The 56,252-nt window shown below is 32.7% G+C and overlaps 3 protein-coding genes and 1 long non-coding RNA gene across 6 annotated transcripts; 2 read left to right on the top strand and 2 right to left on the bottom strand.

The window, feature by feature from the left end:
* Nucleotides 1-14,072: 14,072 nt before the first annotated feature.
* On the bottom strand, nucleotides 14,073-17,130 carry LOC109166394 (two-component response regulator ARR3-like). The gene is made up of 5 exons (XM_019315375.1): nucleotides 16,735-17,130; nucleotides 16,566-16,642; nucleotides 16,397-16,474; nucleotides 16,149-16,216; nucleotides 14,073-14,718 (listed from the first exon to the last, which is right to left on the bottom strand). The coding sequence occupies exons 1-5, from the start codon at nucleotides 17,000-17,002 to the stop codon at nucleotides 14,310-14,312; spliced, it is 900 nt and encodes a 299-aa protein (XP_019170920.1). The 5' UTR covers nucleotides 17,003-17,130; the 3' UTR covers nucleotides 14,073-14,309.
* Nucleotides 17,131-26,855: 9,725 nt separating this feature from the next.
* On the top strand, nucleotides 26,856-31,534 carry LOC109166345. Its single transcript, XM_019315310.1, has 7 exons — nucleotides 26,856-27,429; nucleotides 28,069-28,209; nucleotides 28,295-28,660; nucleotides 29,100-29,342; nucleotides 29,590-29,682; nucleotides 30,127-30,327; nucleotides 31,069-31,534. Exons 1-7 carry the CDS (start codon nucleotides 27,118-27,120, stop codon nucleotides 31,279-31,281), a joined length of 1,569 nt encoding a protein of 522 aa, XP_019170855.1. The 5' UTR covers nucleotides 26,856-27,117; the 3' UTR covers nucleotides 31,282-31,534.
* Nucleotides 31,535-35,215: 3,681 nt separating this feature from the next.
* On the bottom strand, nucleotides 35,216-35,645 carry LOC109166202. The gene is made up of 2 exons (XR_002051612.1): nucleotides 35,553-35,645; nucleotides 35,216-35,429 (listed from the first exon to the last, which is right to left on the bottom strand). It is a non-coding gene; the product is annotated as an uncharacterized LOC109166202 (long non-coding RNA).
* A 17,974-nt stretch (nucleotides 35,646-53,619) lies between these two features.
* LOC109166172 (zinc finger protein 5-like) lies at nucleotides 53,620-54,531 on the top strand. 3 transcript variants are annotated; one of them, XM_019315069.1, is made up of 2 exons: nucleotides 53,620-54,100; nucleotides 54,134-54,531. In XM_019315069.1, exons 1-2 carry the CDS (start codon nucleotides 53,675-53,677, stop codon nucleotides 54,371-54,373), a joined length of 666 nt encoding a protein of 221 aa, XP_019170614.1. In that variant the 5' UTR covers nucleotides 53,620-53,674; the 3' UTR covers nucleotides 54,374-54,531. The 3 variants fall into 3 exon arrangements, with proteins under 3 accessions (XP_019170614.1, XP_019170613.1, XP_019170615.1); XM_019315068.1 differs by having other exon boundaries at nucleotides 53,621-54,093; nucleotides 54,124-54,531; XM_019315070.1 differs by having other exon boundaries at nucleotides 53,621-54,093; nucleotides 54,130-54,531.
* Nucleotides 54,532-56,252: the final 1,721 nt, after the last annotated feature.

Raw genomic sequence — 56,252 nt, forward strand, 5'->3', positions numbered from 1 at the left:
TAACACCTCTCAATCGAATCTATCACATATGATCTTCGTAATGCGATTTACTCTCTCAGTCATTATTCATCTTATTCAACTCATAAGTTGGTGGCATGCTATTTGTTAAGGTTGTCGGACTCGATCTCTATTGGATCTCAAAAGCTTTGAAATAACCTCAGTTGCATTTTATTTGGTACGGTTTCTAATTTTTAATGACTCAACTAATTAGAAGTTGGATGTTGATTAAGACTGCCTAATTGTCTCTGCCACAAAAAGTCAGAAAGAAGACTTCATCAAAACTACTAAGATTTAATTAAGGTTTGTTAATTGTAAATGACAACTAATATGCGATCCACTATCATTATATTTATTTTGTTGTTAGAAATTAAATAAGTGATACTGATATTAGATGCCAATCGTTATATCATGGAACCGTGTTCACCATCCATTGTGAACACGGTCCCAACGGTGTTAGTGCACCGTTATCTTTTCTTCTTCTTTTTTTTTTTTCCCCTTAATTAATTTATCTTTATTCATTTTCACATTTCACGATTTCACTTTAATTTGAGGTGAGCAATGATTTCGGATATTCATAAATTATGAATCAATGCCTGCACATTCACTTTGGAACCATGCCTACACATTCCCGTCCGAAACCATGGCTGCTCCTATGTAGCGCAAGTTTCTTCAACATTCATAAATTATGAATTTTCTGTTATGAGATTATGAATTTACAGTACATTCATAATCTCATAACAGAAAATTCATAATCTGACCAAACGCGCGTCATTAACACCACATTAGCGATTTTTTTTTTTTTTTTTTTTTTTTACGTAAAAACGGCGCCGTTTGGATCCGTGTTCACCATTTATGGTGAACATGTTTCCAGGGCATAATTTGCCATTAGATGTAGTCAAGAATTAAAACAATACTTTAGTATAGTTTGTAAATTATTACGGAGTATATAGGAGTAATATATTGTTTATCCTGTGTATTTTCTCGGGTGATAGATGCAGGATTTCCTCATTATCCATATATATAGGGATTTCAATAAGAATATGGTTCTTCTATGAAAAGTAAGATTAATCAAAATCATCTACTAGTATTTATCAATGATTAAGAATTTTAGTTTAAAAAAAAAAAAACATGAGGTCAATTGTATAATTATTAAGTTTGTAATATTTATAAAACTAATTCCGTCTATTTTCTCATTATTTTTCAATAATTCTTTATTGTTGATTTACCCAAATAAATGGATCATATCAGTCCGATACATGCACACGCATGTGTACATATGGTATATAAAACACAAAACTCGTGTTGAAATTTCGAATTTAGATTTCAACTTATATAAGTAGTGAATTTCATTATTATTATTATTATTATTATTATTATTATTATTATTATTATTATTATATGCTAATAATTTAAAAATAAATATTACGGAGTATCTTTTATCTCTCCTTTTTTAGTTCATAGATTGTCTTTTGTATATTTTTCGATAATGAGAAAAGAGTAATTAAAACAAACTACAAGTTATGTGGTTAAATCACTACTCCAACACCCTCGAATGTCATGATTTACGAACACTATCAGAAAATGTGTCATAGGTTGTTCTTCTTATATTTAAGTTATCAAATATTCATTATATATATATATATATATATATATATATATATCTACTATACTATATATATATACTAATAAGAGCCCAAGAGAGTTAGGCCTATAATGGGTAGAAAAAATGGCGGTCACAGATTTTAATCAAATGAATGGCTCAGATTGATTAAAAGATTGATAAGATTTAAATTTTACACTAAATTTTCCTAAAATACCCATACACCGTTACTAATTCCGTTAAAATTTTAAGAATTGCCGTTAGTTCACCGTTAACTTACTCATTGATTTTAATTAAAAAAAAAAATCTTAGGTTCGAACCTCATCCCAATCAAAGTTGGCATAATTAGTACTCTATTTTACTCTTATTAAATTATATAAATAATAATTTAGTAGCTACAACAAAAAATTATAGATATGCATTTCTTTAATTTAGAATTATGTGTCCACAATGCCTTTATTCAAAAAAAATTATTCATTATCAATAAATTAAATAAGAGAAATAATTGTATTAGTTATATTGTCTTTATTTTTCTACAATATAAAAATTCTTTATATTCAAATTTATTAATTGATTATATTCGCTACATTATCCTTACAATGTCTTAATTCAATAAAAAAAAATTATTCATTATCAATAAATTAATTAAGAGAAATATTTTCATTAGTTATATTGTCTTTATTTTTCTCAAATGGAAAAATTTTTACATTCAAATTCATCAATTGATTATATTCACTACATTGTCTATTATCTTTTTTGTGCACTATTTTTCTAATTAAATATCAAAGTTATAATACAAAATAATGCTATATATTTATTTACCAAGTATTTTATTAATATCATGAAAAAATTAAAAAAAATATAATTAATAAAGCCAGCCATATTAACTACTTTGAGAGATTTTGTGACAAAGAGAGTATTCAAATCACACAACAAATTGAAGTGAGAACTACCTTGCAATGTCCTTGTTTGACAATCAGCAGTTAGCGGATTATATTAGCGGATTTGACCAACGAATTTATTTAATTATTAACATTGGGTAGAAAAAATGACCGCCAAATTATTAAATCAAATGAATTATTCAAATTGTTCAGGTTTTAATTTTTTTTAAAGTTTTTCTAATTTATCCTTAATTATATAATTATCCATTTAACTTTTCCGTTAATTCACCGTTAGTCTAATTCTAATATTAACGTCTAATATAGAATTATAATTACACCATTAATCTAATTATAATATTAAAGTCTTAATAGAACTTAACCACAAATCCTAATGTCAAAATCTCCTCAAACAATATTAGTATATATTTAATATTTTATGCCCTAATTTTTATTTGTTCTCCCTTATGTCCCGTATTTGGTTTCAACCATACCTATACAATTATTTTATTGACAATTATAATCAATCTTGACTATATTATCTTGCATTTGTAAACTTAGAATTACCTATTTAACCCGCACGGGCTTAGCTCATTGGTTTAGTGGGCAGTATTTGGGAGAAGAAACCAAGGTTTGAACCTTGGCGGCGACAGTGCGGGAATTATGTCGAAAGTGGGCAGATTCCTTGTTCGCACCGGCATTTGGTCCTGTCTGCTGAACCATTGAGTCACCGTGATTTACAACTTCCCACAATGCTCTGTCGGGTCAAAGTGTGGGGGGTCCTTGGGGTTGGGGACTCAACCTTTGGGAGAAGAATTACCTATTTAAATACACAAATTCAACCTTCAATTATCTATGCATGAACAATTTCAATATAATATTGCCTTAATATACTTTAAAGTACTTATTTAAAAAAAAAAAACATTGGGCATTATTCCAATCGCGCAATGCGCGTAAAAAACTAGTATATATATATATATATATATATATATGATATTGTTCTGTTGAGTTTAATCATATTTTTTTAAAACATGTGTAAACGTGAATGATATAATAATAATTAAATTTGTTTTCATACATTATTGTGGGACTAGTTGACACACAAAAGAAAGTGGTTAACCTAATAATATGATTTAGACTTGTAGCAAATACACTCACCAAATCTACATTTATTCAAGTCCAAAAGGGCCATGACCCAATTCTACTTTTATTCAAGTCCAAAATGGCCATGACCACTAAATTCATGAAAACCACATTTTGGAAGCTTTATTCCTCAAAAGATCTTCATTTCTCTTCAAGATTTATTATAATTGGGAATTTCCAATATACCCATGTATATATACAATTTTTTTTAAAAAAAAATTGTGAGAAAGTCTGCAACTGCTTCCAAATTCAAAGTATATTTTGTATAAAGTATGCTTTGTGATCTTGGTCGGCAAAGGACTATAATAAGGTAAACTAACATAAATTACTTATAATTGATCGACTCAAAAAAATAAGACTAATAGGCAATTTCTATAGGGAGTCAAATTTGAAACCTTTTATATATATATATATATGTGTGTGTGTGTGTGTGTGTGTGTGTGTGTGTGTGTGTGTGTGTGTGTGTGTGTGTGTGTGTGTGTGTGTGTGTGTGTGTGTGTGTGTGTGTGTGTGTGTGTGTGTGTGTGTGTGTGTGTGTGTGTGTGTGTGTGTGTGTGTGTGTGTGTGTGTGTGTGTGTGTGTGTGTCCATAATCAGGTGAGGACCATGTCCCATGTGAGAATTTGTGGACAAATTAAACCATTGATCTAGTAAATCTAACGGTTGAAAATAAATAAAATTTTGTTATATTTATGAAAATGACACCTCTCATTTTTTACTTGATTTCTCATCCATAAGATTTTGCAAATCAATAGTTTGAATTTGTCCACACGTTTTCACCTGAGAAATATTTCTCATATGATAAGAATTATATATATATATATATATATATATATATATATATATATATATATATATATATACAATTGAGGTGGCATATATATGTATTGGTTGCTGTAATTGTTTAATGGACATTGTTTATTAGTTAGTAGAAAGGAATCAATATTGGTCAACCAAAAAGTTATAACCTGACAAAATTAGTGGAAGTTAGTGCATGTAATTTTCTTGACGATTTCTTCGAAATTCTTAGCTTTTAGCTTCATTTGTCAAGTTAATTGGACTTCAAACTTAACAATGAAGTTTTGGCCATTTGTCATGTGTGGTTGCGACTCTTCAAAATAAATCCCTTTGCCATGTGAAAGGTTGAGAATCAAAACAAGAATAAAGATCAAAGGAAGAAGGAAGAACAAAAATACATAATTTTAGATGATTATGCTGTCTTTATATTCATGAGAGTGAAATAATTCTTGTATTATTATGATAATAATTCATCAATAAATTTGTAACAGAAAATCGAATTTATATGTTATCGTTTTCAATGTATGTTTACTACATTGACCTTGTACTATACCATGGGGGCTCCACCCTCGACCCATAAATATGAAATCCCATAAGCTAAGGGACATATACTCTTGCTTTGCTCCTCACATTGTTCGTTATGTGTCTTCCTAGTACGAATGAACTCTGGAACGAACCAACGAGCCCTGGGAGAATGGATTTAAGACGGTTAGTAATGATTTTAGTTATCACTTTATAAGAGACATTGCACAGACTTATAGGTCTGAACTGCTTGATAGTTTCTGGCATTTGAACTTTGGGGATAAACACAAGGAATGTGTCATTCAAATTATCTGGAATTATACCCGTCTCAATGACTGTGTTTACTAACTCATAGACATTATCGCCCACCACGTTCCACATCCGTTGATAGAAGACCTATGATAATACCCTTGTTTAAAACTGTCAGGGCCGGCCCTGGGCAAGTCTGCCCAGGGCCTTTGCACAGGGCCCCCAAATTTTGGGGGGCCCATATCTTAAAAAAATATTATATGATATATATACACTATATAAACATTAAGCAATTAAGCGGCAATGCTGCACTATTAAGCTCTTCGGCGAATTGCAATCCTAATTCCCTATTATTTTTATTATTATTATTATTATTATTATTATTATTATTAATATATATATATATATATATATATATATATATAGTACGTAGGTCACTAGGTCCATGGCAAATTATGTTGTGGAACTATGTCCACCTTGCAATGTGAACACGGTTTCAAAACTGTTCATAATTATGAATATATAGTTTAAAAATTATGAACATATAATTTTATAATTATGAACATAGAGTTGTGAACATAATTATGAACATATATTTATGTAATTATGAATATAGAGATTCAATAATTGTTAATATGAAGTTCAAAAATTATGAATATATATCTTTATAATTATGAACATATAGTTCAGTAATTATGAACATAGAGTTCTGTGATTGTGAATATAGAGTTCAATAATTATGAATATGAAGTTCAAAAATTATGAATATATAAATTTATAATTATGAACATATAGTTTAGTAATTATGAACATAGAACCGTGTCCACCTTATAAGGTGGACAATTCCACAGCATAACGATTGTAGGTCCGTAGCGGCGTAGCTTTGACGGCTTGAGTTCACTTCCGATTTACCGAATACCGACATGACGCAAATCGCCAAATTTCACAAACAGCAGCGACAGACAGACGCCAATTTCAACATGCAGCAGTAGCATGCAAATGCGCAAATAGCATACGACAGACGCAGCTCGGCAGAATTCTTCAATTCATTCTTGATTATACAAAGTCACAAATTTAAAAGTTCTTCAATTCTCTTAACAGGTAATTAAAATTACTATATATTTCACAATTCTTTTTTTTTTTTTTACGTAACTTAATAATCCTGATTTCAGAATAATATATTAAGATTTTGTTTTTTGATTAATTATTTATTCATAGAGTTTTTAAATAAATTCTTACTTTTTTTCTTAGGATTTTATAATTATATCTTCTAGAAAATATTCATCTGGGTTTGAGAAGCGTAAAAAGAAAAGAAGAATTGTTAGATGCTAATCTTGAAGATCAAGATGATTATGAGATTGGAAAAAATTTAAATGATAATGTGCACAACGATGATAGGAAAATGAAATTTTGGAAGAAGTTGATATCAAAAGTTTGGTGGTTGATTTTGCGTCTAAATGTGCATGACGCATATCAATTTTTAAAATTAAATTTAGATGTATTTTTTATACAATATTTATATTTTAAATTTTTTATACAACTTTTTGAACACCTATTATTTATATATACAAATTAATTACTTGAAAAAAAAAAAGAGCCCAATTTAAGACATTGAACGGGACCCCATATTTTATTGGAACGATCCTGAAAATTGTGTAAATATTTATAAACATGAGATTTGTCTCAACAATATTTATAAATATAAGATTTGTCTCTATAATATATACAATATTTTCTCTACAAACATTTTTTATTTCGTAATTAGTATCTAAAAAGTATCATTTTAGTATGAGAATCATACTTTGTCTACTCAACCACCTCTTTTGGGTCTAGACATATTATACTAATTGGGTTTATGTAATCATATGTCCCAAATTATATCGTGCAATCGATCATGCACCGCGCATCAAAACGACGCCGTTTTGTTTAGGGGTGTCAATACGGGCCGGCCCGCCCCACTGCTGGCTTTTTATTTGGCGGGTTTTGGCGGGTCGGCCCGCGGGCTTAGAACTATACAACCCAAGCCCGCCCCATGCGGGCTTGCGGGTCTCGCGGGCCATCACTTAAATTTAAAAAAAAAAAAACATTAAATAGTATATAAACATGTTAAAACCGCTTGAAATATGGCACCGAAAACTTCCATAAACCTCGCCCAAATCTCCCGGATCGATACCGCGCGTTCAGCAGAACTGTAGAAGGGTGATCAAAGCTAGGGTTCAACAGCACACTCGATTTCTCTCTCGGCTTCAGATTTTCCCTCTACAATTCCCGTCTGTGTATAATACATATATAAATATGTATGTTTGCTAGACTTGGAGGCGATTTAGTAATTCATAAATATGTATGAATTGATGATTTAGTTTTAGTAATTATTTGATAGAGTTGGAGGCGGATGGAGACGGGAGAATCGAAGAACTACGTACTCTAGAAATTATTGAATTAAGAATTGGCGAAGGATTATTGAATTATTGGATTTCTCCCCTTCTGCGTACTCTTAGATAGTTAGATCTACACATTACCTAAGAATTAAGATATTATATATATATATATATATATATATATATATATATATATATATATATATATATATATATTTAAAAAAAAGATATTATATATATAATTTATTTATTTATTTTTTAAATATGACCTGGCCCGCAGGCTAGCCCGCAACCCGCGCGGGCTCTGGCCCTCCGCGGACCATGCCCATTAGGCCCGCATTTTCGCGAGCCTAATTTCTTGCGGCCCTAACCCGCCCCATTGCAGGGCGGGTTCGGGCTAATCCGCGGGCTTCGGCCCACTTTGACACCCCTAGTTTTGTTTAATGAAAAGAAACATAATCTTCGTAAAAAATAACTCTGTTCTTCAGTTTCATTTTGTATACACTGCAGTTTCAGTTCAACACAACTACAGTTTCATTTCGATATAACTACAGTTTCATTCAATATTTATACACTCAAATATGTAAAAATGTTATTTAATTTTATTTTATATACACTATAGTTTCATTAAGACACAACTACATAATCATTTCAATATAATTACGCCATTTTGACATGCGGTGCATAATCAATTGTGCACCGCTCGATTATGCACTGCGGACTGATCATATGTTGAAAGTAATTAATAAGTTAGGTGACTTAGGTCCATCGTCATGTTGTAATTAAATTATAATAACTAGTATTTGCGCCCGTGCGATGCACGGAATGGATTTGTTGTAATATATTAAGAATATTTGGATTGATATATAATTATTTAAATTAAAACATCAAATATTATATAGTGCAATTGAATGTATGGTTTGGATCATTTATGTGTTTTTATGTTATTAATTGCTCAAATTAATAGCTAATATGTAGATGTATGCATGCGGTGCTGTAACTTTGGAGATTTTATTTATCATTGTTCAGTACTTTTATAAATTAGTCAAATGTGCTCGTTCTCTAGCAACTCAGTTATAAAAATGAATTGATACCCTAATTTATTTGTATGGAAAATATATTTTTTGTCTAGATATATAGCAATTTTTCCATTTAAAAAAACATAAAATCACAAATTGTATTTACATACTATTGAAACCTCTTTGTAGACAACATTGGCAGTAACAACACAATCTTGTCTATCTTCGTCTAGAGCTAACACCTTTAGTCCAAAAGGATGGGTGACTCGGGTGAAAATATATAATGGTAGAATTTCAGTCAATTAGTGATCCTTTTATATTTTCAGTCAATTAGTAATATCAAATTCATTTTCATCCAATTATTCTTTTTTATTTTTATTTTTTTTAGTCAATTAGTCAATTAGAATATTAGATGCATTGATATTTTTACCTAATTTCTGTTCCAGTTATAATTGATAATGTAGAATATTTTTATTAAAATATTTTCGTTGTATTTTTAATTTTACTTTACTATTGTTTAAAATATGCATTTACTATTGATGATGTAGAATATTATTATTGAAATATTTTGTCCAATTTTTAATTTCTATTCCATTTTTTAATTAAAATACAATGATCTGTCAATTTATTTTTTCATTTCAATTATGGATCATTTTTTATTTGTAGTCAATTATTAATATTCATTTCCTTTTATAATTTCAGTCAATTACTAATACCAGATTCATTTTCAGATAATTATTCTTTTTTATTTTCAGTCAATTAGTTAATTAGAATATCAGATGCAGTAATATTTTTACCTATCTGAACCATTTTTAATTAATGATGTAGAATATTTTTATTGAAATATTTCCGTTCCATTTTTAGTTTACCTTTACTATTGTTTAAAATATGTCTTTACTATTGATGGTGTAGAATATTATTATTGAAATCTTTCCTTTTCATTTTTTATTTACTTTTACTTTATGATGTATGATATTATTATTGAAATATTTCCGTTTCATTTTTGATTTATGTTTCATTGCTTGAAATTGTGAAATATTTATGATATAATTGTGATTTAATTTATTCTACTCTGTAATATTATTGTGAAAAATTAAAATACAATAATCAGACAATTTTCTTTTTCATTTTAGTCAATTATGGATATTTTTTATTTTTAATCAATTATTAATATTCATTTCCTTTTACAATTAACCTAATTTCTGTTTCTTTTTTCATTTTTAATTTTCAGTCAATTATTAGTATTCATTTATTTTCTAATTTAACTAATTTTTGTTCCATTTTAATTAATGATGATGTAGAGAATTATTGTGAAATATTTGTGTTCCTTTTTTAATTTACCTTTACTATTTACTATTGTTTGAGCGGGAAATCAAGTAAATAGAATTTTATTTTTAATTATATTATAGAATTATAGATTATAGATTATAGATTTTCCAGCAATCCAAACACTCCGATCCCTTAGTATCCCATCAAAAAATGGATAAAGAAAAGTCATTTCATTAATAAAATTAAAAATAATTAAATTAAATCTAATAATGCTATATTTATTTGTAACTGTATATTAATTTCATTTTGAAATCATTGGTTCACATATTTGAATTATTTATTTTTTCTTTAATTATTATAAACAGAAATAATACTGTACTAATTAATTTATGATATTTATCAAATTATATTTTTAAAAAATATAAGATTTACACATGTTATGAGGGGTTAAAACATATTTTAAAATTATTTTTTATTAGTAAGTATTTTTATTTTTAAAATATTTTTCAGTGGCCCACACACTCCCTTAGACTCCCATAAAAAAGTAATAAAGAAAAGTCATTTCATTAAGAAAATTAAAACTAATTAAAGTACATCTAATAATGCTATATTTATTTGTAAATGTATATTAATTTTATTTTGAAATCATTGGTTCACATATTTGAATTATTTATTTTTTCTTTAATTATTATAAACAGAAATGATATTGTAGTAATTAATTTATGATATTTATCAAATTGTATTTTTAAAAATATAGTGTTTTACCGGCAATTTATATCATGCACCAGGGCGCGTATTGCATTATGCGCCCTGATGCAATACATAACTGTATAAAAAGATACACATAATTGTATAAATAAATACACATAATTGTATAAACAAACACACATAACTGTATAAAAAAAATACACATAATTGTATAAATAAATACACATAATGATATAAACAAATACACATAATCACGTCAACCCCCTTCCGCGCCTCCCAAAACGACGTCGTTTTGAGAGACGCGGGACGCACAGTGCTGAGCACGCCGTGGTGCAGGGTATAACGATTGTGTTTTACCCGTGCGTTGCACGAATTTATTTTTTTTTTTATGAATTTAAAATTAAAAATAGAAAACAATGAAAATATATTATAATGTACAATATAATAATATAGTTGGACTTTTATATATTAGGTCAAGTATCTATTTTCATAATATACAAAATTTAAATTTAAATTTTGTATGGTTAATGTTTTTTGGTGTGAGAATTTTTTTTGTATGGTTAATATAATCTCTAATCATGTTTTATATTTAGATAAATTTATTAAAAAAATCACATAATTAAGTTTATTTATTCCTAATTGTATTTCATATATATTATAATTTTAAAAATATGAATACTAACTAAGAGAATTATATTTAGAAATCAATAAAAAAATGTAAATTCTAAATTTTGTATGAATAAATTTAAACTCTAATCGGACACATTTCCTTATATAATTGTATAATACATTGTATATACACATAATATTTATTAATATGTATATAGAAAAATTCTATAATATAATTTCATTAATTATAATTTATATTGATAGATTTATAATTAAAAAAATTACATTTAGAAATTTAAAAAGTAGCATTTAAATATTGTATGATTATTATAGTGTATAATTGTATGATTATTATAGTGTATAATTGTATGTATATTTTTTTAAAAAAATTATAAATATTCATGTTTTGTTAATTTTATACTTTCATTTCTTTAATTATATTTCATATTTTATTAATTATAATTTAATGAAATTGTCACAAATATTTCAAGGGAAGAAATGTTATATTTCTCAGTTTCAATAATTATATTAATTATAATTAATAAATATTATTACCATAATAATTTCATTAATTATATTAATTCTAATATTTGTTCTCTTCCAATATTTAAACACATTACCATAATTATCATAATAATTACACGAAAGAAGGAAAGAAAATTATTAGAATAATTACCATTAATAAAAATTAGAAAATTATATTAAAAATTAATTATACATTAAGGTAAGTATAATTTATTTTATGCCAATAATATTATACATTAAGTATATATATAATTATAGAAAAGGAGATATAATTTTAAAAAGTAAATTATTAATTAGATTACCTAATATAATTGTCCTACTAATTGATTCCATACTACTATGTATAATTCATATATTTGAATTTTTTAAAGCTAAATACTTATTAATTACCTTAATAATTAAGATAATTTTTAGTCAATCAATATTCAATAGTACTAAGTGTATTACTTCGAATTTTTATAAATAAGATATAATATTATTAAATCAAAATAATTAAAATAATGTGTCCATATTACAAAAGATTTTATAATAGTAATTTTTATTGCATAATTGAATTTGTCAATTATTAAACATTGTTTATGGTAATTATTGTATGACATTTAATACTAAGATTATTAGGTATAATTTTTATAATTAAGGTATAATATTATTAAATCAAAATGATTAAAAATAACGTGTCAACAATATAAAATAAATTATACTTGTCTTAATAATTATTTATTAATATAAATTTACAATTATAAATTTGTATACGAAAAAACATAGAAACTGAAACTTTGGGTCACCAATGGATTGTATTTATAGGTAGAGAATGTGAGAATTATAAATTAATAATATAAAGTTTCATTTTCCATTTCCGTTTCTATTCAGTCAATTAGAATTTTTTTTATAATTTTCAACCCATTAATAATATACATTTCCTTCTTCAATTTGCATAATTTCAATTTCGTTTTCCAAATTCGTGTTTCATATGTTATTCCCATACATAATATTCACGTTACTATAAATTGATTAGCAATTAATACATTTACAATATACCATAATTATGCAATATTACCAATTGATACATTTTAATTAATTTACATTAAACATATGTTTACCACGGAAGAAAATGGGATATAATTTAAAAAGTAAATTATTAATTAGATTACCTAATATAATTGTCCTACTAATTGATTCAATGGTTGTATAATTCATATATTTGTAGACTTTTTAAAGCTAAATACCTATTAATTGCCACAATAATAATTAAGATTATTTTTAGTCAATCAATATTCAATAGTAGTAAAAGTATTACTTTGATTTTTTATAAATAAGATATAATATTATTAAACCGAAATAATTAAAAATAATGTATCCATAGTACAAAAGATTTTATAATGCTAATTTTTATTGCCTAATAGAATTTGTCAATTATTAAACATTATTTATGGTAATTATGCTAAATTTACAACATAAAATAATATCTCAAAATCAACAAAATACTTAAAACTGAAATTACTATACAATAATATTTTCCTCAAAATAACAAATAATAAAACTTTATTCCTTCTCAACTTGTTCATCCCGAATTCCTATCCATGTTCACCTGTATAAATAATTTTACACAAAAACATAATGTAGACAAAAATTAGCATAAGCTAAGTAAGTTTCACTTCACCCCGTAAAATAATGGTTTGAATTTTTTATATTTTCAAAACTCATATAATTTCATACTTTTCCAAAATACATGTAGAGTTATACATTTTCTTGTATGGAGAATAAATAGTTATTTATGGAGAAGTAACCAATATTTATACACTCAAATATGTAAAAATATTTATTTAATTTTATTTCAATATTTCAACACAACTACAGTTTCATTTCGATATAACTACAGTTTCATTCAATATTTATACACTCAAATATGTAAAAATGTTATTTAATTTTATTTTATATACACTATAGTTTCATTAAGACACAACTACATAATCATTTCAATATAATTACGCCATTTTGACATGCGGTGCATAATCAATTGTGCACCGCTCGATTATGCACTGCGGACTGATCATATGTTGAAAGTAATTAATAAGTTAGGTGACTTAGGTCCATCGTCATGTTGTAATTAAATTATAATAATTGTATTTGAATTGAACTTGTGATTTTCAGATAGAGTTAACTTCATCAGAAATCTTTTGTCAACTATATTTTTTAATATAATATCAATTCTACCCTATAAATTTTATGACTTTAAAAAAAAAGTTATATACTACGGAGTATTAATTAAAAAAATATATATACACACACAGACACATATATATATTGAGTACTAATATTGAACATTCATTATATTTTTGCATACACAAACATTGCAACATATCATAAAATTTTAATAATAATAATTATTATTATTATAATTATAATAATGGAATATAGAAACAGTCTTGCTCAAGGTATAACAAGTATGAACATTTAAAGATATTGCATGTGATTTGAGGGAAATGAAGAACAATAAGAACAAAAAATAAGACAAGCCAACAAAAAACTGCAGAACAGAGATGGGGGTAATTGGCTTGCCTCTGTAAAAACAAAATGGAAAAGGTAAGAAAAAAACTACTGTTCTCCTAGTATTAATCGCCATCGTGCCTTTTAAGTATTCTCGTCGGAGAATCTGGCGCCACCGGGGAGGGAGGCGGGGACGAGTTGGTTGAAGGCGGCGATGGCGACGAGGAGAACGCCTTCGGGGACGATGGAGATGAGGTGGAAGGCGGCGAGGAGGTTGTTGGAGATGGCGAGAGCGAGAGACATGAAGACAAATCCATTGATGTCGTTGGTGATGGCGAGAGTGAGAGAGATGGCGGTGATGATGACGATGATGATGTGTCATCGGATATTTCTGGCGGGGATTCCGGCTTGTTTGTCCCGCCGTCTTCTTCGCCATGAAACCGGTCGTCGCCAAACATGTAGCTCTTTAAGCGTTTAACGTCCGACAATTTCACCGGCTTTAAGAGAAAATCTTCAGCCCCTTCTTCCAAACATCTGTTGTAGCATTAAGACCAAACAAACAAGGTTTTATGAGGAACATTTCCTTAAATAGCAAAAGGTCAATTTCAGTTAATAACCGTAACCAACTGTTAACTTCACAAATCATAACTAATAACCTGCTGTTGTACAACCTAAGTTTAAGTGCTCACCGAACTCTAACCATCAAGATAGCCGTAACCGACCAATAAAACACCAATAAATCGAAAAACTTTCAACTTCATAATCGATAACCGACCAATAATCAAAAACTTCAGTCGGTTGGATTATCAATCCTTAGTTACGCCTTTTTTGCCCACCCCTACTAGTAAAGGCAAAAAGTAACCGTAACAATAACATTTTAGGTAAAGGGCCTAGATGGTAGACAAGTTCGACATTATTGAGCATTATATACATACATACATACATATATATATATATATATATATATATATAGTTAAGCAGTTGAGACCGAACACGTGGACATCCTTCTTAAAGAAGTCATATGAAACACGAGCTTTGTCAAAACTCGGGATGTTTTACGGGGGCTAAAGTTGAAGTGTTATTAGACAGAATGATGATTCTTTCGTTGATAAGAGACAGTGGGATGCTTGGGATATGATTTTATATTGCATGATCTCCATTATTATAGTATCTTATGTTCATTAAAGTAATGTGCAAGTGGATGCTGGTTCATTGGTTATAGTCCATTCTAGGAAGATTAGTTGAAACGTATCCCGCTTTCAATTCATAAATCTCCAAGTCAAAGCTATTTCGTTTTATATTCATTTTTTTAATCGATCTAACAACAAAGCAAATCTTCAAAGCACATGAAGAATGATACGAACAGAGATGCATGTCCCTTTCCTAATTCATTTCGAGATTTAGTTAGCATCACTATGCCCCGTCAGAGTTTAAGTCCAAACCCAAACTCGAAGCAAAATTTTTAGTTAACTTGCTTTTATTCCCGAGCTTAAACTCGGGGAGAGGTTTTAACCCGAGATTGTTGAATTCAAAAACATAAACACTTCGGGAATGGTTTTTAACACGAGATTATTGAACTCTTAACACATAAACGCCCCGGGGATGGTTTTACCATGAGCTTCTTGAACTCTTAACCCGTAAACACCCCGGGAATGGTTTTAACCGATTCTTGAACTCTAACACAAACATCCCGAGAATGGTTTTAACGCAATCAAGATTCTTAAATTCTTAACACATAAACACCCCGGGATGGTCGAGATATTGAACTCTACTAACGCATAAACACCCCGGGAATAGTTTTAACACGAGATTCTCAAACTACCTCGATCCTTATTTTCAAATGAAGTACTATGATTTATGCAGATACAAATTCAAGAAAGTCAGCAAATCATTGGCACACAAACAGATTAGATCCAATTCAGGAAAAACACCCACAAATAGAAGAAATTAGCAAAAACAAATACCTGTCTATTCGGGTCAAAACATTCTCGGACGACATGATCACCACTGGTATTTCCTTAAAAGATGAACCCTGTTCACAAAATCAAATTTTCAGGAAAAAAAAAAAACAAAAACAAAACAAAACATGAAAACATCTGCAATTAACTTCATTTTCTGATCATTGATTCTCTGTTTGTTTTTTTAAATTAATTTTAAAATTTTCTTACAAGCCAAAAGTAAAATAAATCGAAATATAGAGTAGAAAAAAGACCTTAATCTTTTTGAGCAATTCATAGCCAGTCATCCCGGGCATACAATAATCCGTGATTATCAGATCCACCTTCAAACCCTAGAATTTCAACATTGAATTAAACCTTAAAATCCAAACACTAAAACAATTCAGAAAAACAACCTTAAAAAAAAAAAAAAAAAAATCTTACATCGAATTGGACAGAGGTTTTCTCCTCGTCCAGTCCCAGAATTTGCAGAGCTCTCCTCCCACTATCCACTGTCGTCACTGTAAAACGAAACCCTCTGTTTCAGATTACACTCAAAATTGAACAGAAAAACAAAAACAAAAATCTCAGTTTAACATTAAGCATTCCAAACCTTTGCAAGACGTAATTTTCAGCAACTTTTCGATGACTTTCCGGTCGACGATGCTGTCGTCGACGGCGAGAACATGAACATCGTGAGATTCCGACGACAGCACCACCTCGTCGGAATCCTCCATCTCCTCCGCCGTCCGCCGCCGGGAAAACACCCCGTTCCTCGCCATCTCCTCCGCCCAAAAACAAAAAAAAAAACAAAAAAAAAAACAAAAATCCCAAAAAGCAGAAAGAGAAATCTCTGCAGGTTTAGCTGGCCACAAGCTCATAAAAATAGCAGAGAGAACAACAAAATCACAACGAAAATCCCCTAAACGATACACGTCGCCATCTTTTTCACTTTCTCTCTCCGTATATATGGTTGTCGCTCTGTCTCTCTCTCTGTATATATATATCTGTGCATTATCTGAACATCACAATATTATAATTATATATATAGTTGTAAATTTGTAATACAATACGGAGTATTTTACAAGCATACAAATACTTGGTTGAAAATCTTCGTGATTTGCAGTGACAGTGAGTCGTGATATTACAGATTTTGTTTCGATTATGATCGAATTCCATGAACATTACAGCATGGAAAAACATTTAATTTTGATTTAACGTTGTCTGTTTAGTATACTATTCAAAGATTTGTCTTTTGCTGGAACACCAATGCCAGGGTAGCAAGAATATTTTGAGTTATACAATCATATTATCAAATTATGTATCAAAAATTATAAATTTTGATGGATATTTTGATAAGTGGAGTTAATGGAGTATGATTTTTAGACTTATTGTCTTTTTAGTCACGGTTTACTTGTCAATTCTCTATAACTATGTTTACAGAAAAAGGTGAACTCTCATTCCGAGTTTAATGTATGCAACAAATGTAGCTTTTCAAATCAATATTTTTATAGTTCAGTCTACAAAAAGTTAAAACTCTCCGGCTCTAAGGGTGCCCACACCCCTGACCTATATAATGGTTGAGTGACAAATAACAGTGCCTCAAGAGCATGCACACTCTGGCCCGACGGTATGATGGATAGGTAAATTACAATGCTTGATAGTCTTTTAAGTAGGAGAATCGATGCTCCACACTGGGTGTAACTTTAACATTGCAACTGTTAGGATTCGATATTGTATTTTTGTTCAAAATTTATGACTTTAAAGACCAGCTGACTGCTCATGCAGATCGGTAACTCTATATCTAACTCGAGCATGAGCTAGTGAGCTACCATAAATTAACTCGTTAAGTATAATTTATATTATTTGATGTGATGTCTTATAATTAGTGATTAAATTTTTTATTTGATAAACAAAAATTTTTTTCTGAAAAATATGGTGTAGAGATTACATAAAAGGGCAGAGTTGAAAGCAAGATCTGGAGAAATCTACTTTTTTAAAAAATGAATAGCAATACGGCTGAGATTCTGAAATCCACTTTGGAGGCGATCGGATTTGATTTTCGCATATCCGCGCGAGTGGTTGGGTGCGAGCGACGGCGATTTATCGGGAGATGGTCTCGCGCGAGTCGTTTGGGGAATCGTGTAAATGACCGACACGACGACCGAATCGTGGGGATGGGAAAGTGGTGGGGAAACTGGAATTTGCCGGTAACAGTTGGTGCAAGGTGGCATACGTTGCAGCGGAGTGGTTGGTTGGCTGGCTGTGTTGCCGGTAGCCGTGAAGACCGTGCCACCTCCATAAAATCTTTATGTGGGTCCCACCTAGCCTAATTTTTTAAAAAAAAATTATTCTTACCCACAAAAGCGAAAATCTTTTACCCCAATGGCCCCATACTTTGACATGATAAAGATTAAAGATTGTAAAAAGATAAATTACAATTTACTTAATGACTTTTTACATAGAATATTAATGCTTAGTTCCCACAAAGAACTCACAACAAATTTTACAAGTATATATTATGTTAAATATTTATAGGTTAAATTTTCTTGCGAGTAAGAAATAAATTTTGTATGATGTGTAGTGGAGAAGTTGGTCTCTATATTGCATGTAGTTATGAATATCATGCCCACCTTCATAAAATCTTTCTATGGGTTTCATGTAAGCTTAATTTATTCTTACAATTAGGAATGCTAACGCGGCGTAGGGTGGAGGCGGGGGCGGGGAGTATACTCCCCGTCCTGTCTCTGTCCCCATTTTCGACAGGTAATTAAAAGTAGTTCACATTCTTATCCCTACGGAGAATTAGGCGGGGATAGGGATTCCTCATCCACGTAAATTCTTAGTCAAAATTTTAAATAATTTTTAATTTTAAAAACTAAACCCAAGTATGTATATATATATATATATATATATATATATATATATATATATATATATATATATATATATATATATATGGGAGGGGTATCCCCGTCCCTAAACGGGGAATTGCATACATTCTACGTCCTCGTCCCGTTTTTAATTTTTTTTTTCTATCCCTATCTCCATCGGGGACGAGGCATATTGTCGTCCCTAGTTACAACTTATCGTTAAATGGAATGTAAACTGTAAAGTCGAACGATTAATTTGTATATGAATACACTTCATCTTAAAAAGTTTCACGTTAGTCTTTCTCGTGAGTAAAAGTCAAACTCTATGAAATGACGTGGATTGAATCAAGTAATTTCAAAGTTTTAAAATACACAATGTCATACACAAAATAAATAAATAGTATTTTTGCTATTTTACAAGTGAATTAATAAATCAAAAGGTTAAAAATTATACAATTTTTTTTTTGTGTACTCAGTGTTTCCACCGTCGGACACACTGACTAATCTCCTCATTGAATTGTAGGCACCTTTTTTCGGTAGGACAACTGGCCGAAGGTTTAAGGTTGCTCCATACCAAAAGCCAAAGATCAAACTCTTGATCTTTGGTTAATGATAGAATGAGTCCCTTCCCTTCAACCACACCCTAGGTTAGATTATGCAATTATTGATTATTATATGTAGTAATTTTAGTGTATTTTATTTGTAATATAAAATATTAATTTGTACCATATAATTTATTAATAATAAAATGAGCATTTATTATTATATATTTAATGCAACAACTTTTGAGTAATCAATTATTTTGATGTGAAATTAATAAATTGACTTTGTCTATAACTTCTAAAGTTAATAGAGAAAGTTAATAGTTAATAAGGAGTACTTTTTACCAATGGGAGTGTTATGCATCTATCAAATCCAACCGAACAATCTAACTTTTTTAGTAAAAGAAAAATAATGAGTGTAATTTTATGAAATAATATTATTGTCATATGCTTTAATTTTTTTTTTTTTTTATTTTTGGTAAGAAACAAAGAGATTCATTATTTAGCAATATTCGAGTTCAAAACATTCACAATAAAAGAGAGATGATTATGAAACCACTCCGCATGATAAGACAAAGTGACCAACTCTCTAATTAAGATACAGACAACTCAGTTCACAAATCGTTTACTGTAATAAAATATTAGGTGATTAAAAGGCCAAATATTTTCTTTTATATCATCCACAATTATGCAAGGCGAAGGGTTCTCCGAGGTGGAGATGATGCCTTGATAGAAACTAATAGTGTCCATTTCCACCATAATATAATAATATTTAAGCTCTTTAGTCCATCATTAAACCTTTTGTATTCCAAGAGCTTCGTATTCTTTAACCATGAAAACTCTTTTCTATTGCATGGGCCTAACATCAATTAATGCCCCAAATGACCCATTAACAATATAATTTAACACACAACCTAGTCCCATATATAGTTTTGTTGGCTTGATTGAGAGCAACATCAACATTCATCTTTATCTAGCTAACAAGTTGGTCGTTCCATCTACTTTGTCTAAAGCTTATCATGTATATACCTGTTTAAACTTTAATTTGACTTCCTTCATCACCTATCGCCAGTTAAAAATAAAAATAAAAATATACTTTACCCTTTCAACAATGCAACGAGAAAAAATATAAAACTATGATTCATTATTTTTTATTAGTAAACTCATGACACATGCATATTCATAAGGTAAAAACAAAATAAAAAGTATATGTAGTATTATTCTTTTAAAACATATTTAATTCAAGCCTTAATTATATCTAATTACATGATATAAAATATTAATTGCACTCTTAGGGGGCGTTTGGTTCGAGTCATCTTAGATTACCTAGGTAATCTCAGTCCGGTAATAATGTTATATTACCTTGTTTGGTTCAAGTTATGAGATTACCTGGTAATGTTATATTACCTGAAAGCTAATGTGCCGGTAATGTTTCAAGGTAATGTGATTACCTCAATTTTCTTAGGTAATCTTAGATTATCTTGAATTATTTCAACTTTGCCCTTGTTAACTCATTCTTATATATAATAATAATAATAAAATAAATATATGTTTATATAATCAAATATACATGTGTGTATATTTATATATTTAAGTATTGATATACATTCATATAAATAAATAAATACACACATATAAATAAATATAAATATATATATATATATATATATATATAAAAGAGTAAATTGATCCATATAACTTAAAATATAACTCTTAACTAAACAAGGTAATATTATATTACAGAATCCAAACCAAACACATTAGGTAATCTTACGTTCTCAAAATCTCACATTACATTCCTGGAGGTAATCATATTACTTGGGATAATCCAAAATTTTGTGAACCAAACGCCCCCTTAATGACATATACTTTCATTATGTAGTTTGAATACAAAAATAAAAAATAAAAATGACATATACTTTCATTATGTAGTTTGAATACCAAAAAAAAAAAAAAAAAAAAAAAAAGTGAGAAATAAAATATATAAGTAAGTTGCACTAACAAATGTGTAGATCATATACAACGAGCTTGAATTGAACTTGTGACTTGCACGTACAATAATCATACACTAATTATATTCCTACTCATTCGTCCACTCATTTTATGAGACAAATTTACTTTTTTTTTGGTTTCATATATATATATATATATCATTGAAATTTAAAAAGAAAATAGAAAATTTATTTGTTAAAAATTAATTCAATTAATGCGAAAAATAAACAACATACACTGGTCGATCAAATTTTCTTAAATTAACAAAAATATTATGTGGAACAGACAAATTTTCATTTAAAATTTATCATTGATTTTTTGTTTTTTCTCTCTCTCAATTTGCAACAAAATTTATTATGTCGACAAGTTTAATATACGTATAAATTTATGTATGTAATTAATAATATAGACAGAAAAACAGGACAGATAGTGAAAGGGAGATTTAAGTGGGCCAGAGGAAATCTTTGGGTGGGGTCCACACACGAAAGCCATCTAATTCGGGTTGGACTGCCGGGATTTTAAAATTCCTGCGATATTTTGGGCGAAAAATTGAATTGATCTTCCCAAGGTTGATTTCATCTCATGAACCGCGCGTTATGGGAAAAGTTAATGTCACCTATAGTATTACAGAATATCAGGACAAACGACACCTGGCGCTAACGCCGTTTGCTCGAGGGCTTAGACTGATCCGTCCAAAGTTCCAATCCGCTAATTCCCCTTTAAGAAGGTTACTTATAGAGACGACAATTTCACCGAGCTTAACGGAGTTGATGGTGGAATGTTGTCAGATTTAGTCATTTAGACTAATTTTGACAAATCTAGTTGAAAAGCTATGCTAGGATCTGAAAGTTGAAAATCTATAAGCTATAAGCTGAAAACTGAAGAGCGGTTAAGTTAGCTGTTATGATTGAAAATATTTGGTAAATTAACTTTTTGATAAATTTATAAATGTAAAAAGACTAAAAATGACATCTTCAAAAATTTAAAGTAGTTTGTTTACATATTAAAATTTAACATTTTGTCTTAAAAAAAATTAACATTTTGAAATAAAACTATTAGCATAATCATGATCTAACATCACATAATGATGTAGCAATATTGTTGCGAATCTCCTTCATCTCAATTGAGGCCTGACTTAAATTTTCGTTGATAGAGATGAAGGGAGCGGAGTGCGAATGAAGATGGAGGGATTGTCGTGCAGTGAAAGTTGTTGAGAAGAGAAAAAGATTTTAATTGAGAAGGGTAGAGTAGTATGTCATTTATTTAAAATAATAAGGATAAATATGAAAAAAAAATAAGAAACTAGTAGCTTATTTTGGAACGCTACCTTTACAAATTTTAAAGTTGTGCACCAAAAATGATAGAACTTCAAAAGGACCAAACGTTAAATTAATTCTAACCAAAATTTTAAACTATTTTAGACATTACTGTTTTATTTTTATGTCATCTGTATATATCTCTTTATTTGTGGTATCTTGAGACTTTGTTACTTGTTAGTGTACATATACATAAACATTATAATATTTTATTGAGGCTTGATTAGATTTAGGGGACGTTTGGTTCAGGTTATATTATATAACCAAGGAAATGTGACATTCCCGAGCTTACATTCCTATGTTTGGTTCATTTTCTCTGAGGGAATATAACATTCCCAGGGAATGTAACATTCCCTCCACATAGGATTTTGAAGGGAATGTGATTCCCTTCATTTTGTTAGGTAATGTAGGATAACCTTGCATATTTATGAATTTTGTCATTTTAATTCTAATTATTTAAATATATATATTTTATGTTAGCTTATATATATATATATATATATATATATATATATATATATATATATATATAAGATAACCCTAAACCAAACATAATTATATTACATACCTCAATTTTAACCAAACATAGGAATCTAACATTCCCAGCAATCTAACATTCCTAAGGTAATCTAACATTTCGTGAACCAAACGGCCCCTTAGTGTTTTTTTTCTTTTTGTATTATTATTTGTTTAGACATTACAAGAAAACAACAAAATACCAACAGATTTAACAACAAATTAATTACCTACACATTTCTAAGTATTTTATCTACATATTTTTTGTTGATAAATGTGATTTTTCGTATAATGAGACTTTTTAAAATTAATATTTTATTAAATTTAAGACATGACAAATATAAGGTTGTTCGTGCCAATCTTAATGACGTTTTATAATGTATTAGTACGGACATAGTACAACAAATTATTCCGTGGATCTAGCCATCCTGGTCCAAAGATAAATCATGGTCATTTCACCATGATTGATTAAATTTTGAAACTTGAAGGACCATGGATAGTTAACTTGGACCATGAATAGTTAAATTTAAAAGTCGAAGGATCATAGATGATCAATTTAAAAGCTTAGGACTAAATGTGACGAAATCATTATACTCGAAAAATTTCAGATGGTATCATCATCATTAATCTTGGTCAATAGGATAAAGTGTAAAGTTGGGATCTTTACTCAAAGTTTTGGGCCAGAGATAGTTGATATGTGTCATCATCATTAATCTTGGTCAATAGGCTAAAGTGTAAAATTGGGATCCTTACTCAAAGTTTTGGGCCAGAGATATTAGGATTAAATATTTGATTAACAATGATCAAAGATATATAATGGCGATGGCAATAATCTTGGTCAACAGGGTAAAGTGTAAAATTTCGATTCCAATCAAGTATTTATTCAACCATTCATTATTGCGTGAAACGTGGTCCACAGAGATGTGTGAATCATGGCCTAAAAATACATAAAATATATTATTTGAACTCATAAAATATATTATTCTAACACATAAAGTAGATTTCTAGTATGCAGGATGTGTGGTTAGTGAATGCCGGGCTTTACAGTGACACTTTGAAGCAATGTCTTTTCAGTTTATCCCTAGATCATCGAATAAGTTTGCTCATGCCTTAGCTAGAGTTGCCCGTTCATAGGCTAGTCCATCTTGTTGGTTGTTTTATATTCTTTCATATATTGAACATTTATTTTAATGAAGCTTCTGAAGTTTTTCCTCATAAAAAAAAAAAAAACACATAAAATACATTATTCTAACTTATAAAATATATTATATTATCCCAAAAGTTTTATTATTCTAACACATAAAGAACATTATTATAACTCATAAAATACATTATCTTACCCCAGAAATTTCATTATTCTAAACACATATAAAGTAGCCAAAAACTTTGTGGTCAAGCAGCATAACTGTTGCTCTTTCAAATGGGAGGTCACAGGTTCGAACTTTAATATGTTGAGAAAGTATGTTTGAACAGATACTACATTGTAACATAGTCAATAGTACTCAAAACATACATATAAAGTATATTATTCTAACACACGCGAGGGACAAAGAATTTTATTTAACATCAAAACGACGTCGTTTTGGACCGTGGTCCCACCCAATCGTGTGGACCGTATTTGTCTTATTCAGCCTATTTATACACATAGATGACTGTCAAACTAAAACATGTAAGTTTTTTTGTTTTTTTTGTTTTTTTTTTTGTTTTATTTAAAAAATAGGGGTGGAAATTTTGATTCAAGTACTCGAATCAAACAAGTTGATTTTGATTTGGAATTGAAAATCGATTGGTTAAAAATCAAACTGCACTGAAAATCAACTGGTTGTTATTATTATTATTATTATTATCATCATCATCATATATTTTATGTATACCCAAATGCTTTTATGTTTTTAACCAAATATATATACTAAATTCCCAACTCCTTAAATTCTAATTTTCATATTTGTTCTTTGTTTTTAATTTTCTTTGAATCGCTAAGTCTATGACATTGCTTTCAGAGGCTAGATGTAGGTGAAAAGGTCGTTTCAGTTTGGATTTTATTTTAAGTGAGACATTTGAAATATGTATTATTGAATTGTTGTTTAGATTTTGAAGGTTAAATTATTTGTGAAAATATTTTTTTTTTTTTAATGTGAGAAATGTTTAGAGTACTCAAACCAAACCAAAACGGAGCAAATGCTTTCATACTTCCATTTTTTCAAAACAAAGAAAAAACCGGAAAAAAACAAATCAAAATGCCCACCCTTGCTCTTTTTTTCTTTTGTCTTCTTTCTCTTTGGATTCGGTCCCATCTTTGATTGGGTGGAAAGGGTTGTTATATCATGGATCAGGGTCAATTTTGTAAGGTGGATCCGAGTTTAAAATACACAATTTACATAATAAATGTTTACAATTTACCTATATAATTTATATACTTAATGCTTATAATTTAACTTTTACAAAAGGGAAAATGGTCAAATATGTCCTCGAACTTTAGCTTAAAAGTCAATTAGGCCCCTAAACTTTTTAAAGGTGCAATTACACCCATCAACAATTCATTTAAGTGCAATGAAGCCCAAAAACAAATTAATGACCTACTATCACAGGTCATTAGGGTTCAGACCACCTTCCGGCGAATTTTCCAGCAAAAAAAAAAAACAGTGACCGGCGAAATTTTCGACAAATCTGGGTCGGTTGCTGGTCACCTTTTTTATGTCGGAAAATTCGCCGGAAGGTGGCCTAAACCCTAATGACCTGTGATAGCAGGTCATTAATTTTTTTTTTTGGGCTTCATTGCACCTAAATGAATTGTTAATGGGTGTAATTGAACCTTTAAAAAGTTTAGGGCCTAATTGACTTTTAAACTAAAGTTCGAGGGCCTATTTGACCCTTTTCCCTTTACAAAATTATGAACATGTGTGTTTTAGACCTGGATTCACATTACAAGGTGGACCGGGGTCCACCGAATAATATGTCGGGTGGAAGCAATAGTTAATGCTGTGGAATCGTGTTCACCATGAACATGGTGAACATGAAATAGATTCATAATTTCTATACTGTAGATTCATAATTTCTGTACTGTAGATTCATAATATCTGTACTGCAAAGACGAAATAATGCGATTGCGAAGAGAGAAACATCGTTAACAACAAATGAAAAACAAAATTATGAATACGTTTCCACAACATAATTTGCGGGGTGGAAGCATTTTGGCTCTTGGAGTATGGACCACTTCCAATAACCCCAAAAGTAAGTAATAACGGGAAGATAAATTTTACGTAAAAGTCTATATCAATTATTATCAACTGTAAATTATTTAAACAATCTAATTATATATATAGTTTTCAAGTTCATGTATTTTATTGATTTTTTTTTTTCATAGTATAAGGTTCAATTTTAAAATTAATACTCCTAATTATTTACAGTATTAAGTTAATCAATATATTAAGGTACGGCAAAATTTGGTATAACAAATTTGTTATAAAATTGCGTTTTATTGCTTTTCCCGAACGTCACGCACACACGCATTTGTAAAACTCCTTTTTTTTCGTACTGGGTTGACCTAACCCTTTCATTTCCCCCAATTTCAAACCCGACCCGTTACGAGCAATACAGAAGCATCATTCATCAGCAGAAGTAGATCAATTAGACTCCATGAATTGCATCATCGACGACCCAAACCCTACCCTGATTTAGAAGACCAAAAACAATTCTTAAAGTCACTGTCTTTGGATCGAAAGGATTAGGTTTGATTTGGTCTTTAAGCTTTTAGCTGATGTATTGTTGGCGGCAGCTGAGATTGACTCTGCTGATATGGGTTCTAGGGTTAGGGTTTGGGTTTGGGAGTGCTTTTAAGGTGCCGTTTAGGGTGAATGATGTGCTTCCGGTATTGCCTCGTCAGATTTCATGGCCGGTCCTCAATAGCTTCCATAGTGCTGCGGATTTGATGCCCATCTTTGTCGGGACGCTCGCTCCGAACAACGGGTCTATCCGGTGGAAAGGGTCGTGCTTTTTTGAGAATGAAGCTAGGGTTGAGCTCAACGGTTCCGGCGATCGTGACATCGGTGGCGCCACCATCTATCTCTCTGTCAGTGCCTTTTAATCGATTTGCATTTGTTTATCTATTTTGTTTCATCATATTTGAATTTTGCTCTGCGTTGACTTTTTTTGGGGGAAAATTAAGTAATGATCGTTTTGTGCAATTGTTCAGGAATGAATAGGTAAAATAGATTGGATTTTAGAATTTATGTTGTATGAATTTCTGGTAAACCATTGCTATTAATTGAGTAATTGACTAATTGTTAAGGTGTGCTGTATTTGGTAGTACCTAGGACAACTTCAATTTTCACATAAACCACTCAAGTTTGTCCAACTTTAGACTCGGTAACTATAAGGTTACAAGTTCGACTCTTAGCTAGAGTGGCCTATTGGTCTTCTTGGTTTGAGCTGGTTAGCTATGGGCAATCTAGACTGGTTTATCTCTTGTGGTCCTTTGCCGGCTAGGGGTTCACCTTGGGCAGGCCCTCGAGTAATGACGGCGGATTGTACTTGTGACTCAAAAAAGAAAAAGTGGAATAGTGTAAAAGTTGGTTAAGAAGACTTAGAAGAGGAACATGATGAATGATAATTGATAAGTATACAGGAAAATACATCAAACTTCTACCCTTGTACTTTATAGTTTATACTAAAATACTTTATTTTTCATTTATGTATATTTTCTTGACAGACAGCGGCAGCACACAGCTGGACATGTATGGATCTATATGTGTTTGCTACTCCTTATAGGGTAACTTGGGATTACTATTTTCAGTCCCGAGAACACACACTTGACATTCAATCATGGGAAGAAACTGCGGAGATGGAATATGTAGGTTCATATGTGTGTTTTCGATAATGCAGTTTGTATGGATGACCAAAAGTCCAGACATTTAATCTCTTAAGACTTTGAACAGGTGAAGCAACATGGGATCTCCGTATTTCTCATGCCATCAGGGATGCTTGGAACTTTTCTTTCGTTGCTGGATGTATTACCTTTGTTTTCCAACACAGCATGGGGTCAGAGTGCTAATTTAGCCTTTCTGAAGAACCACATGGGAGCAACTTTCGAGAAACGCCCTAAGCCATGGCAGGCTACAATTAATCCCGATGATGTTCACTCTGGTGATTTCTTAGCTTTGTCGAAAATTCGTGGTAGGTGGGGCGGATTCGAAACACTAGAGAAGTGGGTAACCGGAGCTTTTGCTGGTCACACATCAGTTTGTTTGAAAGATGAGTTTGGCAAGCTTTGGGTTGCTGAATCGGGATATGAAAATGAAAAGGTGCGCCCGATGGACAAACTTCTAATAGTTGCCACAAAAACTCATTAGAGAAGTGCATAAATCAGGAAACAGACATAAATCAAGACTTCCCATTTTTTTGGTCTCTTTAGTTATTGTTAAAGTCCCACATTGATCAAATAAGAGAGAACATATGGGTTTATAAGGCATGGGTTAGACTAGCTAATTGGTTGGATTTAATCTTTTAGTGTGGTTTGGCCAATGTGCATTAGCCCAGTTGAGTGACCTTAGCCCAATCTTAAATTGGGTTCACTCGGTTATGGGTATTGGTGGCGTCCAGAGCTTCCGTTATAAATGATTATCTAGTATTCTAGTTCATTTGTGAATCATAAGCTGCTTTTGATAATGTTAGTTTGGTTGTTCACATTTTAGTTTTAACTTAGTTCACTAATTAGTGCATTCTGTCTTGGACATACTACAGGGTGAAGAAGTTATTGGAATCACTCCCTGGGATGAGTGGTGGGAATTCGTACTCAAGGATAGTTCGAATCCGCAAATAGCGTTATTACCTTTACATCCCGAAGTGCGGGCTAGATTTAATTCTACTGCAGCATGGGAATATGTTCGAGGAATGTTGGGGAAACCATATGGTTACCATAATATGATTTTTAGTTGGATTGACACGATATCTGATAACTATCCTCCCCCCGTTGATGCTCACTTGGTATGCCCCTTCACACGTACAAATCTTGGGATTAGATTCATTGTTTAAGTGTGTTTCTTAACCAGCACATTTTGGTGCATCTTTTATCAAATGGATTCCTCACCCCCGCCTAAAAACGAGGAAGCAGAAGGCAAGGAAGACCAAAAGCAGAATACCGTAGAAAAAATTGCTTTCATATTTCCCAATTTGCCCCTTGAATTTTATGAACCGGAAGCTTAGTTAACTGACTGCAGGCTTGGTTTTTTAGGTGATTTCTGTCATGTCTATGTGGACGAGAATGCAGCCAACTTATGCTGCAAATATGTGGAATGAAGCATTGAACAAGAGGCTCGGCACAGAGGTGAACTGCATGTTTTTTAAAAGAAAGGCACAAAATAATAGAATATTACTACTCTCTCTGTCCCGTTTTATCTGTTTATTGGTCAACCCAACTCTTTCTTCTATATTTATTTTCTTTAATATTTTTTACATATTTTTAAATTAGACCTTTTGTGTTTAATAGTACTTTTAGTGTAGTTTCTAAATATATAAATTTTGTATACTAATATTAAATTTAATATTATGAAATATTAAATTAAAAATAACTTCAGTTAAGTCCTCGTAAACCGAACCAGATACATAAAATGGAACGGAGGGAGTACATATTTTAGCTGTTAATTATAATTTATCATAAAGGATGTGAAGAACTCCTAGGCCCGAAGAGTGTTAAATTTGCTAGTGCTTCGTTCTTTTATCTTTAAAATATATGGAAACCTTTTACGTATTTCTTGACGTTTGTTTACAGGGCCTAGATTTATATGAAATTCTTGCTGAGACCGAAAGACGCGGGTTAACCTTCGACCAATTGCTTACCATTCCAGAACAGGATGAATGGGTGTATAGTGATGGGAAATCAACAACCTGTGTTGCCTTTATTCTGGCAATGTATAAGGAATCTGGAGTCTTTGGTTCTCTAGCTGAATCCATTCAAGTAACCGAGTTCACTGTAAGTTTTAGATCCATGTCTCAGTTTTTATATTTCTAGACTAGAGAAAGCTTCCTTCTTGCCACCAATTAGCATCCGTTCTCACCTGAGCGCCCCCTATATATATATATACTCGTGATCAAATGAGTCCACCCCCTTCCTATGAGTCCGTGTGGACAGATCTGGGCCATTGAATGTTTGAGATCAATGACTTAGATTTTGCCAATTTCATAGTTGCACAGTTGGCGAAATCTAAATCCATTGATCTCAAGCATTCAATGGCCCAGATCTGTCCACACGGACTCATGGGAAGGGGTGGACTTACCTGAACAATGGCATATATATATATATATATATATAGAGAGAGAGAGAGAGAGAGAGAGAGAGAATTTTGTGTTTGGTGGTTGTAAAGTTAGGGCTCACGTCTTCAAGTCTACGACTAAGTTGTCTTACCACGGGAAATTGTCGACCACTTTGTCGGGTTGGTGGTCAGTAATACTGAGAAATAAATTTATGTTTTTGGGGATGTCAAGGAAAACTCGCAGCCACTACCCGAGGTCTGAGGGGTGTACACTCGCCTTTCTGACCTTAGTCGATAAAGGACCACAAGGTTACAACTTACAAGTTTTACACACACACACACACCTAGTAGGAGGGGTTTATTTGGCTTTCTTCTTGTGGATTCCAAACAATTTTGTATCAGAAACCTTTGATTCCCAGCAATGTACTAATAATACCCTTGTTGCATTCTCATGGTTCCAGATTAGAGATGCCTACATGCTCAAAATTTACGAGAATAACCAGACACGCCTTCCGAGCTGGTGTAACAGCGGGAACGACAAGCTCCCCTTCTGCCAGATCGTTGGCGAGTATCGGATGGAACTCCCAGGGTACAACACATTGGAGCCATATGCCAACATGAATGAGAATTGCCCTTCTTTACCCCCAAGCTATGAGAGGCCTATCCATTGCTAAATGTAATAATGTATGTTTGTAAAAGACTACGTTAGACAACCTATGTATGTGAGGCTTTCATCTTGGACCAGGTTTCCCTCGTTTGATTTCATGCTAATCCGTAATTTCAATCTATGTACATATGTAGTGTGTAATATACAATGTATGTATTATCAACAGCTTATGGCAAATTGTTCTATTTGTAAGACAGATGGTGAATGCTGTTGGTCTTATAAATAAATGGATAGACCCCTGCAATTTGTGAGTGTGTAAATTGATCGCCCCTTGTATTATTGTTCATAGAATATATCATTCAATTCGATATCAGAATAGATGGACGCTAAACATTCAGTAGAGATATGAAAATTTATGTGAGATCATTTTACGTTATCCATACTTGTTGAACTGTGTTATAGACTTGTTATTGTTGACCGAGGCCCTTATACTCAATTGTTATATCATAGAATAGGGTCAATCTTGCAATATGGATTCGATATGTTTATTTTCAGTATATTACATATTCATTTAGTCTGTATATTAAAAATAAACTTATATACTAATTGAGAATGACAAATTTTTGCATATTTTTGATCTGTGGACACTTATTGTGATTGTTCTTTAATTTACGAAAAAATCTATAATCGCTATTTCATGCTATGAGTGCCAGTAGCATTATGACCATAAGGACCAACTTAGGTTGCTCTGACTAGCTCAAATCATTAGGTTGTTCTGATTAGTTTAAATCATTAAGGTCAATAGACAATTCTTACATAAAATCAAATGTGAAATCTTATTATTAATAAACAAATCACCCAACAAACTTTGATATTGTCCAATGTTAATGATTTTATGTAGCGAGATCAATACTATACAAGTGACAATAATAATAATTGTACACTAACAAAATTTAAATACAACACTAAATTGAACAAATTACACTATACAAAGATAAATAAGTAAATAACAACATAGATAAAGAATTTGCAGGAAAGAGATTACATAAACCCGACAACCTTAAACTCCATGAAACCATTTATTTATTTATTTAATTTTTAATTTTATTTTTTGGTTTTGAGTTTGTGGTTTCTGTATTTGATCTTGAGCCAATTAACCCCAACAGAAGCCCCTTTCTTAACCTGTTTGTAGCCTACGGAAGCCGCCGCCTTCGTCTTCTCAAGTCCTCTCTCAAACTTCTCCGACAGCTTCTTAGATCCGCCGCCGCCGCCGCCGCTTGTCGCCCACGGGTTCTCCGGCGCCGACATGACACCTGATCCAAATTCTCGATCTTTTGAGGGGATATGATGCTATGTATGGGAGAAATCTTGAACTTTTGGGTTTGTTAGTTGACGAGGTTGTTCTTATCCGAATTTAGGATTGAAGATTATTGTAAAGAATGGGGAGTTTGAAGTTCTAGAAGAACACAGATTAGTTGATTATATTAGTATATGTATTGCGTGTGCGCGTGTGTCACGGTTGTGTTTATTAATCTTCTCGAATAGACTAGAATATATGTTTAAGATTGAGCTGAGGCGGCATGGGCGGACCGCGTGTAGGGGAGACGCCTATTCTTGACCAACAATATTAGCATATGCACATCATTGACCAAAGCTTTCATATCTTAGAGGATAAAACATGATTATATGAAAAGGTTACGAATTACGAGTTTGATTCTTAATAACATTTTATCATACTTTAATTTATAGCATATAAAAGAATGACTTCCGTAACAATGAGTTGAATGTGGGTTTATATTTTTAGTCTATTTTGTGTCCACAAAGTTTGACTACCTAAAATTTTCAAGGGGTGTTTGGATTGGTGAGTTTGACTAATGAGTTTGACTAGTTGATAACATTAATTTAATGTAGAAAAATGTTTCGTAAATTAATTATTAAATTATAGTTGATTACATGTAAAATTATTTTCTCAAAAAATTGATCTAAAAAGCCGTTCTTTAAATTTTAACATTTTGAGAAATAAGTTACAAAAAGGTAATTAATTAAACATTTATATTGAACATTGAATGTTTAACCAAGTCAAACAACTAATAATGGTCAATTGAGACAACATTAGTGATAAGCTAACTATGTCACCAAATAGGGCCTTTAACTCTGGCTTTACAATTGTATTAGCAATATGCTTATCAACCATCTTAACTAGTTTATATATATATATATATATATATATATATATATATATATATATATATATATATATATATTGTTGACTCAAAGTATTTTGTCAAAGTTATTTGCAAAAAAAATTCCAGTTCTATAAAGGAATATCAGTACTAAGAGGAATAGTTATTGAAGAATACTAGTTCTAAGGGGATTTGTTGTTGAAGATTTTCTAGTTCTATTTTGATTAGGAATAGTTTGTTATTCACGAATCTGTTAGGAATAGCTACTATAAATAGGGGATGTCCTTTATTGTAGATCTCAAGCATTCAACATCTAATTGTGAGGTACGAGAGTCTTTGAGAATAGGATACTAAATTCCCCTAGAAAGTAGTACATGTGTTTAGGTTTCAATAGTTTGGTAGGAAAGATCATTCTATTGTGTAATCTCAGGTTCCAAACAGTGTACTTTAAATATTGAGCTTTTAGTGGATTTAGGCAAGTTCTCAAATTGAGAAGTGCCTCGCAGATTAGGGTTGTTTGCCCGAACTGCGTTACAGATTGTTTGTGTTACAACGTCAGTTTCAACATCACTGTGTGCTGCGCTTTACAAATTTTCAATTGGTATCAGAGCCAAACTGCTTAAGTTATTAGCAGGATCCTAATGGAGTTTCCCAGAGAAGGACTGTCAAGCACCAGGCCCCCTGCTCTCTTTGGTACAAATTTCTCCTACTGGAAAGCTAGAATGAAAATCTATATTTTGGCACAAGGAGAAGGAGTTTGGGATGCCGTTGAGAAAGAATGGAAGAATCCAGTTGATGATAAAGGTAATCAAAAACCTAAAACAGAATGGAATGAAGAAGAGCGAAGGGAATATAATTACAATTCAAAAGCAATGAATGCCATCTATGGAGCGGTAAGTGAAGATACTTTCAAACTAATCGCTACCACTGGCATAGCTAAAGTTGCATGGGATATACTATGTGATCATCACGAAGGAAATACTTCTGTTAAGCAATCCAAGCTGCAAATGATACAAACACAGTTTGAGAATTTAAAAATGGAAGAAGATGAGGATATCTCACAGTTTAGTGCAAGAGTTTTAGGGATTGCTGGAGATGCGTTTAACCTAGGCGAACCTATTCCTGAACCTAGGCTCGTCAAAAAGGTCCTACGTTCCCTACCTGAGAGATTTATGATAAATGTTACAGCCATCCAAGAAAACAAAGATCTAAACACCTACAAACTCAGTGATCTAATGGGAAATCTTCAAACATATGAGCTTGAGATACTGCAAAAAGGGAAAAATAATGACAAAGGAATTGCGCTCCAATCAAAGCAGAAAGAGAGTCCAGAAATTGATACTGAAACCATGGAACAATCAATTGCTCTCCTAACAAAGAATTTCAATAGAGTTCTCAAAAAATTCAACAAATTTAGAAGCAAAAGTGCTTCAATCAATCAAGGGAACTTCCCAACTGGACAAAATCAATCTATTTCAAAAGGAAGGGAGAGTCTAAAACCTGAAGGAATTCAGTGCTACGAGTGCAAAGGGTTTGGACACATCCAGTCAGAATGTCCAACATATTTTAAAAGGAAGAACAAAACATATGTGGCAACACTAAGCGATGACTCAGATAGTGAAGAAGACACCAACACTAATTTCGTAGCATTCACCGCAAATCATGAGAATGACAACGGAAACGAAAATGATATGCAAGAACTGCTAGAGTCATATACCCAATTGTATGCTAAATGGGAACAAATCATCAAAGTGAATCTAGAGCTCATGCAAGAAAATCAGTTTCTAAAAGGTGAAAAAGAGAGAGAAGAAAAGCGTCTCAAAGAAACTCAAAATGAATTATTAGAATCTAAAAACAGAGAGGCCAAACTGTTACAAGAAATCAAGGCACTAGATGGAAGGCCTAGATCTCCAAATCCAGCGTCCAGTGAAAGCCACTCTTCTGAAAATCCTGAGGTGTCACAACATCACTTTCAACACCGAAGGAGAATCAGATGTTATTACTGCCACAAATTGGGACACATAAAGGCGTACTGCTTCAAAAGACAAAATGATCTCTATTACAGACAAAACAACAGAGATTGGGCAGTACAAAGCAAAAATAACAGCAAGAAAGTATGGGTAAGAAAGGAACAAACACAAGCTGTTGCGTATACCTCAGAAACAAGCCAAGAACAAAGTGTTTGGTATTTTGACAGCGGATGTTCAAGACATATGACAGGAAATCCACATTATCTTGAGAATATCCAATACAAAAATGAAGGGCATGTCACTTTTGGAGATGGAAGAAAAGGACAGATTATCGCAAGTGGTACCTTGAATGTCCATGGACTGCCCAGATTACCAAGAGTCTTTTTGGTACAGGGACTCAAAGCAAACCTTATCAGTATAAGTCAACTGTGTGATGATGAACTCAAAGTAGAATTTTCCAAAGAGAATTGTAAAGTCTACAACCAAAAACATGAATGTGTTATGATGGGGAAAAGATCATCTGATAAAAGCTACACATGGGATGGTGATCTAACCTGTCATTAATCTACCATCAATCAAACACCACTGTGGCATCAACTAAGGGGGAGAAAGACAGAGACCAAGGTGTTTGCCAAAAATTTGACAAAGGGGGAGAATGTTGACTCAAAGTATTTTGTCAAAGTTATTTGCAAAAAAAAATTCCAGTTCTATAAAGGAATATCAGTACTAAGAGAAATAGTTATTGAAGAATACTAGTTCTAAGGGGATTTGTTGTTGAAGATTTTCTAGTTCTAATTTGATTAGGAATAGTTTGTTATTCACGAATCTGTTAGAAATAGCTACTATAAATAGGGGATGTCCTTTATTGTAAATCTCAAGCATTCAACATCTAATTGTGAGGTACGAGAGTCTTTGAGAATAAGATACTAAATTCCCCTAGAAAGTAGTACATGTGTTTAGGTTTCAATAGTTTGGTAGGAAAGATCATTCTATTGTGTAATCTCAGGTTCCAAACAGTGTACTTTAAATATTGAGCTTTTAGTGGATTTAGGCAAGTTCTCAAATTGAGAAGTGCCTCGCAGATTAGGGTTGTTTGCCCGAACTGCGTTACAGATTGTTTGTGTTACAACGTCAGTTTCAACATCACTGTGTGCTGCGCTTTACAAATTTTCATATATATATATATATATATATATATATATATAAATCATTATTACTTGAGTTATATTTATATATATTATTCGATGTTGGAGAATTTGAATTTAGAGGTGAAATAGTGTAAAATTTGATTGTTTAGATATAATAAATAATTAAGGATGACAAAAATTAAGATTGATATAATTTTAATTTATGACCGGTAAAAAGGTCTCTTGGTGTTACTTGGAGATGGATTTTACAAGTATACACTCCGTCTCAATTTTAGCAAAGTAACAACTCAAAAATTTAGTCTTATATATGTATTATTATAAGTGCTAAAATGACATATTTGCACATTTTGGTGAATTTGTATTCTAAACATAGCCAATAGAAGAGGAAAACGTTTATGGATATAGATAGAGATGGCAACAGAGTGACCGGCAGGGGACTGAGAGTAAGTCCCCATTCCCAAAACTCTGACCCATTCCAATCAGAATTAAAAATAATCCTCATCTCGATCCCGTTTCAATTCCAGTTTCACCTATAACTTTTTTTTTTTTTTTTTCAAAGTTCATCTTTAAAATAAATTAAATAGGGTAGCTTGAGCCTTGAGGGGTAGTAAAATATAGAGTAAAAAAAAAAAGATATTCATCTTGTACAAAACATAATCATTCAAGAAATCATAGGAACGGCCACCTTAATAAGTCGAGAAATAACTGATCCACAACATATACAAACCAAACATACAAGAAGGAATCAATTCAAAGAAAAGAATTCAAGAGATCTGATCAAACAAACGCCATATAAGTACACTAACGAAACATCATATGGATGTTCACTGCTGAAAAATCGTGAATTTTAATTTCTACAAACCAACTTTTCCGACCACCTTAAATTCTTAAAATAAAGTCTAGTGCTTCTGTCTAGACTTTTGGTACTTGTCCTTGATCCAATGGAAGCCAGCAGAAGCCCCAGCCTTGACTTTCTTCACGCCGGTGGAAGCCACCGCCTTCGTTTTATCCAACGTTTCCCCCACCTTGCCGGAAACCTTGGACGACGACCCGCCGCCGTTTCTCCTATCATTTGTCGTCTTGTAGTTGTACAGTGGCTCTGGGTCCCACTGATCCGCCCAAGACGTCTCGTACGAGGTGCTCGACATCATATATAGAAATTGATCCAATATGATCAAACTCGATCGGGATCGCGGACTTTGTTTAAAAGAAATTAATCAAATTTTTTTGTTTCTTGGTTTAGTGTAATGAAGGTTGTTGGCTTCAATGATAAGGTTTAGGGTGTATATATAGACAACGTGGTACAAATTTCGAGACTTTATTTATGAAAAATTAAATTCTTTTGATTTGGAATATCATATTTCATATTTGGTCGGAGAGGACTTTAATGTTGTCCGATCTTGGGAGTTAAGGTTCGAAGATAGCTGGCGGGTAACGAGTTTCAACGAAACGTAGGTGTTAGTAGTTGACTGCTATATTTTATTCTGTAAATTAAATCGAAGGTTCTTAGAATATGGCAGTTCGAGAAAAGTCAAATATGCATATGTTTTACGTGCATGACGGTATAAATTAAAGAAAAGAGAAAAAGAATGGAACAGAACCTTCTAGGTAGTGGTAGTCAAATATTGAAGATATACTAGATGCATGTTCTTCTCCCAAACTTTGAATCTTCAAATCGAAAAGCTCTTACGCTTCAATCCGACAGAGTATTTGGGAGTATATAAATTAGGGTAATTCGATCAATAGCTAATGAAATCAGGTTAAATGTTGATTTGCATTAGGAATCTGTTCCTTTGAGCATAATTTCTACACTATCGCCACGGAGGTTGAAACCTCTTCTCCCAAATACTATCTACTGAACCATTGAGATTAGACCGTGTGAACAAATTAGATACATGTTGGAGTGACTTAGATTATAAAGATCTAGGCAAAACTATCCTATAATTAGATTTGTAAACAATAATAAACGGAGTAGAAAAGGGCAAATTATGCCGTGCATCCGTGTACATCATGCATGGTGTACACGGTTGTAGAGGGGAACATTGAAGATGTGTGTGTTCTAATTCTCTAGCTAGAATATTATGACTAACTTATTGGTAAAAAAAATTGAGATTGGAGCTAGCTATATTCTAAATATCAAAGTTTGAATCCTAAACAGCCCAAAGTTTTAGTCCAAGACCAAAAGATTATTATTATCCACCAACTGAAGCCCAGTCTACTGCACCAATCCTAACAAATAAATATGTCAATAGAAAAAGACTTCCATAATATTCTTCCAAAAGGCTGAACCCCAACCCTAAAGTTTTCATAACATGCATATACCAATGACATCTCTAACTTTAAAATAAAAAATCACAAGTTCGATCCCAATTCTCAAAAATATTTATATTTAGATCAAACATTTATTACTGCACCAAAAACTATAGCGAATAGTGAAGATACAATTTTTTTTCTTATAATTACGTAGCAATCAGTGCCACGTATCGGTAGTAAGATCTGGACTCGTCCTTCCAAGCATTCACCCAATATTTTTGGTACTTTTTTTTAATATATAATTTTTGTGTGTGATAACAAATTTCCTCTGCCAATCAATTAAAATTATACGAATTGAATGCCCATTAAGATGGAAGATATCTATGCCATTTGATCATCCACACCTTCCATAGATTTGGTACTTAAACTCTTTGCGGAATCAAGTTATGTTGAACTCTATTAAGAGAGATATATATTCTTTCATATGCAAGTTTCAGTCAAAATCTAATTGGAGATTCTCTAAGTACTTATCAAAATATTACTCAATGCATAAGATTCACATTCAAGACTTTTTTTTTAAAAAAAAAAAAGAGGAATCGACTTGTTGTTGTTGTTGTTGTTGTTGTAGATGTTGTAACAATATGTTACATTAGGATTTACGATCATGTGATATAAGACTAATCTAGTCGAATTCGAATCGAACTCTTTACTCACTACAATATTTCCATTTTAATTTTAGTTGTTGCACTTAGATTATTTTGGTCAGCTAATTATAAGACCAGTTCTTTAACCATTTTTTATTATGCAACTCGTGACCATATAAGGATAAAATATAGTCTTTTGGCAGAGAATAGTCTCATTCACAACTACTGTCCTATTATCTTACTATAATTAAACTATATACTAAAAGCATGCTAGAATAGAATATATATTCTTATCTTATAAAAAATCTATAAACTAAAGCATGTTGTTAGAATATATATATATATATAGTTTACCAATCAATTTCTATAATTCAAATACCGTTTTATTTGCAATCCAAGTTTGAAAGTTGAGGTCTGCAGATAAAGTCTTTTTAAATTGTAATATTAGTTAAGTGAAATATAATAAACTCCATATTAATTAATTCCATCTAATCCGATGTAGCATTTTTTCTTCTAGTGATAAGGAAAATTCACCGGCCACTGTCACTGCAACAGAATGTACACTATGTAAACTCCACTCTTATGTAATAGCTCACAAATCACACAGGAAAAGTAATTCGTATTAAAAAGATCTGGTACAAAGGATTCGATAGAGAGAGAGTGTTGGCAAGAATCGAACCCGTAATCTTTTTGTCACCTTTGGTAAGTGTGACTTTTTCTTCTCCCAAAAGGTTGAATCCCCAACCCTAAGGGCCCCCCACATCCCAGCCCGACAGAGCATTTGAGATGATGTAAGTGTGACGTTTTCTTATATTGTCAAGAGAGTGAAATAAATCTCTTAGATTGTCGTATTAACATTCAATTGTCAATTTTTGTCAATACTCTCTCGGCCAAATATATCGCATAAGGTCTTTCTAGTACAATTTATCTCTCTTATGTAGTTTGGGAGCTATTATACATGAACAAGATTTACTCAATGCACACTGCACTCTCATCATGTAGCTAGTCACTTTGGCTTTCTCACGTTATCAAAAAAAATCTTAGATAGCTAACTATTAGGAGGTCGTTAAATGACTTGCCGAAACTGAGTAAATTTCTTGGGAGCAAAAAGCGAAATTATATTCCTCATTCACCAAGCTTGTGGAGGAATTAAATTACAATGACTTAGTAATCTCTTTGGTGAAAGGACTCGATGTCTACAAGGAGCTATCCTACAAGAGGGTGAAACTCTCGTACTGTTAGAATTCGATCTTATGTTATTGAGTGTAATCTTTTATCTGATAACCAACTAAGTTACTCGTGAAAGTCTGAGTTAGATTTCTTCATTAGAATGATTGCACTTATTAAAAACAACAAATTCTGCGGCGACTGCGCAATAAGTAAGCGTTTTTATTAAGATAAGTAGACATTCCTTAATTACAGGCCAACGTTAAAAGAATTCGCCTTGGTTGTTCAATCATGAAGTTTTAAGGTTTTATTTATTTTTTTAAAATTTATTTTTATTGTAATTTAATTCTAAGTCGAAAGACTTGAATTTAGTTTGGTTGTTGTGATGCTCAGTCAATTTTGGCTATCGCTTTTTTACATGATAAATTGAGAGTTTCAAACTAGGAGATCGAGCTAGAGGATGGTAAAATACAATGGATTGGATTGGATTTTTTTTTCTTATTGTGCTTAAGATATATGGTAAAAATAAGTTTATGAAAGTTGCTAAATTGGTAAGTTTAATTTGATTTTTTTTTTTTCGAATGACTAGGGAATCACTACTTGAGTGTGTATTGGAAACTATACTTCTGTGTAATAAGTCACAAATCACATATAAGAGGTAAACTGCAATATGAAAGCTCCATATATAACGTTCTTTAATTTTGACAAATTCTCCTAATAGGTATTTGAAGAGGTAAACTGCACTAATAAATCACACTCATATCACATTTGAGACTAAATCAATAGTAACTTAGAAAATTAAAATAACAATTTTCTTTTAATAGTAAGTCAACATTTTTAAATATAAATTATATATCTTCTTATAAAAAGAAGCATGAAAAGTTAAATACACTTTTTTTTTTGAGAGGATTGATGATAGTACATAAGCCTCAAAATTTTGACGAAATGATTTAAATGACTTTCGAGTAAGGACTCATCATGATTTCTCTGTTCTTAATTTTTTGCAATACAATTCAAAGCGGATAACTACATATACAACCTCCCACATAAAGGACTAATCGAATACCAATATACCACAAACCACTTTACATTTATTAAAGGTTCATGCATTTTTTTTTTTAAATCTCACCAAGAGTTTTATTTTATTTTATTTTAAAATCTGTGATACGTTGTGTATCAGTTTATACACTACTTCGAGCGAGTGCAGACTCCAAGAATGAAGAAAATGAGAATAGTGCAGGAAGAAAGATGAGAAGAGAAATAACAGAAGGTGGTAGAAGAGATAATTCTTATTCTGCCCATTGCTTTAGCCGGTAATAGCTTTTATACAAATATTCTACCAAAGACTACTGCATAAAATAAGGAAAAGATATGCATAAATAAGGTAAACCAATATTATGTAATTTTAGGAATAATTCTAATGCGTTTCTTATTTGTAAACAAAATTATTGTCCTTCCATTCATGACTCCGTTTCTTGACCCGGGTGGAATGTCGTAACCCATTTGTCATTAACTCATCCCGTGGCATATCCGTTGGTGTATCACTCCCCACTCCTTGAGAAGGCACCTTGTCCGCAAGGTGAATGGTTGGAAACTGTTGACGAATGCTGTCTAAATCTTCCCAAGTGGCATCTTCCAACAATCCATCACTCCAGTGAATCAAGCCTTGTTCTACTCTCTTGCCATTTACGAGCACCTGCCGAGTTTCGAGAAGTGCTATAGGAATGGACATTGGATGGTTGTCAATGGCATCCGCAGGTAGCGAACTAGGTGTATCACTCTCATCCCCCCGAAATGGCTTCAATGTTGAAACGTGAAAGACTGGGTGAATACGAGAGCTTGGGGGCAAATCAAGGCGATATGCTACTGCACCAATGCGCTCTAGAACTGTAAAAGGACCAAAATATTTTTTGGCAAGCTTGTTAGAGGATCTGTTTGCCAGTGTGGATTGTCGATAAGGTTGCAATTTGACCAACACCCGATCACCCACTACTAGCTCTAGTTCGCGGCGCTTCCGATTGGCTTTTTGCTCCATGCGGTGTTGCGCTCTCTGTATGTTTTCCTTCAAATTGCGAAGGAGTTCATCCCGACGTAAGAGGATGGAATCCACAGAGTCAACTATTGTTGAGTGCTTCACATAAGGAGGAATAGTGGGTGGAAGGCGACCATACAAAGCTTGAAATGGCGTCATTTGTATGCTGCTATGAAAATTAGTATTGTAACTAAACTCAGCCCAACACAAATACTCATGCCATGACTTGGGGTGATCTTGAGCAAAAGCACGCAAATACTGCTCTAAGCCACGATTAACAACCTCGGATTTGCCATCGGTCTGTGGATGATAAGCGCTACTATGCTTCAAAGTTGTTCCACTCAATTCAAATAACTTCTGCCAAAATTTACTCATGAACACCTTGTCTCTGTCAGAGATAATAGAACTAGGGAACCCATGTAACTTAACAACCATTGTTGTAAACAATTCAGCAGCCTTAGATGCATTAAAAGCTCCCAGCAGTGCACTAAAATGAGCGTACTTCGTTAAACGATCCACTACCACCATTACTACCGAAAATCCATGAGATAATGGCAAGGCTACAATGAAGTCCATTGTAATGTCATCCCATACTTGGGACGGTATAGGCAGGGGTTGGATGAGACCAGCTGGTGGTTGAGTTGACGATTTAATTTGCTGGCAAGTTAAACACTCAGACACAAACTTTTCAACATCCTTTCTCATTCCCTGCCAATAAAAACTAGTGGCAAGCCGAATCAATGTTCTTTTAACCCCTGCATGTCCGGCCATTGGAGTGGAGTGAAATTCCTTTAATAACGGCTCACGAAGTGCAGACTCTTTGGCAATGTAAAAACGATTTTTGTACAGTAAGAATCCATCATGCACAGAAAAATACAGAGATAATTTCTTATTATCCAACTTCAGGTGTAGAGCCACGAGTTCTGCCAACACACTATTTTCACTGCGTAAAATAGCCAAAAAATCTGAAGTGGGATAAGATGCAATCATTGACATCATGGATGGAGTGTTGTCACCTGAAGCAGCTTCATGTATACGTGATAAAGCGTCAGCCACCCGATTGGAACTACCAGGCTTGTATTCAATGCGAAAATGGTATCCCAACAATTTCCTAACATATATTTGTTGCTCTGGTGTTTGAACTACTTGCTGTAAGAGTTCTTTAATGCTGCGATGATCTGTACGGATGACAAAGAATCGGCCAAGTAAGTATTGTCGCCATTTTTGCACTGCCTCTACAATTGCATAGAGCTCTTTATGATATGTAGAAGCTGCAGACATGCGGGTACCTAGCTTCTTACTAAAAAAAGCGATGGGATAATCCTCTTGCATTAAAACAGCCCCTACCCCTACATTAGATGCATCTGTCTCGATGTTAAAAGGTAACTCAAAATTTGGTAAACGCAGAACCGGAGCTTGAGACATGGCATGTTTAAGAGCTTGGAAGGCTGACTCAGCTGCCTGGGACCAATAAAATCCATCTTTTTTGAGAAGTTCAGTTAATGGAGCTGTAATGGTCGCATATCCCCGTACAAACCGTCTATAATATCCCGTAAGGCCCAAAAACCCACGGAGTTGCTTCAAATTTGTGATTGCCGGCCAATTAAACATAGCTTCAACTTTCTTTGGGTCTGCATGAACTCCCTTGGCATCAACAATGTGACCTAAATATTCAATGGATGACTGGCAAAAATGACACTTTGAGAGTTTCACAAAAAATTGATTAGATTGCAGGCATTCCAGAATAAGTTGTAGATGAGAAACATGGTTGGACAAGGAAGCACTATAGATCAAAATGTCATCAAAGAATACTGCTACGAACTTACGCAAGTACGGTGCCAACATTTGGTTCATGGTTGCCTGGAATGTGGACGGGGCATTTGACATGCCGAATGGCATAACCAGGAACTCATAGTGACCTTCATGAGTTCGGAAGGCAGTCTTGTAAACATCTCTATCACGAACACGTATCTGATGATACCCTGCACGCAAGTCCAACTTAGAGAAAACCTTAGCTCCCCCCAATTCATCAAACAATTCATCAATAGTTGGAATTGGAAAGTGGTCCCGAACTGTCACTGCATTCAGAGCTCTATAATCAACACAAAATCTGTATGTTCCATCCTTCTTCCGAACCAACAACACTGGAGAAGAAAAAGGACTCTGGCTTGGTCGTATAATGCCTTGATCCAACATTTCTGCCACTAGTTTTTCAATTTCAGCCTTCTGAAAATGAGGATATCGGTATGGACGGACATTAACAGGTTTGGTACTTGGGAACAAATGAATTTGGTGCTCAAGTGACCGTCGAGGGGGTAATCCCGAGGGCGTGGAGAATACTGAAGAGTATTGTTGTAGAACACTTAAAATATCTGGGGGCACGGAATAATGAAATTCCAATTCAAAAGGTTCTTGATTATCAGATTCCTGCAATAAGTACAGTTCGTACATAGTATGGGTGTCATTAGTGGAGACCATAGCCTGCAGCTGATTATAAGATATCCGGGTAGGATGTAATTCATTATCACCCTTTAATGTCACCGTAACTCCATTCCAGCAGAACTCCATAGATGGTATAGAGAAATCTTGAGCCACAACACCCAAGCTTTGTAGCCATTGAACGCCTAAAACAATATTAGGCCCTTGAATGGGTAGTACATATAGATCCACTGTGAATTGAGACCCTTGCATGACTAGTCCAACTTGTTGGCACTTGCAATCACATACCAAAAAGTCACCATTCCCTACGAAAACTCGAAACGCCGGTGTTGGCATTATCGGCAACCGCAGCTTCTCCGCTATCTTGGGGTGGATTAAATTATGGGTACTCCCACTATCAATAAGGATATGCATATTTTTCGAATTAACCATTCCCCATAGCCGCAAAGACCGCAGACTACCAGGACCTGCTAGAGAATTTAAACTAGAAATGTCACCTGTGATCAAAGTATCATCCAACTCGGGCTCGATATGATCGTCTGGTGTCTCATCTATGGTATCATCCGCAGCTACCAGCAACATAAAGGATTTGTTTGGGCAGTTGTGGGATTGAGACCATTTTTGGTCACAATAATAACACAGGCCTTTTGCTCTCCTTTCCCTCATTTCAGCTGGAGAACGTCGAACGGGTTGACTTGGTGGCACCGGTAAGGGCAATGCTACTGACATAGGCAGACCATTGGGCTGGTTCCTGATTACTGGCAATTGTGATGGTGGCTGTTGAACCGACGGCTGCAATGTTTGTTTATTTGGCCAGCGTGAGGTAAAACGACTATTATCCCGGGCTTCAAAAGCACGAGCTAAGGAAAATGCTCCATTCAATGAACTCGGACGCGCTAGCAGAAGTTCACGTTGTAACATTGGCTTAAGGCCAGATATGAAAAAAGAAATCAGTAAAGATTCTGAAATACCCGTGACACGGTTCATCAACCTTTCGAACTCTGCCTGATACTCTGCTACAGAACCACGTTGGATGAGTTTAGATAGAGCTCCTTGGTGATCCTCAAACTGGGATGGTCCAAATCGTAGCTGTACTTGTTGGAGAAAATTTGACCATCCAGAAATTAGGCCATTATTTGACATATACTGGAACCATTCAGAAGCTATTCCATCCAAGTTGAAGGCAACAATCCGAAGCCGCTGGTCATCTGGAGTTCCTATGAAATCAAAGTACTGCCGAATGCGAAAAATCCAAGTGAATGGATCCGTTCCATCGAACCGTGGAATATCTAGTCGTAACGAACGGGGTATATCTGAGTCTCCTACACCCGTTTGGCGCGAAAAAGGGGTATTAACTGGTGGTGTTGGTAACAATCCAGAGGAATTCCCATCATGGCCTTCAACAGATTTTCCTTTGACATGAGATTGTAGTTGATTGATCTGTTGGTGTACTGTTTCAATCGCTAGTGCCTGTGAGTCATATTTTCCTTGTAAGGCTTGAATCTGAACGGTGAGGATATCAACTTGTTGCTTTACCGTTTGTTGGAGTGCAGCCAACAAAGCTTCATTAGCGGAGTTATCCTGGTTGGTAGACATGTATGGAACGTGAGAACGAATCAATGAAAGCACCAATTGATACGTTGTGTATCAGTTTACACTCTACTTCGAGCGAGTGCAGACTCCAAGAATGAAGAAAATGAGAATAGTGCAGGAAGAAAGATGAGAAGAGAAATAACAGAAGGTGGTAGAAGAGATAATTCTTATTCTGCCCATTGCTTTAGCCGGTAATAGCTTTTATACAAATATTCTACCAAAGACTACTGCATAAAATAAGGAAAAGATACGCATAAATAAGGTAAACCAATATTATGTAATTTTAGGAATGATTCTAATGTCTTTCTTATTTGTAAACAAAATTATTGTCCTTCCATTCATGACTCCGTTTCTTGACCCGGGTGGAACGTCGTAACCCATTTGTCATTAACTCATCCCGTGGCATATCCGTTGGTGTATCAATCTGCTTTTTTCTTTTTTGAATCATTAAAATCTACTTAATAATTAAATACAAAAATATAATTGATAAAGTATTATCATATCAAGAAATGAATTTTAAGAGATAATTTATTTATGTGGAGAATGTAGTATTACTCATCCATAAAACTTTTTTAAAAAATCTATTTATATTCATTGTGTTTCTCGTAAATTACTTGTTAATAAAATCATGAAACTCAAATCACATAATATATAGTCATATATCACATTTTTATCATAAAAAAAGGGCCTATATACAATAATTAATTAAAAAAATTAATACAATAATGACATATTAAAATGGTATGCACATTTTTATCAACTCAACCATGTCTTGAAACCCAAACATAATATAATCATAATGGTGACTAATTAGACATTATAAAAATATGGATTTTTTTTTCCTATGGTATCAATCCAACTATAATATCAAATGCAACCATATATATCATATTGAAACATATGGTTACATGTATACTATTTTTGGATAATGAGGAAAACTTACTATTCCTAACCTAAACACATGGTTATAAATATACTATATTTTTCTAATTGGGTAATAAGGGAAACTATTGAGTTCTACTACATGGACTCCCAAATTCTACTCCCTTATTTGTACTCCCTGAGGTGGCATATCAGGATTGGTTATTTTCAACATGTGGGTCCACAGAAAAGTGTCTACAACGAGAACATATGAGAGGGAATACAAATTGAGAATATAAAATGAGAGTACACCAAGTATTTTTCGAAACTATTAGCCACTTATGAATAATATGCATTATTGGGTAAACTCTATTTTTGTGTAATAGCTCGGTCGCAGACCACACAAGAGAAATAAGTTGGACTAAGAAGATCGGCATTGTGTAACAGGCTTGACCAAGAATGTACTGATAATAATCGAATTCTTGACCTTCAGGTACGAAAATCATATTCTACACACTTGACTACCTCTTTAGAAGCTACATGCATTATATTATTGATACCAATGCTGATGGTACATAATATAATAAAAAAAAATATAAATGATTATATTCTGTATTGTCAATGTAAATCAATATAGTAAAAATCATATAAAAATAAATATAAATTTCAAATATTCCATAATAAACTTGGTGGGAATGTGATGAAAAGAAATCAATCAAAAACAGACAAACATCCCACCCACCCACCCATCCACCACAACCCAATCTTCCTCAAGATTTGGCCTCAAAAAATTATATTCCGATCCACACATGTTAAGAAATTAAGACTGAGAGAAATGCTTGATGACAGCATGCCTAATTGGAATTCTTCTCCAAAAAGGAACAAAGCAATTGGAATAGGCCAAAAGCAAAGCAACAAATAAAATATAAAATAAAATAACAAAAAAAAAAAAAAAAAAAAAAAAGAAGCACACCCAGAGGGTGAGTTTAAATAAGAATAATCCTAGTAAAAAAAGTAAGAATTGAACACAGCCATTCATCAAAGTTGGGGTGAGATATGAGCTGTTAATTAAATATAGATCAACGGCTCCAATTAATGAAATTTTTTTTTTAAAAAAAAGTGCTTCCTGCCAACATACATGCAAATGATCAACGGTCTCAAACTAATGCACCTTAAGATATAAAACTATGCACCTTAAGTTATAAAATTACGCACCTTAATCTATAAAGTAATAAAACTACACACCTTTAAGTTTTAAACTAATGCATCTTAAACTAGAAAAGTGACGCACCATTATAAGCTTTATACATACGCAACTTAAACTATAAAACTACGCACCTTAACCTTTAAATTGATGCACCTTAAACTTTAAAAATACACAGTTTAAGCTATAAAATTATGCACCTTAACCTTAAAACTTAAGCACCTTAACTAGAAAGTGACGCACCTTACGTTTTAAACATACGCACCATAAGTTTTGAACTTATGCAAAATTATCATAACACCACTGCGATTTTTTTTGAAAATTTTCTTCAATTTGAACCGTTAATTTTCACTAAATCAAGGATTGAGATAAAACCCCATGCATCTTTCACATGCAGCCTATTATCGCACCTGATCCTTCATATATATATATATATATATATATATATATATATAAAGGAGTGGGAATTGAAAGATTTCTTTGGTGGACTTGTTCAACCAATTAGAGATGTTGTAAGGGACAATGGAATAACACATAATCTAATGGTTTCTTAAAATGTCTCTAAAGCTACAAATGTGGGGGCCAATCATTAACAACTGTCCAACACAATTCACAAATGCTTTGGTTGATGTCTTTAATAATATTATAATTATAATTATTAAATAATGACTTGATTCACTTTATTTTAATCTCTTTTTGGATGCATTTCAAAAAATGTGAATTGAATTTAAAAATTGCTTTATAGAATTTGGAATGTTTACTATTAGTTTATATGGTCTGTGGCAACTTGTTGAATTGAATTATTTATCATAATAATAAATTCAACAATTTATTTTAATTATATATTTGTGCTATCGTTACTAATTATATATAACTTTTAGCATAATGATGAATATTTTATCACGACAAATTGGTATCAAAGTATGTTGGGTGGCGCTTGGAGGTTTGAGTCCAGCATCGTATCATACTACCATCGATATGAGATGTTGACTATCATGCAAGTATAAGGAAATAAAAATTTGTCTTTGTTACTAGATATAACTTTTGGTGTAGTGTAAGAGATTGCTCCTAATAGAGTAGGGGTATTGTTAGGATTAAGCGTCTATCACTACTCCAAAAGTTATAGCTAGTATCAAAGACGAAACTTTATTTCCTTATAGTACACTTGTGTACCTGCCATTGTCACGTTTTGATAGTAAGATATTGGACTTGACATATTAAGCTGCAGCCCAACATGTATATTGCGTAATTTATGACTGACAAATGTTGGGAGGAGGATTGTTATGTCTGAACTCAAAATGTAGTATTGACTGCTACGTAAATATAATAAATTACACTTGCGTCTTTATATTTTTGAGATGACGGAAATTAAAGGAGTATATATATATATATATATATATATATATATATATATATATATAGATTTTGGTTTCTGTGAGGTCAGGTCTTCCCGTGCGGTCAGTGCGGCATACACCATTAGGTATGCATAAATACACCATACAGTGTTCGAAAATACACCAGAATGAAATGTCAAAAAATACACCACACAAAAAAAAGTACACCACATATAATGGTGTATTTAGAAACACTGTGTGGTGCATTTATGCATATCTAATGGTGTATGCCGCACTGACCGCACGGGAAGACCTGACCTCACAGGAACCTGACCCTATATATATATATATATATATATATATATATATATATATAATATAATATAAAATTTAGACTTGAGAACTTAAATAACAATATATCATTTGACAAACTTGATATGTACAATAAACATTTGGTTAATTAGTCTTTTGGAATAAAATATTAGGGTTTGCCTGCTCTAAGAAGATATGCAAGATCTCATTGAAGACCCTAATGGTTGGTATATATGCTTACATCACCGCCCACTTCTTTAATATTCCTTTGATTAGCAACTACCGTCGCTAAATGGTTATTTAATGTACCCAAAAACATGGTCAAGACACACCCATTATATTATATAAATAAAATATTTATATGTTTTTCCACACCTCAAATCTTCTTTAAGTATGTTAATATGGATAATCACAAGAACCTTCTTTGAAGTGCTGAGTTATCACAAATGTACAGTTCTTCATCTGTGTATGAACATGATTTAGCAACATGTAGCTTGATTGGACTAGGCACCCACAGATACTTCTACAAACACGGTGAATATATATATATATATATATATATATATATATATATATATATATATATATATATATATATACAGTTTAGTTTCAGTGCGGCCTCGCCTTAACATGCGATCAGTTCGGACGGACCAATAGTTATGCAAACATGCACCAATAGTTATGCAAACACGCACCAATAGTGGTAGGAAACACACAACAACAAAAAATATACCAATACACAAAAAACGCACCACACATCACCACATAGTGCTCGGAAACACACAATTAGGTGTGGGCATGTATGATGCATTTTTTGGATGTGGTGTGTGTTTTGTGGTGAATTTGTATATTTCATTGTTGTGCGTTTTTCTAACACTATTGGTGCATTTTTCTACACTATTAGTGCAGCCGCACCGTCTGCACGTTAAGGCGCGACCGCATTTGAGCTGATATATATATATATATATATATATATATATATATATATATATATATATATATATATATATGGTTTATCTTCGAGTGAAAACCTACTTTATTGTGTGAACCTCAGAATCTATACATACACTTAATGTTGTATTATATAACGGCTCAGAACACACACACACACACACACACACACATATATATGGGTTATCTTCGACTCTTCGAGTGAGAACCTACTTTATTGTGTGAATCTTAAAATCTGTACACACCCTTAATGTTGTATCATCTAATGGCTCAAAACACATTGTACAAGAGTATTTTAATTTTTATATTATTTTTTCCGTTTTAATTCTCGATAGAATTATTGCTGCGAGCCTACCAAATAATGAAATTTAAATTACTTCTTTATCCCCACATTATTTTTTATCCTACAAAATTAATTTTTTTTTTCTTCTTTTAATTCCATCTTTTCAACCAAATGCCCAGCAACTGCGTCAAACAAAGCATGAACTATACGACTGTTCATGAACAGTGTTGGTTACGTGGGTTGGAATTATAGAGTAAAATAATCATTAAAAAAAAGCATATAAGAACAGTGTTAGATTTGGTAGAAGCCATTCTCTTTCCAGGTGATTATTCTATACCCTATAACCTACTCCTCCTTTGACTTTTGTTGGTTACAGTTAATATAATAACCTATTTTCTCCACCTTAAGTATGGAATATTTGTTTTTCTAAGTGCCCAAGTGGGCAGTACATACAATTGCATGTTTTTCTAATGTTGTTTAAAGTTGTAGGGAGACTATCATTAATTTAATCAAATTAGAACTTTATTTCATATTTTAAGTGGTGGGAAAAAGGTTAATGGTGTATCTTACTATACTGATTTGGAGAAGATTTTGTATAAAATAATGTTTTGCATGAGACAGCTTCCCTAGTATGACTATTATTTCCCCCCTTTCCCTCTTTTAATTTGCTTATTTTGACCATTTTTACATGTAGACTGTTCATGATTGGTATTATTATTGTTTTTTTAAAACCCAATTTTTTGGGTTAGATTTTTTATTAAGAGTTGTACTTTAATTTTACTGGTGTAATTTGAGCTAAATTCAAATTAGTCTTATAGTGAAAAGGGTATCGCGTGCATGCCGTTATATGAAAAGAACTCAGTTTTGCTCATAAGTGTACAATTTGGTGGTGCATCTCGAAGCTAAATTGACTCGATTTACTTTTTCATGAGCCTGGGGCATAGAGTAATTAAGTCATAATGAACACGACTTGCTGATATTCAAACCCATGACCTTTGGTCTGACTTTGATACCAAATTGAAGCATGTGCTCCATTTCAACTAAAAGCCTAAGCTAATAGTTAGATTGCACATTAATGACTACATGCTCAATAATAAGGATACCGCGAGCGTGCCATAGTATGAAAAAAATCCAAATTGTTTTATATATATATATATATATATATATATATATATATATATATATATATATATATATATATATATATATATATATATATATAATCGCACTCAGGTGCGAATGCTTCGCCCAGGCGCGAAATAGGAATGAATTCTGTTTGTCCACGTGTCCAGATCTAATGGATGAGAAACACTGATTTTTTTAAAAAATGCAGTGACATTTTCGTAAATAATTGAACATCGAAGTGCAAGTAAAATGTATTATAGGTGCAAGTAAAAATTTACACTGAGCATCAATACTTAGTTGCACCTATAGTTCTAAGTAGTTGCACCTATAGTTCTAAGTAGTTGCACAAATAGTTATAAGTAGTTGCACCTAGGTGTATGAATGTTTGCGAGTGGTTTTCAGGGGTATTACTACCCGCAGAACTCAGATCAATGAATGTTAACAAGGCAAAATTACATGCACTTATAAGTGAAAGGAGGTGCACCTATAGTTATAAGTAGTTGCACCTATAGTTATAAATAGTTGCACATATAGTTATAAGCACACCCAGGTGCATGAATGTTTGCGGAAAGTGAATGCTAACAAGGCAAAATTACATGCACTTATAGGTGAAAGTACGTGCACTTGTAAGTGATTTTACTTGCACTTCGATGTTCAATTATTTACGAAAATGCCACCGCGTTTTTTTTTAAGTTATTAGATCTGGACACGTGTCGCGCGGTGATTCGTTCGCATTTCCCGCCTGAGCACTTATTCGCACATGAGTGCATCCCTATATATATATATATATATATATATATATATATATATATATATATATATATATATATATATTTTATAATATTTGGATGCAATGCATAGTCAAACCCCAATTTCCATATATTTACTATATAAGACAGAGAGCCACAACAACATTATACCATCCATTAAGGTTGTCGTTTCAAGCAAAAAACATAAAAACATGGCTAAAGATGTCTCCACTTCTCTTTCTTCTTCTCCATGCAACAACAATGGAGATCTCGCCGTCGACGAATCCATGCCGGCGGCGAAGAAGCTCAAACTCTTCGGCTTTGACCTCAAAACCAAGACAGACTACGTGTCTTCCAAGGAAGACCACGAGAGCGTGAACTCATCCTCGTCTTCCACCGTCGTTTCCTCCGCCTCCAGGGAGAAACCCGCCGCCGCACGCGGCGGCGCCGGCGCCGGCGAGAAGAAATTCGAGTGCCAGTATTGTTTCAAGGAGTTCGCGAACTCGCAGGCGCTGGGAGGGCACCAAAACGCGCACAAGAAGGAGAGGATGAGGAAGAAGAGGCTTCAGATTCAGGCCAGAAAAGCCAGTCTTAGCTGCTATTATCTTCAACAACACCCATTTCTTCACAATCATAATAATAATAATAATAATAATAATTCTCCTTCTTCTTCTTCTTCTTCATGGCTATTCGACCCTTCTTCTGCAAATCATTTCACCCCTTTTGAAGGCTCTCAGATCAGCTTCGGCTCCCAAGAACCCTTTCTCCCAGATTCATCCGCCATGTTCTTCACTCTTACAAGCAATAATACCAACCCCACATCTAGAAAGATTAGCAAGAATCATTCAAACAAAACCTGCAAATCTTTAGATCTTCAGCTAGGATTGAGCTTGCTGCATTCAACACACTAGCTATAGATATATATGTGTGTGTAATCATCTTTAATTTAATTAGCTTTTTTTTTTTTTTTTTTTTTTTTTTTTCCAGGAAATTTTTGTTTAAGTTATTGTCTTTCCAGATCTGATCTTCTGTATATGCTTAATATGGAAAAAGCTGTAAATTTCCATCTTGGGTTGTTGACATATTTGGCTATAAAAAATATAGTCTGAAAAAAAATATAAAAAAAGTTTTTACTCCTCTGTCCGAATTTATGTGTTGGATTTCAGTTAATAAGACTTGACAGAATTTATTTATAATTATTTGTCATAATATTAAGATTAGAATTAATATGTAAAATGTATATATTTAGAAATTATGTTAAAAATACTATTAAATATTAAATTTAAAGATTATAAAAATATACAAATGAAAATAAACAAAATAGAAAGAGTTGTCTTGACTAATGAATAATAAGTATGTAGAACATATAAAATGGGCAGATTTGTGTAAATTAGATAGTGAATAACTTATTTCAAGAGATATATTTTAATTATTTTTATTAAAATAGTATGACAACCTGTTATGCAATGGATTTTTATTTTATTGTTTTGGTGGGATGATGAGAAAACTATTAGTTGTTTTATATGAAGGTTGATTTTTTTTTGAAGGTCAATCATGCGATTGTATTAATGAATCAAAGTCGAAATAGTGTCAGGTGGGATAGCATTCCAGTACATTGCTTGATCTTGTGTAAAAGCTAACGAGGTTAATGTATGCGTATGTAAATTAACTTGTCTAGAGACATAGTCTAAAGTAATGCGATTAAATAAAGACATAAGTGTTCTGCATTGGTCAATTGTGACCCCAACGTACGAATAACCAGATAATTGTAGTTAACTCCTTGCAATCCGTGAGTACATTTACTGATGTGTTGTTCCGCTCAAGTAGCCAGGACAATGCTTCCTTGTACGCCTGTGTCTCCGCCATAAGTGGTGAGAAGCAAACCGGCAACTTCCCATTCCTTGCTGCCACAACAGAGCCGTCCGGCGCTACAAGTAGTATGCCGTACGTAGCCTCGCCCGTGCCGTGACGGAAGCCTGCATCCACGTAACACCGTAGACCTCCACCTCCTGGTTCGGTTGGGGATACCGATGCAGCGTCGGGCTGTGTGCGGTAATCCTGGGCAGCACCGTATGCTTGAAGTGCTGCGGCTGTTGCTCGGGCTGTTTAGGTAGGCCGCATCATAGACCCCTTCCAAACAGCTGAGTTTCTGGTTCTCCAAATATAGTATAACACCGCTACCATCAGCCGGGTCTGTTCCTCCGTCAGGACTGCTAAAGCCCCTTTTAGCCATGATGTAAAAGAGTCTGCAATAATATTAGTAATAGGCAATTGTGTTATATTCCAAACAAGTGTAGAATATTCACAAAGCACTAAAACATGTAACACATCTTCATGATCTAAACCACACATTGGGCATATTGGATCCACCTCTACCCTTTTAATAATCAAATTAGTGGTTGTTGGCAAAATATCACATATGGCTCTCCACAAGAAAGTCTTCCACTTGGGGGGTACTTTTAATTTCCACATTGAGACCCATCTATCAAATATTACGGGATTATTCTCATAGTCGCCCACAATATGTCTGTAGGCATTCTTCACATTATATATCCCCTTTGGGTCACCCATCCAATACCATGAGTCCTCGTAATCAGGACTAACAAGGATCTTATTTATTCGTTCTACATCTTCAGGAATAAACAGGTCAGATAAAATATGTGGATCCCAGGTGTGTGTCTGTAAATCAATCAAACCTGCAACCCGTGCCTCTCTTAATTGCTCTGGCATTTCTGTTTGGACCAATGGGCTAGGGTTATCTCGTAGCCACGGATGTCCCCATATTAAAGT

Source organism: Ipomoea nil, unplaced genomic scaffold (genome assembly GCF_001879475.1).
Source record: "Ipomoea nil cultivar Tokyo-kokei standard unplaced genomic scaffold, Asagao_1.1 scaffold3087, whole genome shotgun sequence".
In the NCBI taxonomy this organism is placed as follows: Eukaryota; Viridiplantae; Streptophyta; class Magnoliopsida; order Solanales; family Convolvulaceae; genus Ipomoea; species Ipomoea nil.

Coding starts and splice junctions, on each gene's coding strand:
- LOC109166394 (XM_019315375.1), bottom strand. CDS start 17,002: ATGAGCTTGTGGCCAGCTAAACCTGCAGAGATTTCTCTTTCTGCTTTT. Junction 16,217..16,396: donor AATTGCTCAAAAAGATTAAG/GTCTTTTTTCTA, acceptor TTTTGTGAACAG/GGTTCATCTTTTAAGGAAAT. Junction 14,719..16,148: donor GTTTTGACCCGAATAGACAG/GTATTTGTTTTT, acceptor ATGCTACAACAG/ATGTTTGGAAGAAGGGGCTG.
- LOC109166345 (XM_019315310.1), top strand. CDS start 27,118: ATGTATTGTTGGCGGCAGCTGAGATTGACTCTGCTGATATGGGTTCTA. Junction 29,683..30,126: donor ACAAGAGGCTCGGCACAGAG/GTGAACTGCATG, acceptor GTTTGTTTACAG/GGCCTAGATTTATATGAAAT. Junction 30,328..31,068: donor TTCAAGTAACCGAGTTCACT/GTAAGTTTTAGA, acceptor TCATGGTTCCAG/ATTAGAGATGCCTACATGCT.
- LOC109166172 (XM_019315068.1), top strand. CDS start 53,675: ATGGCTAAAGATGTCTCCACTTCTCTTTCTTCTTCTCCATGCAACAAC. Junction 54,094..54,123: donor CAACACCCATTTCTTCACAA/TCATAATAATAA, acceptor TAATAATAATTC/TCCTTCTTCTTCTTCTTCTT.